Source organism: Chiloscyllium punctatum, chromosome 36 (genome assembly GCF_047496795.1).
Source record: "Chiloscyllium punctatum isolate Juve2018m chromosome 36, sChiPun1.3, whole genome shotgun sequence".
NCBI lineage: Eukaryota > Metazoa > Chordata > Chondrichthyes > Orectolobiformes > Hemiscylliidae > Chiloscyllium > Chiloscyllium punctatum.
In genome coordinates this window covers 40,815,003-40,887,091 of record NC_092774.1, presented here as the reverse complement: position 1 = coordinate 40,887,091, position 72,089 = coordinate 40,815,003, and the positions used below count along the sequence as shown (strand labels likewise).

The 72,089-nt window shown below is 45.5% G+C and overlaps 1 protein-coding gene and 1 long non-coding RNA gene across 2 annotated transcripts; one reads left to right on the top strand and one right to left on the bottom strand.

The window, feature by feature from the left end:
* Positions 1-41,765: 41,765 nt before the first annotated feature.
* On the bottom strand, positions 41,766-47,989 carry LOC140460992 (uncharacterized). Its single transcript, XR_011954438.1, has 2 exons — positions 44,220-47,989; positions 41,766-42,948 (listed from the first exon to the last, which is right to left on the bottom strand). It is a non-coding gene; the product is annotated as an uncharacterized lncRNA (long non-coding RNA).
* Positions 47,990-56,641: 8,652 nt separating this feature from the next.
* Positions 56,642-70,987, top strand: LOC140460969 (uncharacterized). The gene is made up of 2 exons (XM_072555722.1): positions 56,642-56,741; positions 62,546-70,987. Exon 2 carries the CDS (start codon positions 62,857-62,859, stop codon positions 63,796-63,798), a length of 942 nt encoding a protein of 313 aa, XP_072411823.1. The 5' UTR covers positions 56,642-56,741; positions 62,546-62,856; the 3' UTR covers positions 63,799-70,987.
* The last annotated feature ends 1,102 nt before the right edge of the window (positions 70,988-72,089 follow it).

Here is a 72,089-nt window from a genome sequence, read left to right as displayed (position 1 = left end):
GCAACAGCTGTGGGATTGGTGTGGGAAAGAGGGATTCCACTTCATGGGGCATTGGCATCAGTTTTGGAACAGGGGGGATCTGTACCATTGGGACGGTCTCCACCTGAACCGATCAGGTACCAATGTTCTAGCGAAGAGGATAAATAGGGTGGTCAGTAGGACTTTAAACTTCTGAGTTGGGGGGAAGGGAAAGTGAAAGCGACAGGGAGTATGGAGGTAAATGGAAAGATAAGGAGCAGGATAGCCTGTTTCCAGGCGGATTTAACATTGAGGCAGACTGAGAATGCAGAAAAAAGCAAGGATAACTTAGGACATATGACTTCCAACATCTCTAATGATAAGGAAGTTAGCATTAAGGCACTTTACCTGAATGCTCGTAGCATTCATAACAAAGCCGATGAACTAATGGCACAGATAATAGTGAATGATTATGATGTAGTAGGCATCACAGAGACTTCGTTACAGGGGGGTCAGGACTGGCAGTTAAACCTCCATGGTTTTTCAACTTATCGAAAAGACAGAGAGGTGGGCAGAGGGGGTGGGGTTGCCTTGTTAGTTAAGAACGAAATTAAATCTATGGTATTGAATGACATAGCGTCGGATGATGTGGAGTCTGTGTGGGTGGAATTGAGGAACCACAAAGGCAAAAAAACCATAATTGGAGTTGTGTACAGACCTCCTAACAGTGGTCAGGACCAGGGACGCAACATGTACCGGGAAATAGAGAAGGCATGTCAGAAAGGCAAGGTTACATTGATCATGGGTGACTTCAATATGCAGGTGGACTGGGTAAATAATGTTGCTAGTGGATCTAAAGAAAGGGAATTCATGGAATGCTTACAGGATGGTTTTTTGGAACAGCTTGTCATGGAGCCCACAAGAGAGCAGACTATTCTGGACCTAGTGCTTTGCAATGAACCAGACTCTATAAAAGATCTTAAAGTAAGGGAACCCTTAGGAAGTAGCGACCATAATATGGTAGAGTTCAGTCTGGAGTTTGAAAGGGAGAAGGCAAAATCTGATGTCATGGTGTTACAGTTGAATAAAGGTAATTATGAAGGCATGAGAGAGGAACTGACTAAAATAGACTGGAAGCAGAGGCTAACCGGGAAGACACTAGAGCAAAAATGGCAGGAGTTTGTAGGTATAATTGAGGACACTGTACAGAGGTTCATTCCCAAGAAAAGAAAGATTAACCGGGGAGGGATTAGACAACCTTGGCTGACAAAGGAAGTCAGGAAATGTATTAAAGAAAAAGAGAGATCCTATAAAGTGGCTAAGAACAGTGGGAAATCAGAAGATTGGGAAGGATACAAAAGCAAACAGAGGATAACAAAGAGTGTAATAAGAAATGAGAGGATCAAATATGAAGGTAGGCTAGCCAGTAATATTAGAAATAATAGTAAAAGTTTCTTTCAGTACATAAGAAACAAACGACAGGCAAAAGTAGACATTAGACCACTTCAAACTGATGCAGGGAGCCTAGTGATGGGAGATAAGGAAATAGCAGGAGAACCTAACAAGTACTTTGCGTCCGTTTTCACAGAGGAAAACATGAGTAATATCCCAAAAATTAAAGGGTGTCACGGGGCTGAGTTGAGTATGGTTGCCATTACGAAAGAGAGAGTGCTAGAAAAGTTAAAAAGTCTTAAAATTGATAAATCTCCTGGCCCTGATGGGATACACCCTAGAGTTCTGAGAGAGGTTGCTGAGGAAATAGCGAAGGCATTGGTTGAGATCTTTCAAGAGTCACTGGAGTCAGGAAAGGTCCCGGATGATTGGAAGATGGCTGTAGTAACCCCCTTGTTCAAGAAAGGATCAAGGCAAAAGATGGAAAATTATAGGCCAATCAGCTTAACCTCGGTTGTTGGTAAAATTCTAGAATCCATCATTAAGGATGAGGTTTCTAAATTCTTGGAAGAGCAGAGTCTGATTAGAACAAGTCAACATGGATTTAGTAAAGGGAGGTCATGCCTGACAAACCTGTTGGAAATTTTTGAAGAGGTAACAAGTAGGTTAGACGAGGGAAACCCAATGGATGTGGTCTATCTAGACTTTCAAAAGGCCTTTGATAAGGTGCCACACGGGAGGCTGCTGAGCAAGGTGAGGGCCCATGGTGTTCGAGGTGAGCTGCTGGGATGGATTGAGGATTGGCTGTCTAACAGAAGGCAGAGAGTTGGGATAAAAGGTTCTTTTTCAGAATGGCAGCCGGTGACGAGCGGTGTCCCGCAGGGTTCGGTGCTGGGGCCACAGCTGTTCGCATTATATATTAATGATTTGGCTGAGGGAACCGGGGGCATTCTAGCAAAGTTTGCCGATGATACGAAGTTAGGTGGACAGGCAGGTAGTACTGAGGAAGTGGGGAGGCTACAGAAGGATCTAGACAGGTTGGGAGAGTGGTCCAGGAAATGGCTGATGGAATTTAACGTGAGCAAGTGCGAGGTCTTGCACTTTGGCAAAAAGAATAAAAGCATGGACTACTTTCTAAATGGTGAGAAAATTAATAAAGCCAAAGCACAAAGGGATCTGGGAGTGCTAGTCGAGGATTCTCTAAAGGTAAACATGCAGGTTGAGTCCGTGATTAAGAAAGCGAATGCAATGTTGTCTCTTATCTCAAGAGGGTTGGAATATAAAAGCAGAGATGTACTACTAAGACTTTATAAAGCTCTGGTTAGGCCCCATTTGGAGTACTGTGTCCAGTTTTGGTCCCCACACCTCAGGAAGGACATACTGGCACTGGAACGTGTCCAGCGGAGATTCACACGGATGATCCCTGGAATGACAGGTCTAGCATATGAGGAACGGCTGAGGATACTGGGATTGTATTCGTTGGAGTTTAGAAGATTAAGGGGAGATCTAATAGAGACGTACAAAATGGCTTTGGAAAGGTGGATGCTAGGAAATTGTTTCTGTTAGGCGAGGAGACTAGGACCCGTGGACACAGCATTAGAATTAGAGGGGGTCATTTCAGAACAGAAATGCGGAGACATTTCTTCAGCCAGAGAGTGGTGGGCCTGTGGAATTCATTGCCACGGAGTGCAGTGGAAGCCGGGACGCTAAATGTCTTCAAGGCCGAGATTGATAGGTTCTTGTTGTCTAAAGGAATTAAGGGCTACGGGGAGAATGCTGGTAAGTGGAGCTGAAATGCGCATCAGCCATGATTGAATGGCGGAGTGGACTCGATGGGCCGAATGGCCTTACTTCCACTCCTATGTCTTATGGTCTCAAGTTCCTGCGTCCCATGTTGTGGAACCGCCACTGCCTGGAGTTGGGAAATATTTTTCTGAATTAAAAACTGAATCCAGGGGGTTAGGCAGGGTAATATGAGGAGAAGCATCACGCCCCCGCCAACCACCAGCAACGCCATGCGCCACCAACTACCACCTAGGAGACCATCCCACCATCCGATGCCACTAAGAGGACGCCAAGATTGTACTGGCACATGGGCCAATTTCCGAATTTCATCGGAAATTTTCAAAACCGCTTTACCATTATCGTCAATTTCTAGGCAGCAGTTAGTCAGGTTAAACTTCCCGCACACGCCCCCCTCCGAGGCCAACAGATAATCCAAGGCAAGTCGGTTTTGATATATAGCAGCCCTCATCTGATTCTGCTGCTTAGCCAGCAACTCCAGGGCCAGGGCGGTCCGGTTAGTAATAACCTCTACGACTGCTTGGAGCCTGATAATTCGATTTAACATATAGATAGGAGTACGGTACTCCCATGATCCGTCCTGTGCCCATGTAGCTGGCCCGTAGTATTCAATAACCCGGGCCGGTGGCCACTCATCCCCCCAATCACCGACTTGGATATCCCTTGGCGACCTACGGAGGGAGTCAAAGAGTTTAATTCCCAAATCGTCGCCTTCCTTCCGGGGTAACAGGAAGAATGCAGGTCGTATTAGACCCAGGAAGCATACCCCAGCCCATCCCATGGGCAGTTTGGAGTATGCCTGATTACCGCATATCCAAAATAGGCCATCTGGAGCAGGGCCACCCTGCCTCACAACGTCATCCCACAGTTCCTTTACCCCAGGGATGCCCTCATAAGGACCAGGACCACTGCAATTCCAGTAACCAGCCCCCAGCTCGTCAGAGGAGGAATCAGTACGTAATGGAACGCAATTTCCATGATCTCGGTTTGCAATGTACCAAGTAATATCCTCAGGCCACCATACTCGCGTGGTCGCGTCCAATACACTCTGACAGGGACTAATCCCTACCTCCACGGTCCCCTTGCCTTCAATACAGAACTGGCCCTCAGGGCTGTTCGTCAGTCTCCACCCCTGGCTTTTCCTTTCGTTGACATGGGTCCAAGTGGTTTGCAGCAATTCCCCTATGTCTAAGCTTTGACCAGTCCACGGCCATTGTTCCGACTTATGCGGCCCCCCACAAACCCAGCAATTGCTAACATTTAAAACAGTGGCTATTCGAGAGGTGAGATCAATAAACAGGTTTTGTGTTACATCAGGGACTTCAATCTTTTCTTCTACCTCTTCGTATACAGATGGCACTTTAGAGAGCACGACCGTTCCTTGACGGTTTTGCTCTTTCCCCAACCCCCAATCAGTGTTCTGTATCTTGGTCTCCTTGACTCTGTCAACCTGCTCCCTGAGCAACACGGAGGATAGGTCCCACCTCCCAGTTTTGCTAATACACACCCAGCGGTCATTTATAGGGCATCCACGGATTTTGCCACCGTATCCTTTATTATATACCTGATAATAGGGTCTTCCACCCTCCCAACATTCGTGTCGTGCACTCACATCGTAACACCAATCGTCCACATAGGAATGGGACACAAATGATCCCGAGTAGATTCGAATCCCGAGCCTTACCGTAGTCCGACATTTGTCACATCTCCCCTCGCCCTCGCCCTCCCCCACATACAGGAGTAAACTGATCAATATCCCCACCAATACAGTCCAAGTAGAGTTCATTATTGCTGTCTTTTCAGTTTTACCACCAACGGCTTGTCCCCTTGCTCACATGTCCAAGTGCTTTCTCCTTCAGGCAGAACAGGGCCCTTTATCCTTGATGCATGGACCCACCCTTTTTCTTCCGTCCGAACAGCTGCTTCAGTTGTTAACAGAACCAGGAACGGTCCTTCCCACCGCGGCTGGAGCTTTTCGGCCTTCCAGGTCTTAACAAGCACCCAATCTCCGGGCTCCACCTTATGCAAGAGGAAGTCGAGCGGCGGAGTCTGAGCCAGGAGACCTTTCCTCCGGAGTTCTGCAAAAGAACGGGATAAGGCCAGTAAATAGTTTCTGACAAATACATCTCCCCCTTGTAGAGTGGGACACCCATCAACCTTACTCCAATATGGTAATCCGAACAGCATTTCATAGGGGGAAACCCCGACATCCCGGCGAGGTGCCGTACGTATCCTCAATAGGGCAATGGGAAGGCACTTCGGCCAAGGTAACTTAGTTTCTAACACCAGCTTAGTCAATTGGGTCTTGAGCATGCCATTCATTCTCTCAACCCGACCCGAACTCTGAGGATGCCAGGGTGCATGGAATTTCCATTGGATACCCAGGGCAGTACAGATCAAATGGTGTAGCTTAGAAATAAAATGTGTCCCGCAGTCGGAGTCGATAGATTCCATTATGCCATATCTCGGGATTATGTTCTCTAACAACAGTCGGGCCACGGTTGGTGCATCGTCTTTGGCAGTTGGGAAAGCCTCTACCCAGTGAGTGAAATGGTCTACTATTACTAGCAGATATTTCCATCTCTGTACTGGGGGTAAGTCTGTAAAGTCGACTTGGATCCTCTGGAATGGCCTAATTGCGAGGGGCTGACCACCACTGGCATAGAATGCATGGCTTTCTGGTTAATACGCCGGCAAGTGGGGCATCCGACTACCTCTTGTTGGGCTAATGTGTATATCCCCCTGCATACATAGTCTCTCAGGATCGTGTCAGACATGGCTTGCACCCCCCAGTGGGTCTGATGGTGTAATTGGTGCAGAATACCCCGGGTGATCTGTTTGTTCAGTACTTGTCTCCCATCAGGAACCGTCCACTTCCCGTTAGTTTCTAGCCGGGCACCCAATTGATCCATTTTATCAATCTCCCCCTGGGTGAAGACGGGTTGTTTAACGAGCCCTTCCCTCAACGGTATTAACGTTAACAATTGGACGGATTTTTCGACCGCTGCCCGCTTGGCTTCCTCACCTGCCAGCCGGTTTCCCACCGCTTCCGGTGTCGACCCCTTCTGGTGGCCGGGTACATGGACTACTGCGAGTTCCGTAGGTAACGCCAGGGCTTCCAACGTTAGGCTGATCATTTGTTCGTGAGCTAATTCTTTTCTCCGGGAAGTTATCAATCCTCTCTCTTTCCAGATTTTCCCGAAAGTATGAACGATTCCGTATGCATACTTTGAGTCAGTATATATGGTCCCCACTTTCCCTTCCAACAACTTCAGGGCCCTCTGGAGGGCGTACAACTCACAGGATTGGGCTGACCACTTCCCGGGCAGTCGTCCGGACTCGATCGTCCGTTTCGTTGCACCATCTACGACAGCATAGCCACTGTACCGGACCCCACTGATGCACCGGGAGGACCCGTCGATGTACAGTTCCTGTCCTCCACCCAGCGGGGCCTCTTGCAGGTCCTCTCGGCATTTGGTCTGCAAGTCTACAAATTCCACACAATCATGCTCCTGTTCCCCATCTGCAGGACGTCCGTATAGAAACTGGGCAGGGTTGCAACTGAGATCTTTTGCAAAATTGAGATCGTCCCCGGTCATCAAAATCGTCTCATACTTCAGGATGCGAGAGTCTGTTAACCAGCGGTGAGCCTTCTGAGCCAGTATGGTACTAACCGAATGTGGGGAGTATACTGTGATTCTTCCTCCAAAGGTAAGTTTTCGGGCCTCTTCTACTAACATTGCCGCAGCTGCCACTGCCTGTATACAGGTCGGCCATCCACAGGACACAGGGTCTAACATTTTTGACAAAAATGCAACCGGCTGATGTTTCCCTGCCCGCAGCTGGGTAAGCACACCCTGGGCAACTCCGCCGGTGCTATTGACATATAACTGGAACGGTTCCTTCAGGGTGGGTAAAGCCGATACCGGAGCTCGGATCAGTTTACTTTTAATAATATTAAATCGCTGCTCCTCCTCATCTGACCAGTCCACCTTTTGTCCTTCTTGTCCCAGTTTGTCGTACAAAATTTTTACTAGAGTGGTGTAACTTTCAATCCATATCCGGCAATACCCTACTAGCCCCAGGAATTGTCTGATTTCCTTCTTCGTCCTGGGTATTGGCATACCCGTAATCCCTGATATTCGTTCTGGCGTGATACGGCGATGCCCCTTACTGCCTTGATGGCCCAGATATCTTACCTCTTGCTCCACAAACTGGAGTTTTGTCCTGGAGACGCGTAGGCCCTGTTTCCCCAGGAAGTTCAGCAGGGCAACGGTGTCTGCTCGTACCTCCTCTTCTCTTGGTCCTGAGAGTAAGAGATCATCGACATATTGGAGCAATTGATTCTCCGCGTTACACCGAAATCCTCCTAAGATCTGCTCCAGTATTTGTCCAAACAAGTTGGGTGACTCCGTGAATCCCTGCGGCAAGACAGTCCATCTTAACTGTCGCTTTCGTCCTGTGAAGGGATTCTCCCATTCAAATACAAAAAGGTTCCGACTTTCTTTGTCAAGGGGGCAACTCCAGAAGGCATCCTTCAAATCTATTACGCTGAACCATTCATGTTCGGGGGGAATTTTACTCATTAACGTGTAGGGATTGGGTACCACCGGGTATCTAGCCTGGACTACTTCATTCAACCCCCGCAAGTCTTGCACCAGCCTATACGTCCCATCCGGCTTCCTCACAGGGAGTATTGGAGTATTGAAAGGGGACATACATTCCTTCAGTAGTCCATCTGTGATTAATCTTTCTATCACAGGTTGTAACCCCTCCCCTCCTTCCATAGCAATCGGGTACTGTTTCCTTCTTTCCGGGCCTCTTCCTGGGAACATGGTGATTTGGAGAGGTTTGATGTTTAGACCCCCTCTGTTCCCCTCTCGGTACCATACTTCCGGGTCTATTTGTTGATCATCTTCTTCGGTGAGGGCGAACAACCTTACCACCATTTCCCCGTTACTTGGTACCGTTCCGATCCCTAGTTTGACCTGCAAGTCTCTTCCTAACAAATTAAACCCCGCCGATGGCAGTAGAAGGAGGTCTCGTTTAGTAGTTCTATTTTCATACCCAATTTCCACGTCCTCCACTACTGGGACTTGCAATGTCTTTCCTCCAATGCCAGATACCCCCATAACTGTTCTTCCTGCTCGGGCGCCGGGGGGTATTTGGATTATACTTGATCTTTCGGCTCCCTAGTCTACCATAAATGTGATCTCCTACCCTTGGGGCCCTACTTTCAAGTTTACCAGGGGTTCCTGTCGATAGTCCTTTTGCCCCAAGGGTAGGAACCCCCGACCTCCCTAATCTTCCTCCATCAGGGCGTACGACCGCACTTCCCGCTTGTAGCGGGGGCACTCCCGTTTAAAATGTCCCTCTTCATTACAGTAGTAACATCTGAGTATCCTCCTCGTTTCCCTGTCGCGGTCTCGAGTTCCTCCACCCTTCCTTTGTTCCGGCCACGGTCCTCTTTTCCTCTGCTCTTGCCACGACTCTCCCCTTTCCTGTTCCTGCCACGGCTCTCCCTTTTCCCTTCTTCCAGCTGTCACTTGTTGCACCGTCTGAATCATTATCTTTGTCGCCTTCTTTTGCTTCTCATCGTCCCTTCTCACAAACACCTTTTGCGCCTCCCATAGTAGTTCACTTAGAGGTTTACTATCCCAATCATCCATTTTCTCTAACTTCTTTCGTATGTCCGGCCAGGCTTTTGATACAAACTCGACCCGTATGAGTTGTTGTCCCACTTCCGTCTCAGGGTCCACCCCAGCGAACTGCTGCAAGTTCTTCCTAATCCTGTCTAGGAAGTCTGTAGGGGTTTCCTCCGGGTTTTGATGATTCCCAAAGGCCTTGGTAAAATTGTGCCCCTTCGGGGCTGCCTGCCTTATTCCTTTTATCCAATATTCCCGCATGTCTCTCATATTGCGCCGTCCTTCCTCCGTTTGCTTATCCCACTCGGGGTCGGTGAGGGGAAATTTCTGCTCCCCTCCTGCTCTTCCCCCTCTCTCCCAGACCAACAGCGCAGCTTGTCGTATCATCTGTCGCTCCTGGCTAGAGAACAATGTTCCCATGATGGAATACATCTCATCCCACGTGTAAGTATTCGGCCTCAGGAACTGATCTAATTGTTCAGCCAGGCCCATGGGGTCCTCCAGTAGGCCCTTCATCTCCCTCTTGTAATTCCGTACTTCAGTACTCGTTAAGGGGACGTTCACATATCCCGTCCCTCCTTCCTCGCCCCCCATGGGCACTCCCCGGAGTGGAATCATTCTTGCAATCGAGACAGAGTTTTGTCTGTGACTCCTTTCAGCTTGAGATCTAGTCTGTACCCCTGAGGCTGCTGGTGATTCCTCCCCGTTTTCTTCCCCTTCCCCTGAATCGTCGCCACCCGAAGGATCATTCTGTGGGGCAGACGGGGTCACGTAGGGCGGCGGTAAGTGATCTAAAGGTTCCCATTCTGTCTGCTCTTCTGAGTCTTCAGTAGTGGCCTTCATTTTGCAAGATATTGTGACCGGTAGCCAACAAAGGGCGTAATCACTTTCTTCCTGAATAACATTAGGTTTTGAATTGACATATAAAATCAGAGCTTGCCAGACCCAGTCTTGGTCAGTGCCAAATCTAGGCCACCACACTGAGTCTCCCTGAATAGGTTTCTGGGACCACGTTTGACAGTATTTCACCATCTTTTTTCTAGATTTTCCTTTTCTCCTACCCTGATCCCAATTACTTAACATTCTTCCTAACGGACTATCGTCAGGTACCCCGGGGTATTTTTCATTGTCTACGTTCAAGCCTACCTTTCCCTTATTCGCCTTGGATCCCTTATTTCCCATTGCCGAGGACTTCGTAGAATCGGAGAATCTTGTATTATCCCGTGATAATCTATCACCAGTTAGCCAATTCCCGGACCTTCAGTCCCGTGATCGCCCAGGTCCCTTTGCAGGCACCCCCGGTCTTTGGATTCCTGTGTCCTACGTCTCTGTGAAACAGATCACAGACACCCCGTAGGTCCACGTTCCTCCGCAAACACGGTCTCTGCAAAATCTCTCACAGACGAGCCCCGGTCTCTAGATTCCTGAGTCCCACGCCTCTGTAGAAAAATCTACAGGCACTCCGCAGGTCCCCAGTCCTCCGGAAACACGGTCCCCGCAAGTTTTTTCTTACCTGGGTTTGGTGCACTGAAATTACTCGATCGTTAACCGTCCCCACTGCCTCGGCCACACCCCTCCTTTGTTTTCCTGAGCCTTCCGGATATCACTCGCTCAAGCCGCGCGGGGCGACAAGCAAGGAATCAGGGACTGCCGAACTCGGCAGGGTGCACCTTCTCCGATGTCCTTCCTCAGCTCCCCTTGCGGCCGGAGCGTCGATCGGACGAGCCTCCAAGTTGTTAGAAACGAAAATCGCTTCTTAATAATCGCTCTAGACATATTCAGGAAAACAAAGTTTTATTAGCAAGTCTGCAGAGTTGGGCACCCTTCTGAGAAAAAGGCGCCCCGAGGCTTACAAAGTTTCTCATTATATACAGCACAAGTCCCTCCCCTCTTTGGCTCTAAAGAGTCACGAGGTTCACATTCTAAACCATCAGTATTTTTCCATTCTGCACCCATGTCACAAAGTCTGCAGCGGATGTCTCCCAAGTTGTTTTGCTACCCTGTAGTCTTATCAGTCAAGGACTTATTCTTCTCTGTCAGAGTTAGTGGTCTCATCAATCAAGGACTTGTTTGTTTTTACTCTGCTCACAAAATGTCAGCATTTGCACAATTTAAATTATTCCACTTTTGAGTGTACAAAATGTTCTTACAAAAGAAGCATGTCTTGTCCTTTATTATAGAGAAGCCTGTTTTACCCCACCCCTATGGCTCTATTCCCCTTAGTCTTCAGGGTCATGCACATCTTAATTGTTTGAACCGAAATCGCCTCTCTCAGGTAACCCACCCACATCCATTCCCCTACCACCACTGCTCTACACTTAACCCTTAGTAATGCACCTTACCTATACATCATGCATAATTTCACATGGCCAGCACAGCCAATCCACTCCAACCCTGCACAAAAGTCAAAAATCACACATCACCAGATTGTAGTCCCACAGGCTTTTTTGGAAGCGCTGACTTCTGGAGTGCTGCTTCTTCATCTGGTGGTTGTGGTGTATAAGATCATAAGGCACAGAATTTATAGCAAAACATTTCAGCATCCTGCCACTGAAATGGTATATTGAACAAATCTGGATTGTTAAGTCTTTCACAGTTTTGAATGGTTTGCAGGTATCATTACAATGTGAACCCCAGAACTTCTTGTATGCTACCTTCGAGATAACAAGGTTTTATAGCAAAAGGTGACATCTCAGCTCAGACAATGCATTATAGGTGTGAGGTCAGAGTTTGCCTGTAACTCAATCTTGAGTCAGACTGGTTCTATTTCCAAAGTGAAATTCACAAAATATTACATTGATTGACTGCCTGCAGATTGTGCATTTTTTAAGCAAAATTGACTGTATCTGCAAATATACCCACACACACACACACACACACACACACACACACACACACACACAGTTTGTTGGGTGAATTTGTACTTGCAAAATTACATCTTTCTTTGCTCAGAAACTGCATGAATCAATGTAAGATTCCATAAATCAATTTTTTAGATTAAAATCAGTCTAGCCATTGTGGCACAGACAGTCTCACACAGGGGGGCTCACACCATCAATACATTATGTAGGCTAACACAACAGCAATTGGTAAAGTTCACTTGGGAACGTAACGTTTTTAAAAAAAAAGTTTTGTGATTTACATATGAAAGAACTGAAATCAACATGGCCATTCTAACAGATGAAACACTTAAACAATCCAGGTCTTTTTCAATATATAATTTCAGTTACATCACACTGTAAACTGTTGCTATAAATTCTGTGTCTTACAATCTTATTCTCCACAAGCACCTGATGAAGGAGCTGCACTTTGAAAGCAAGGGCTTTCAATTAAACCTGTTGGACTATAACCTGGTGTTGTAGGATTTTTAATTCTGCAAATACACATTCACTCCCATGGATTTGTGGGTGCATATGTCCCTGAGAGAGAGGAAAAGTCTACATCAGTGCTGTAAGTCTCTAAGTCTATTTGATAACAGATGCTTTATTTCTGTTGATGTAAATATTGTAGTAAATCTTCGCTGGGTACTAATAGATATAAGGGAGAGAGAATTCCTCAGGTAGGGCACCATAAGAATCCTGGGAGACCCCTATTTCTGGTTTATTTCCTAATTAACAAACATTAACCACAAGCACCTATTTATTTCTAATTTTGTTTCATTTTTCTTGTTTTCTTCCCTGCGATGATGTAGGAGAATTGTTAGATTTGGGTCAGACATTTTGTTACATATTGAAAACCTGGAAACTATTTTGTGCCTGCAACCATTTTGTGACCTTCTTAGTGCCTGCTTGCTTCGGGCTGAATGTTTCCCAGGTTAAGATTGTGTTTCCCAGGCTCAGCGGAGATGGTTGGTCTTGCAGCTGTACTGCTCCCTGATAAACAAATTCTTTCCTTGCATGGGACTTTTATTTCCATCCTCCACATATGGCAAGTCAGGCAGGAGATACCATGATCCTGCCAGGTCACCGGCCGATATCGTTGGAGAGATGAAATATAGAGGGTGGTTGCTGCTTTTGGTGTGTCCAAAATAAAAAGGAAAGCTGACCGGAGATTAAAATGCTGTTAAAAATGCTGATACAATTCTCGCTACTCAGCCACAAGATACGAGTGTGAGTACTCAACAGGCTCCTGGTGTCCTGACGTAATGCTGCTGAGAGCACTTACGCTTTACAAAATTAGTAATAAAGAATTTGCTTGGCCCAGGGTTATGACAAGGGAAACCCTACTTGATAAGTCCTGGACCCACACGGAGGTGCGAGACATGCGTCAAAAGGCCCCTGATCCATTTGAGTGTCCAACATTCGTTTTAATTGGGGAGTAGAAATCTGCAGTAAGTGTAATTGCTCGCTTCAGGATGTCTAGAATTGAATGAATTTGACATACACGATACTTTGGGAAACTATTAAAGACTCCATTGTAATTCCCATGGGTTGTGGACTAATGCAGAGACATGAACAACTTGCCTTGAAAACAGTGTTTGATTTGCAAATGGAATGGCTGCATTTCGAGGTATTTAGAGGTTGCACACTTGGTTAAGCGGCTAAGTGTCACAACCAGGATTTATGAGGCTCAACTCCCTAACTTGGACTGTTCTGGAATGTGAGTGCCTCATTACCCTTGGAAGGAAGGAATAAACAAAAACTGACAAACTGAGATATGAAGAAAGTTGGAAAATGTTACAGAGAGAGATGCACGCACGCAGGCAGGCAGACGGGGGGGTCAGAGAGGCAGGCAGACAGTGAGAGAGAGGGGCGCAGGCAGGCACAGAGAGACAGAGAGACAGAGAGAGAGAGAGAGAGAGAGAGAGAGGCGCAGGCAGGCAGAGAGAGAGAGAGAGGTGCAGGCAGGCAGAGAGAGACAGACAGACAGGGAGAGACTGACTCACCGCCGACACCCTGCAGTTTGCAGAAAGATTAACACTTTGTAATCTGGTTTGAATGCACATTTGCCTGGGTATGGTGCTGAAATCACAGGGGACGCCCCTGAAAAGCACAAACTATGGCCTCAAATCGGGTACTCCCTCTGCACCCGAACCAAATTGTGGGTGACCCCTGATGGACTGGTTTGTGTTCATTCTTTGCTGCTGCCTATTTCAGTTGATTATGTACATTACTGTACACAGTTGAGCAAGAAGGGAATGATTAATACTCTGTTACAAACCTGTTGGCACCCAGATTTTCAGAAAACAGTTAGGAAATGAGCTGAAGTGTGTTTAATTTGTAAATTTTAATTTGATCATTCAGCCTTTCACTGCACTCTTTCTTATCTTTCTTTTATGAACTATGTTTGATTGGGCCTGATAACGTTGAGTAAATGGGAATTACAATTGAATACTCTTCTTTATACATAGAAGGTCAACCACTCTGGCTGCTGGATATGTGCCCATATCCCCCATCTGTCCTGAACTCGCACCAAGTGAGCCCTTACGGAAATTGACCGACTTGCAGCTTTCTTTTCCCCCAGCCTTTGGAACTGCTCGACTGAAAATCAAAGTCACCCCGTAGACAATCCTGTGCTTGGCTCAGTTCACTGTTGTGGCCCTCCTCGCCAGTGATCTCCCAGATGCTGAGATTTCCCCTTCCTGATGAAACCCCGATGATGATTCCCAATCCCTGGAGCCTTCTGCCCCTGTCCTTACTGAACCAGAGGACTATTTGTCCGATCTCCAACCATCACCCCTTGGCAATCCCGCTGGCTCTGGGTATAATCCCCTTTTGCTGACATCCTCAATCTCCTCTTTTTAATAAAAGGAGGAGGGAATATGGGAGAATTTGACCAAAGTTGACACAAAACTCTGTGGAAGTTATTTTGTCACAAAGCTATGTTTGCAGTAAAATGTAGCCTGCTAACGTAATGCCCTGGCTAAGGAATTCTGTTTTGACAGGCTGACCTTGCAGCTGCAGGCTGTCTCTGCTCCTCGGCCATTCGACTGTGCTGCTTCATAGAATGATGGATTGGTTCTCTCTGTCCCTTATCGGTAATTCGAGCCCAGCTAAACCTGCAGTAAAAGATAACATTCAGTTTTGTAGACATTAAGAAATGTAGATCTGGACAAGGTATGTGAACCTTATGACTGCCCCTCAGTTGCATAATTAATGGAGAGTGGGCTTGTGTTTTACCATAAAACTTGTAACATTCTGTATTTCATTGGAATACGTTGGACTTTGTTTTAAACAAAAAAGGCTTCCCCATGGGAATGAATAAAGCTAGTTAATTGCTCAAGGTCTCCTCTCCTGACTACTTTGTTTTAAATGATTTGCCACACGAGTTACTTTGCCCCAACAGCACTAACAGTTACATCTAAGGGAGACAGAATTCCTCATATCGGGGACATCAGAATCCCAGGCGACCACTATTTCTGGTTTACTTCCTTATGAACAAACATGAAGCATGAGCACCAATTGCACATTTGTTTCTAATTTTGTTTCAGGTTTCTCGTTTGATTCCCTGCTATGACTAAACTCTGTGTCTGGATGGTTGACAGGCTGGGAGATCGTGGGTTGGGTCTCAATTGAGAATGTTTTATTGTTCTGGAAGGTGTAAAAGGCAGAGGTCAAAGCTTCAGCAGAAATCCAGCAGAGCTGAGAACGGACGAACATCTTACTCTGTGGGAACAGGGAGATCAACAGAGGACAGAGAAATCCGGACCTGAAATCTGAGCTGACACCAGACTACCCTGTGATCAGTGCTTTGATTAGCAGGGCCAACCCTCTACCTTTACCTCGCTTCACATTTGACTACCCCTCGATATTCAGGATCCAATCTTTGTCATCCTGAAGCCGTGTCTCTGTAAGGACTCTCAGATCATAATTATTTTCTTCAATGCGGATAGATAATTCATTCCACATTTGTTACAATACATTCAGACACACCCTTTTTAATTTCAACTTTTGTATCTTTAGAATCCAATCTTGAGTTCTGGTACATTTAATCTCCTTGTTCCTTTCTATCATACTCTGATGTTCATTTTCCACATTGCTCACTGATCTTGATTTGGATTGGCCATGCTAAGTTGCCCAGAGTGTCCAAGGATGTGCAGGTTAGGTGGGTTAGCCATGGGAAATGCAGGGTTATAGTAACAGAAGCAGGAGTAGGCCATTTTTTTTGACCCATCCTGCCTGCTCTGCCATTCATTAAGATCATGGTTGATCTATCCATCATCTCAGCTGCACCTCCCTGCATTGTACCAACTATCCTTCATTCCCCTACCATGCAAAAACCCATTCAACAGTGTCCTAAATATACTTCATGAAGCTGCCTCTACTGCTTCCTTTGGCAAAGAATTCCATGGATTCACTACTCACCGGGAAAAGGAGCTCCTCTCCACCTTCATACCGAATGCTGCCTTCTCTATCCTGCCTACCTGAGACTCCACTTTCAAGGAACTATGAACCTGCACTGCAAGGGCTCTTTGTTATGCAATACTCCACTTAACTGTGTCAGTCTCGCCAGCATTACTTGACAAAAATGCACCTCAATTTCTCTAAATTAAACTCCATCTGCCACTCCTCAGACCACTGGCCCATCTGATCAATTCTAATTGAAAGCAAATCTCTTTCCTCTCTTATTCTCTAGAAGCTGAAAATCTCCATCCCACATTCTCACTTTGCTGAACCTAATCCCTGCTGTACCTCATCCTGAAGGGTCTGGTTCATGCTGATTAACAGGCCCACACTCAGGGAGGATCTAATTGAAACATACAGAATACTGAATGGCCTGTACAGAGTGGATGTTGGGAAGATGTTTCCATTGAGAGGAGAGACTAGGACTCGAGGCCCAGCCTTAAAGTGAAGGGACCCCCTTTCAGAATGGAGATAATGAGAAACCCACAGAAGGCAGTGCAGGTCAGGTCACTGAGGATATTTAAGACTGAGATAGATAGGTCCGAGTAGAAAGGGGGATCAAGAGTTACGGGGAGCAAGTGGGAGAATGGGGTTGAGAAACCTAGCAGCCATGACTGAATGGCGGATCAAATTCCTCTCCATCTAAACCCTTAACACTATGGCAGTCCCAGTCTATGTTTGGAAAGTTCAAATCCCCGGCCATAACCACCCTATTATTCTTACAGATAGCGGAGATCACCTTACAAGTTTGTTTCTCAATTTCCCTCCGACTATTAGGAGGTCTATAATACAATCTCAGCTATCTGTAAGAATAATAGGGTGGTTATGGTCGGGGATTTTAACTTTCCAAACATAGACTGGGACTGCCATAGTGTTAAGGGTTTAGCTGGAGAGGAATTTGTTAAGTGTGTACAAGACAATTTTCTGATTCAGTATGTAGATGTACCTACTAGAGAAGGTGCAAAACTTGACCTACTCTTGGGAAATAAGGCAGGGCAGCTGACTGAGGTGTCAGTGGGGGAGCATTTTGGGGGAATGACCATAATTCTATTAGATTTAAAGTAGTGATGGAAAAGGATAGACCAGATCTAAATTGGGGAAAGGCCAATTTTGACGGTATTAGACAAGAACTTTCAAAAGCTAATTGGGGCAGATGTTCGCAGGTAAAGGGACGGCTGGAAAATGGGAAGCCTTCAGAAATGAGATAACAAGAATCCAGAGAAAGTATATTCCTGTTTGGGTGAAAGGAAAGGCTGGTAGGAATAGGGAATGCTGGATGACTACAGAAATTGAGGTGAAAATGTGTTGCTGGAAAAGCGCAGCAGGTCAGGCAGCATCCAAGGAGCAGGAGAATCGACGTTTCAGGCATGAGCCCTTCTTCAGGAATGAAGAAATTGAGGGTTAAAGAAATTGAGGGTATGGTTAAGAAAAAGAAGGAAGCATATGTAAGGTATAGACAGGATAGATTCAGTGAATCCTTAGAGGAGTATAAAGGCAGTAGGAGTATACATTAAGAGGGAAATCAAGAGGGCAAAACGGGGACATGAGATAGCTTTGGCAAATAGAATTATGGAGAATCCCAAGGGTTTTCACAAATATATTAAGGACAAAACGGTAACTAGGGAAATAATAGGGCCCCTCAAAGATTAGCAAGACGGCCTTTGTGAGGAGCTGCAGAAAATGGGGGAGATGCTAAATTAGTATTTTGCATCAGTATTTACTGTGGAAAAGGATATGGAAGATATACAGTGTAGGGAAATAGATGATCACACCCTTGCAAAATATGTCCAGATTACAGAGGAGGAAGTGCTGGATGTCTTGAAATGCATAGAAGTGGATAAATCCCCAGGACCTGATCAGGTGTACCCTAGAACTCTGTGGGAAGCTAGAGAAGTGATTGCTGGGCCTCTTACTGAGATATTTGAATCATCGATAGTCACAGGTGAGGTGCCGGAAGACTGGAGGTTGGCAAATATGGTGCCACTGTTTAAGAAGGGTGGTAAGGACAAGCCAGGGAACTATAGAGCTGTGAGCCTGACCTCGGTGGTGGGCAAGTTGTTGGAGGGAATCCTGAGGGACAGGATGTACATGTATTTGGAAAGGAAAGGACTGATTTGGAATAGTCAACATGGCTTTGTGCTTGGGAAATCATGTCTCACAAACTTGATTGAGTTTTTTGAAGAAGTAACAAAGAGAATTGATGAGGGCAGAGCAGTAGATGTGATCTATATGGATTTCAGTAAGGCATTTGACAAAGTTCCCCATGAGAGGCTGATTCACAAGGTTAGATCTCATGAAATACAGGGGGAACTAGCCATTTGGATACAAAACTGGCTCAAAGGTCGAAGACAGAGGGTGGTGGTGGAGGGTTGTTTTTCAGACTGGAGGCCTGTGACCAGTGGAGTGCCACAAGGATCGGTGCGGGGTCCTCTACTTTTTGTCATTTACATAAATGATTTGGATGCGAGCATAAGAGGTACAGTTAGTAAGTTTGCAGATGACACCAAAATTGGAGGAGGTGTAGTGGACAGCGAAGAAGGTTACCTCAGATTACAACAGGATCGTGACCGGATGGGCCAATGGGCTGAGAAGTGGCAGATGGAATTTAATTCAGATAAATGCGAGGTGCTGCATTTTGGGAAAGCAAATCTTAGCAGGACTTATACACTTAATGGTAAGGTCCTAGGGAGTGTTGCTGAACAAAGAGACCTTGGAGTGCAGGTTCATAGCTCCTTGACAGTAGAGTCGCAGGTAGATAGGATAGTGAAGGTGTTTGGTATGCTTTCCTTTATTGGCCAGAGTATTGAGTACAGGAGTTGGGAGGTCATATTGCAGCTGTACAGGACATTGGTTAGGCCACTGTTGGAGTATTGCGTGCAATTCTGGTCTCCTTCCTATTGGAAGGATGTTGTGAAACTTGAAAGGGTTCAGAAAAGATTCCAAAGGATGTTGCCAGGGTTGGAGGATTAGAGCTATAGGGAGAGGCTGAACAGGCTGGGGCTACTTTCCCTGAAGTGTCGGAGGCTGAGGGGTGACCTTATAGAGGTTTACAAAATTATGAGGGGCATGGATAGGCTAAATAGACAAAGTCTTTTCCCTGGGGTCGGGGAGTCCAGAACTAGAGGGGCATAGGTTTAGGGTGAGAGGGGAAAGATATAAAAGAGACCTAAGGGGCAACTTTTTCACCCAGAGGGTGGTACGTGTATGGAATGAGCTGCCAGAGGAAGTGGTAAAGGCTGGTACAATTGCAACATTTAAGAGGCATTTAGATGGGTATATAAACAGGAAGGGTTTGGAGGGATATGGGCCGGGTGCTGGCAGATGGGACTAGATTGGGTGAGGATATCTGTTCGGCATGGAAGGGTTGGACTGAAGGGTCTGTTTCCATGCTGTACATCTCTATGACTCGATGACAGTCAATGGGATGAATGGCCTAATTTCTGCTCCTATGTCCTATCTCTTGCTGTCCTGGACTCAGTGAGAGTGGGAACAGGAGAAGGTCATTGGTCTTTTGAGCTTGCACCAGCATTGAACAGATCATAATGGGATATTAATCTACCAACACCTCAGTGGATAGGCTGGGACTTTTTTCACTGGAGCACAGGAGGTTGAGAGGTGACCTTACAGAGGTGTATAAAATCATGAGGGACATCGATGAGGTGACCACCGGGTATCCTTTCCCTAGAGGGGGGTAACAAGATTATGCAGCAAATTTGAATTAGAGGGGAGAAAGATTTTAAAAAGGCATGAGGGACACCTTTATTTTTTACACAGAGAATAGTTGATGTGTGGAATGAATATCCAGGGTAAGTGATGGATGCAGGTCCAGTAACAACATTTAAAAGACATTTGGATAAGTACATGAATAGGAAAGGTTCAGAGGGATATGGGCCACACACAGGTAGGTGGGGCTAGTTTAGTTTGTGAATATAGTCAGCATGGATTAGTTGGACTGAAGGGTCTGTGCTGTCTGATACTATAAATGTTCTTTCCTGGTCTTAAAATCATTTTCTTGCCTTCCCCCGTAACCATCTACTTCTTTGCTGTTCAAAACCCAGATGAACTCAGCCTTGAAAATATTCAACCACCCCCTAACTGCAGGAAGACATCCCCAATTCTGAACTCAATTCCTCTTGCTAATATACCACTTGTTTTGCTGATTGCTTGCTGCACCTGTCTGACAACTGGCATTGACTGGTGTAGAAAGGACGCTGAGGTCCCTCTATACATCCACACATCATTCCTGAAGAAGAACCCGTGCCCAAAATGTTGACTCTTCTGCTCCTTGGATGCTGCCTAAGCTACTATGCTTTCCAGTACCACACTTTTTGAATCTGATCTCCAGTATCTGCAATTCTCACTTTCTCCACATCCCAATACATCATCATTTAAGTAATACACCTCCTTTCTGCTTTTTTTTCACAACAAAGGCTAAATCTTCACATGGTGGTACTGCATTTGCCACGTGTTTGCAAATTGTGGTCTTCAGTCCATTGGGGAGACCAAGTGTAAACTTGGATAATGATAATAGACAATAGACAATAGGTTCTGCCCTTCGAGCCTGCACCGCCATTCATTATGATCATGGCTGATCATCCTCAATCAGTATCCTGTTCCTGCCTTATCTCCATAACCCTTGATTCCACTATCCTTGAGAGCGCTATCCAACTCTTTCTTAAACAAATCCAGAGACTGGGCCTCCACTGCCTTCTGGGGCAGAGCATTCCACACACCCACCACTCTCTGGGTGAAGAAGTTTCTCCTCCTCTCTGTCCTAAATGGCCTACCCCTTATTTTTAAGCTGTGTCCTCTGTTTTGGGACTCACCCATCAGTGGAAACATGTTTCCTTCCTCCAGAGTGTCCAATCCTTTATTAATCTTATATGCCTCAATCAGATCCCCTCTCAGTCTTCTAAACTCAAGGGTACACAAGCCCAATCGCTCCAATCTTTCAACATAAGATAGTCCCGCCATTCAAGGAATTGACCTCGTGAACCTACGCTGCACTCCCTCAATAGCCAGAATGTCTTTCCTCAAATTTGGAGACCAGAACTGCACACAATATTCCACGTGCGGTCTCACCAGGGCCCTGTACAGCTGCAGAAGAACCTTTTTGCTTCAATACTCAATCCCTCCTGTTATGAAGGCCAGCATGCTATTAGCTTTCTTCACTACCTGCTGTACCTGCATGCTTGCCTTCATTGACTGGTGTACAAGAACACCCAGATCTCTTTGTACTGCCCCTTTACCTAACTGGACTCCATTTAGGTAGTAATCTGCCTTCCTGTTCTTGCCACCAAAGGGGATAACCATACATTTATCCACATTAACCTGCATCTGCCATACATCTGTCCACTCACCTAACCTGTCCAGGTCACCCTGTAATCTCCTAGCGTCCTCATCACATTTCACCCTGCCAACAAGCTTTGTATCATCAGCAAATTTGCTAATGTTACTATTAATGCTATCTTCTATATCATTCATTTATATTGTAAAAAGCTGCGGTCCCAGCACTAATCCCTGCGGTACCCCACTGGTCACCGCCTGCCATTCCGAAAGGGAGCTGTTTATCACTACTCTTTGTTTCCTATCAGCCAACCAATTTTCAATCCAAGTCAGTACTTTGCCCCCAATACCATGTGCCCTAATTTTGCTCACTAACCTCCTATGTGGGACTTTATCAAAGGCTTTCTGAAAGTCCAAGTACACTACATCCACTGGATCTCCCTTGCCCATCTTCAGAGTTACATCTTCAAACAATTTTGGATTCGCTGAGTGTGGCAGCTGGATCGGCAGAGGCCGAACAGACCTCCCAGTCACCACCCATTTTAATTCCCCCTCCCACTCTCTTTCTGACATGACCATCTTTGGCCTCTTCCATTGTCACAACGAACCAAACCGCAAATTGGAGGAACAACACCTCATCCTCCACCTGCGCAGTTTACAGCTCGGAGGACTCAACATTGATATCTCCACTTTCAAATAACCTCCCTTCCCATTCCCGACTCTCTTCTTAGCCTGGACCGCTCATTTCCACTGGTCCATGCCACCAACTAAGTCATACCCTCAGCCTGTCTTCACATATCCCCACTTCACCACCCTGCCCCCAGCACTCCCTTTATCTGCATCTCCCCCTACACCTGCCCCCAGTCCTGAAGAAGGGTTACACCCGAAATGTCGACTTCTCCACCTCCTGATGCTGCCTGGCTTGGTGTGTTCTTCAAGTCTCCTGCCAGTCTATTTTGCTAATTGAGACACAGACCTGCACCAACGTTTCCAGAGTCTGTCCCCTCCCGGATTCATTCCCTTTCCTATCAATTGCTGCAAGTCAATAATTGAATCCCAGAATGAAAAACAAATGGAAAAGAGAGTGCTGTACTCACAGATCTTGGACAGAGGAAGGAATTTGCCGTCTGGATGAAGCTCAATCTTTACTCAGAGAGACGAACAGGAGTAGAAGCTTCAAAAGCTCATGGACCAACGTCCACATTCAGACAATGGGGTGGCTCTGATTGGCAGGAGGACCAGACTCCTTCCGGTCCTCCAGGTTTCTCTATTGGTCAATCAAGAAAAGGTCGCGCGCCTTTTTTTGCGGACAGCGATGAGCATGCCCAGTATTTTGCTGACACTGGTGGGCATGCGCACGGCTTTGCTGACACCGGCAAACATGCGCAGTATGCTCTACGTGGATGGTGTTACTGGCAAATTTTAAGAGTCCAAATGCCGAAAGAAAATAAAAAGGACAGAGCCACAATTTTTTGCCCCGTGGTTCGACATGTTATTGCTTTTTCATTTTGTCTCGTTGCTCAACGTTTGTATGTCTTTTCCCCTTGTTGAGAGAGAGTGTCCTAGTGAGCTGACTGTGGGAAGGAGCTGTAACCAGTTACACAGACTGAAGAGCCCTTACACTCTTCGCAGCAGGAGGTAACTGTATGTACTTCCTGAGTGTGATCACAGTTTCAATTGTTAATCGGAAACCGAGAGACAAAAGGACACCAGAACTGCGGAGAAGTTGTGGAAAAGTGGAGACTAGGGATTCCATTCCCTGTCGGTACTTTAGATTCATCAGCTCAGTCGCAGTGGGGAGAGGCCGTTCTTCAAAACATTATTACAACATTATTTCCCATTGACAAAAACATATTCACGCTGCCTGATTACCTTGAACTTATACGAGTGCCCTGTCATAAAATCTTTAATAATAGCTTTGAACATTTTCCCTATGACACAGTTTCCTGTTCTCGGTCTCCCTTATTGAAGAAAGGAGTTTTCCAATCTAAAGAAACCTTCCCTGAAACTAATGTGGTTTGGAAAATTAAAACCAATGCATTAACTATTTCACTAGCCAGTTTTTCTTTGAGTATCGGATGAAATCCTTCGGATACCTGGGACTTGTCAACCCGTAGTTCCAACAGTTTACTCAGTTCTACTTCCCTGGTAATTGTAATTTTCTTCAGTTCCTCCCTCCCTTTCAATTCCTGATTTACAGCTAGTTCTAGGGTGTTTCTTGTATCCTCTCTAGTAAAGACATTCAAGCTCTTTTCAATTCATCTGTCGTCTCTTTATCCTGTTATTGAGTCCCCAGACTCATTTTCTACAGAACCAACACTTATTTTGTGGGCAAATCTTTCCTCTCCAGAAAATCTTGGTTCTGAACACGATAAAATTCACTTTGAAATATTGTTCATTCAAACTTTACCAAGCACACCCTACAGATTTAAAATCCCACAGTGACACCCAGTTTTGTTATGATTGATTCTGAAGAGAAATTTGAATACCAGTGATTAACTGGAAGAACTGTACACTAAGTTTTCACATTTTTAAACAAAAAAAAACCCAGTTAATTGGAATAACTTAGCAGAATAGCATGTTTGGCCTTAAATTGCAAATCTAGTTTTCTTTCATGTGACGAAGCAGGGAGGTGAACCAGGGAGAGGCCGTTCACCTGCCCCGAGTGCGGGAAGGGATTCATTGATTGGTCTTCCCGGCGGAGACATCAGCCTGTCCACACTGGGGAAGAGACCGTTTACCTGCCCCGAGTGCGTGAAGGGATTCAGTCAGTCATCCCATCTGTTCAGACAACAATCCAGTCACACCGAGTAGAGAACGTTTGGAAGCTTTGTGGGTGTGACTTCTATTAGTTTTCAAGAGGACATACATTCCTTGGTGAATTGAACACCTATTTAAGACACACTTACTGATTTGGAACAAGCAGTAGGGTTGGGAGGTGCAAACGCGTCATGTTTATCTCTGTGAAGAAGTTTACTCTGTGTAAAGATTGGCTCCGCTTTCTCCCTTTCCATGAGGCTGTGAGGACGATAACATGGTCTGAGATGTTCGAACATAGAACATAGAACAATACAGCACAGAACAGGCCCTTCGGCCCACGATGTTGTGCCGAACTTCTATCCTAGATTAAGCACCCATCCATGTACCTATCCAATTGCCGCTTAAAGGTCGCCAATGATTCTGACTCTACCACTCCCACGGGCAGCGCATTCCATGCCCCCACCACTCTCTGGGTAAAGAACCCACCCCTGACATCTCCCCTATACCTTCCACCCTTCACCTTAAATTTATGTCCCCTTGTAACACTCTGTTGTACCCGGGGAAAAAGTTTCTGACTGTCTACTCTATCTATTCCGCTGATCATCTTATAAACCTCTATCAAGTCACCCCTCATCCTTCGCCGTTCCAACGAGAAAAGGCCGAGAACTCTCAACCTATCCTCGTACGACCTACTCTCCATTCCAGGCAACATCCTGGTAAATCTTCTCTGCACCCTCTCCAAAGCTTCCACATCTTTCCTAAAGTGAGGCGACCAGAACTGCACACAGTACTCCAACTGTGGCCTTACCAAAGTCCTGTACAGCTGCAACATCACTTCACAACTCTTGAATTCAATCCCTCTGCTAATGAACGATAATACTCCATAGGCCTTCTTACAAACTCTATCCACTTGAGTGGCAACTTTCAAAGATCTATGTACATAGACCCCAAGATCCCTCTGTTCCTCCAACTGACTAAGAACCCTACCATTAACCCTGTATTCCGCATTCTTATTTGTTCTTCCAAAATGGACAACCTCACACTTGGCAGGGTTGAACTCCATCTGCCACTCCTCAGCCCAGCTCTGCATCATATCTAAGTCCCTCTGCAGCCGACAACAGCCCTCCTCACTGTCCACAACTCCACCTATCTTCGTATCATCTGCAAATTTACTGACCCACCCTTTGACTCCCTCATCCAAGTCATTAATAAAAATTACAAACAGCAGAGGACCCAGAACTGATCCCTGCAGAACTCCACTTGTAACTGGGCTCCAGGCTGAATATTTACCATCTACCACCACTCTCTGACTTCGACCGGTTAGCCAGTTTTCTATCCAATTGGCCAAATTTCCCTCTATCGCATGCCTCCTGACTTTCCGCATAAGCCTACCATGGGGAACCTTATCAAATGCCTTACTAAAATCCATGTACACTACATCCACTGCTCTACCCTCATCCACATGCTTGGTCACTTCCTCGAAGAATTCAATAAGACTTGTAAGGCAAGACCTACCCTTCACAAATCCGTGCTGGATGTCCCTAATCAAGCAGTGTCTTTCCAGATACTCATAAATCCTATCCCTCAGTACCCTTTCCATTACTTTGCCTACCACAGAAGTAAGACTAACTGGCCTGTAATTCCCGGGGTTAACCCTATTCCCTTTTTTGAACAGGGGCACAACATTCGCTACTCTCCAGTCCCCTGGTACCACCCCCGTTGACAGTGAAGACGAGAAGATCATTGCCAACGGTACTGCAATTTTCTCTCTTGCTTCCCACATAATCCTAGGATATATCCCGTCAGGCCCGGGGGACTTGTCTATCCTCAAGTTGTTCAAAATGTCCAACACATCTTCCTTCCTAACAAGTATCTCTTCTAGCTTACCAGTCCGTTTCACACTCTCCTCTTCAACAATACAGTCCCTCTCGTTCGTAAATACTGAAGAGAAGTACTTGTTCAAGACCTCTCCTATCTCTTCTGACTCAATACACAATCTCCCACTACTGTCCTTGATCGGACCTACCCTCGTTCTCGTCATTCTCAGGTTTCTCACATACGCATAAAATGCCTTGGGGTTATCCTTGATCCTATCCGCCAAGGATTTTTCATGCCCTCTCTTAGCTCTCCTAATCCCTTTCTTCAGGTCCCTTCTGGCTATCCTGTATCCCTCCACTGCTCTGTCTGAACCTTGTTTCCTCAACCTTATGTAAGCCTCCTTCTTCCTCTTTACTAGACATTCAACCTCCCTCGTCAGCCAAGGCTCCCTCACACGACCATTTCTTTCCTGCTTGATAGGTACATACATATCAAGGACACGTCGTATCTGCTCCTTGAAAAAGTTCCACACTTCCACCACATCCTTCCCTGACAGCCTATGCTCCCAACTTATGCTCCTCAAATCCTGTCTTACAGCATCGTAATTTTCCTTCCCCCAATTGTAAAATCTACCTTGTTGTGCGCACCTATCTCTCTCCATAACCAAGGTGAAAGTCACAGAATTGTGGTCACCATCACCAAAATGTTCACCCACTAACAAGCCCATCACCTGTCCCGGTTCATTACCGAGTACCAAATCCAATATGGCCTCCCCTCTGGTTGGACAATCTACATACTGAGTTAGAAAAGCTTCCTGGACACACTGCACAAACACCACCCCATCTAATCTACTTGATCTAAAGAGCTTCCAATCAATATTTGGGAAGTTGAAGTCGCCCATGACTACGACACTGTGGCTTCTGCACCTTTCCAAAATCTGTTTCCCAATCTGTTTCTCCACATCTCTGCTGCTATTGGGGGGCCTATAGTAAACACCCAACAAGGTGACTGCACCTTTCCTATTTCTGACTTCAGCCCATACTACCTCCAGAGGCAGATCCCCCTCAAACTTTCTTTCTGCAGCTGTTATACCATTTCTAATTAGCAATGCCACCCCCCCTCCTTTTTTACCACCCTCCCTAATCTTACTGAAACATCTGTAACCAGGAACCTCCAACAGCCATTCCTGTCCCTCATCTATCCATGTTTCCATGATGGCCACAACATCGTAGTCCCAGGTACCGATCCACGCCTTAAGTTCACCCACCTTATTTCTGATACTCCTTGCGTTGAAGTATACGCACTTGAGCCCATCTCTGTGTCCGCAAGTATTCCCTGTCAGTGCTACCTTCTCCACAGCCTCCCTACAGTCTCGGACATCCTGACACACAGCTAGTTTACTTGCTGGACTACAAGTGCGGATCCCATCCCCCTGCCAAATTAGTTTAAACCCCCCCCCCCCCCCCCCGAAGAGTGCTAGCAAACCTACCCCCCAGGATATTGGTGCCCTTTTGGTTCAGGTGTACCCGTCCTGTTTGTACAGGTCCCACCTTCCCCAGAATGCAGTCCAATTGTCCAAATACCTGAAGCCCTCCCTCCTACACCATCCTTGCAGCCACGTGTTCAACTGCACTCTCTCCTTATTTCTTGCCTCACTGTCACGTGGCACCGGCAACAACCCAGAGATGACGACTCTGTCTGTCCTAGCTTTTAGCTTCCAGCCTAACTCCCTGAGCTCTTGAATGACCTCCCCACCCCTCTTCCTACCAATGTCGTTGGTGCCAATGTGTACCACAACTTCTGGCTGCACACCCTCCCCCTTAAGGATTCTGAAGACACGGTCCAAGACGTCTCGGACCCTGGCACCCGGGAGGCAACAAACCATCCGAGAGTCTCGCCCATGTCCACAGAACCGCCTGTCCGTCCCTCTAACTAGAGAGTCTCCTATAACTAGCGCTCTCCTCCTCTCCCCCTTTCCCTTCTGAGTCTCAGAGCCACAGACCCCTTCACTGCAGCTTACACCTGCAAGGCTGTCCAATGTTGTATTATAAAGTGGTCTCTTTACTAACCCACTCACAACGCTTTCTATTTACTCATTCATAAGTCTTTTCTAACCTGTTCACAAGTGCCCTATATCTAATAATACTGCATTCGCGTTTGATTCATTCATAACTCCTTCCTATAATGTGGCTTCATTCATTCATAAAACCGCGGTTTTGTAGTCTATTTATAAAATAGACTAAATTAAAACACCTTTCAAGTCATTCCTGCTTTTTCACACCTTCAACCCTTAACAGCTCTTGTTACAAGCAGTTATTTCTACATCAAAAGCTAACTCTGAACGCAGTAATGTATTCAGAACAATACCATCCCATGCCATCTTGTCTCCATGAAAAATTATGATATTAATCAGTCCTTACCAACCACCTCTCGGGACCTGCACAGATACAGAGCATCAAACAGTTTCCTCAACTCGCAGCCACTGTTCCTTTAAGAAACTGACTATCTGGACTGCACTTCTATGAAATTGCAGGAATAAATGAAACTCACGCTGGCAAATACTAAAGAAATTTCATGACCCAGCTGCAGTAAGCAGTTTAATATCCTTTATTCTTTTATTCAGTGCAGGTACAATGTCCAACTTATTTAGAGCATGCAGGCCTAGGGTTTTTACTGACATTTGCTAGATTAAAAGACTAAAGGACTAACACCTCTTAATTCTGCAAGCAGACCACACAGACAATCTCAATCCTATCAGGAGTAGCAGCCAGCGTTTGTGTCCAATAGATAAAACAATGAGACACCATAGTGACGGAGTGTTAATCTCTGTAAGAACTGTGTGTAAAGAGGCTGCTGTAAGGACAGTATTTCAGGATTCCATCACCACCTCAAACTTGTGCAACTTGCAGTTACTGAATAAAGAGGGTATTTTCGCCAGTCGCTGATTTTGGTCGCTATTTGAACACGATCCCACAACAGGTACAGAGAATACTCGCCCAGTGCTGAAGGTTGGACAGAAAGGAAAACTAAAGTTTCTGACAGCGGCTGACAATCTGAGTGATGCTTGTGAGAAATGCCCGGAGCTATTTGGAAATTGTCAGGGTCTGGGTGACCCAATGATGTTGTGTAGGTCAGAGCCTGGGAACAAGTGGCAGGGTGGAGGGGGGAATGTGGACACAGGTTATGTCCCCACCATTGAGCTGGAGAGTACGGAAACTGACCTTTCCATCCAACATGGCCACTCTGATTAAACTGAAATTAATCTCATCCGATTTGCCAGAATTTGTACCATCTATCTCTCAAATCATGTATCCATCCAAATAACTTTGAAATATTATAATTGTCCCAGTCCCACCACTCCCTCCGGTAGCTCATCCCATACATTCATCACCTTCTGTGTGAAAAGGTTACCCCTTAGATCCCCCTTCCCCTCTCACCTTAAACCTATGCCCTCTAGTTTTGGACACCAAAGAGTCCGGTTCCATGCTGTACAGCTGTATGAATCTAGTGTAAGTGGCAATATTTTGGTGGTACACACTTGATGGGCCAAAGGGCCTTTTCTGTACTGTATGATTCTGTGATCAGAAAACTCCCGTAGGGTTCCACAAAAAGCATGCCTCACTGTGCTTCATGATTTTATAAACCTCTGCAAGGTCACCTCTCAACCTCCTCCAATGAAAAGGTCCCAGACTGTCCACCTAGATGTATTCAGTTATGATCTGTTGAATGCTGGTGCAGACTCGAAAGACCAAATGGCTTACTCCTGCTCCCAATTCTCACACTGTGTCCAGGACAGCAACAGACCATAAGAGATCGGAGCAGAAATTAGGCCATTCAGCCCGTCAGGACTGCTCCACTATTCAATAATGACTGATAAGTTTCTCCCTGAAAATGTGTTGCTGGAAAAGCGCAGCAGGTCAGGTAGCATCCAAGGAGCAGGAGAATCGACGTTTCGGGCATGAGCCCTTCTTCAGGAGGGCTTCCTGAAGAAGGGCTTATGCTCGAAACGTCGATTCTCCTGTTCCTTGGATGCTGCCTGACCTGCTGCGCTTTTCCAGCAACACATTTTCAGCTCTGATCTCCAGCATCTGCAGTCCTCACTTTCTCCTCCTGCTAAGTTTCTCCACCCCATTCTCCCACTTTCTCCCCATAACCCTCGATCCCCTTGATGCTCAAGAATGTCTCCATCTTAGTCTTAAATATCCTCACTGACCTGGCCTCCACAGCCTTCTGTGACATCCACAGATTCACTGCTCTCTGGCTGAAGAAGTTTCTCCTTATCTCCATTCTAAAAGATCTTCCCTTTACTCGGGCGACGGTCTGTGTGGAGATTGCACATTCTCCCTGTGTCTGCATGGGTTTCCTTCCACAGACTAAAGATATGCAGGTTAGGTGAATTGATCATGTTAAATTTCCCATAGGTGTAAATATGGGGGAATGGGACCGGGCGGGTTACTCTTCGGAGGGTCGGTGTGGACTAGTTAGGCCAAAGGGCCAGTTTCTACACTGTAGGGAATCTAATCTAATCTACTCTAAGGTTGTGACCACTGGTTCTAGTCTCTCCTTTGAATGGAAACATCTTCCCAACTTCCACTCTGTTCAGGCCATTCAGTATTCTGTATGTCTCAATTAGATCCTCCCTGAGTGTGGGCCTGTTAATCAGCATGAACCAGACCCTTCAGGATGAGGTACAGTAGGGATTAGGTTCAGCAAAGTGAAAATGAAGGGAGTGTGTGGATTGGAGATTTTTAACTTCTAGGGAATGAGAGAGGAAAGAGAGTTCACTCTAAATTAGAATTGATCAGATGAGGTGATGGGCTAAAGAGTGGTAGATGGAGTTTAATTTAGAGAAATGTGAGGTGTTGCATTTTGGTCAAGCAATCTAGGCAGGACTTACACAGTTAAGGGGAATGTTGCAGAAGAAAGAGACCTTGGAGTGCAGGTTCATAGTTCCTTGAAAGTAGAGTTTATGGGTGAAAGCAAGAAAATAGTTTTAAGACCAGTACAGAACAGTTACAGAGTCAGAGAGCACAGAAACAGACCCTTGACCCAATTAATCCATGCTAACTATGTTCTCAAACTAAACTTGTCCCACCTGCCAGTTTTTGGCCCGTGTCCCTCTAAATCTTTCATATTCATGTAATTCTCCAAATGTCATTGTAACCATACCTGCATCCACCACTTCCTCTGGACATTCATTCCACACACAAACTACTCTTAAAAAAAAATGCTCCTCATGTCTTTTTTTAAAAATATATTTTGAAATCTTTTTTAAAATCTTTCTCCTCTCATCTTAAGAATTTGCTCCCTAATCTTTAGACCCCCACCCTAAGGAAACGGCACCTGCCATTCACCTCATCGATACTCCTCATGGTTTTTTAAACTTGTTTCAGGTCACCTCTCAACCTCCTGTGCTCCAGTGAAAAAGTCTCAGCCATCCACCGGGATGTAAGTATATTCATATCCAGTTATGATCTGTTCAATGCTGGTGCAGGCTTGAAAGATCAAATGGCCTACTCCTGCTCCCAATTCTCCCACTGTGTCCAGGACAGCAAGAGACCATAAGACATAGGAGCAGAAATTAGGCCCTTCAGCCCATCAGGTCTGTTCATACCATTCAATCGTGGCTGATCAGTTTCTCAAACCCATTCTCCGGCTTTCTCCCCATAACCCTCAATGTCCTTGATACTCAAGAACCTATCTAGCTCAGTCTTAAATATCCTCAGTGACCTGGCCTGCACAGCATTCGTTGGCAATGGATTTCACGGATTCACCACTCATTGGCTAAAGGAGTCCCTCCTTATTTCCAGTCTAAAAGGTCTTCCCTTCATTCTAAGGCTGTGCCCTCGGGTCCTAGTCTCTCAGACCAATGGAAACATCTTCCCAATGTCCACTCAGTCCAGGCCGTTCAGGGTTCTGTATGTTTCAATTAGATCCCCTCTGAGTGTGGCCTGTTAATCAGCATGAACCAGACCCTTCAGGGTGAGGTATGGCAGGGATTAAGTTCAACAAAGCGAGAGTGGAAGGAGAGTGTGTCAGCTTCCAGGGAATGAGAGAGGAAAAAAGAGTTCACTATCAATTAGATGGACCAATGGGCCGAGGACTGGCAGATGGAGTTTAATTTAGAGATATGTGAGGTTTGTATTTTGGTCAAGCAATCCAGACATGACCAACACACTTAAGGAGCGTGTTGCAGAACAAAGAGACCTTGGAGTGCAGGTTCATAGTTCCTTGAAAGTGATAGTTAGGTAGGACAGTGTAGATAGGACAGTGAAGAAGCCATTTCCTATGCTTTCTTTCATTGATCAGAGCATTGAGTAAAGGAGTTGGGATATCATGTTGTGGCTGTACAAGACATTGGTTAGCCCACTTTTCGAAAGTTGCATGTAATTCTGGTCTCTGTCCTATAGAAGGAGGTTGTGAAATTTTGAAAGTGCTCGGAAAAGATTTGCAAGGTGGTTAGCAGATTTGGAGGGCTTGAGCTACAGGGAGAGGCTGAATAGGCCAGGGATAATGTTCCCTGGAGCATCGGAGGCTGAGGTTGAAGTTGAAGTTTATTGAAGTTTAAAGGTGCAGGAATTGGGTGAATACCCAAAGTCTTTTTCCCAGGGTAGGGGAGTCTGAACTAGAGGGGCAGAGGTTTAAGGTGAGTTTTAAGGGGAAAGGGACCCGAGGGGCAACATTTTCACAAAGACAGTGGTGCGTGATGGAAAGAGCTGCTGCAGGAAGTGGTGGAGGCTAATACAATGATCACATTTAAATGGCATCTGGATGGGTCCATGAATAGGAAGAGTTTAGAGGGATATGGGCCAAATGCTGGCAAATGGAACTAGATTAATCTTGGATATCTAATCAGCATGGATGATTTGGGCTGAAGGGTCTGTTTCCGCGCTGCATGACTCTAATCATCTTTGGTGAAAGCAGAAGTGTGGTTGTGAAGACTGGACTTTCACAGCAGCTTTCAAAAATGTTTTGCCCTTCCTGTGAGCAGAAGAAGTTACAGTGAAATGTTTCCTTCGTTAGGCAGCAACCAAGTGAGTGAGTACATCTGGGATTTTGGTGGAAAGTGGGAATTCATTGCACTACTCTATCCAATCATTTCTGCTGGTGGTTGAGACGAGGCTGAGCAAGTCTGCAGCCTTAAAACTTGTCCTTTAAATGTTTAGACTAAAATGTAATGTTGAATTATAGGACACACTTGCTGCACACTATAAATTAGACAGACAGGCAGGGAGGCTCGGGAAAAAAAGGGAGAACCCAAGTTATGCAGAAGATAAAAACATCTGTTCTCACCAAGTGACAACAGGATACTCAAAGGCAATTAAGAACACATCAGTGAATCTGTGTAAACAGGACACCGAGTGATAACATTCACGGCTGTTCCCTTATGAAATTCACGACTGTGATTGATTCTGACCCTGAAATGAAACTTGGTACTATCAAAAGCTTTGTAATTGACGGTCAGGTCCTATCAATTATAATGGATTCTTATTACCCCTCTTTCCTAATTCCTGAAGAAGGGCTAATGCCCGAAACGTCGATTCTCCTGTTCCTTGGATGCTGCCTGACCTGCTGCGCTTTTCCAGCAACACATTACCTTATGCCATCTCCCACTTAATTTAGACTGGTACTTCTTTATAGGAACTTGTCTTACCAACAGATACCTAACTCGGCTGGATTTGTTTTTCCCACCTGACGGATAGCTCAAGGCCTGCAGGAGTGATCAGTCTCTTGCGCACAGATCTGTCAATTCACTTTTCTTCCTTATGAATTATTGTGTTTTACTGTTATCTGCCTAATTAAGAACATGCAGTGCTTTTTATAAATGTTTTGTATAAATGAAGCCTGTTTGAGACAGTACAGCAGAGTAGCCTGCCAGGGGTCTTGAAGAGCCGATATCCTACTCTCCTGGGTTATTAGAACCCAGTTAGTTTAGCTTCTCAGTATCAGTGTTATGTTTTAACAGTAATACTATTGGTAAGTGACTAACATTAAACTAAACTGTCTGAAAGAGGTTTTTTTATTCCAGACTCCCAAAGAGTATGATCTCCGGGACAAACCAAGAGAGGCTTACAGGTTGAATTCATAAGGGATTCCCAGGGCCATCTCAAATCTGTACTTTAATAACCTTATCGAAGTTTATAAGGGGCATGGATAGGCTGAATACCCAAAGTCTTTTTCACAGGGTAGGGGAGTCCAGAACGAGAGAGGCATAGGTTTAAGGTGAGTGGGGAAAGGGATTTGAGGGGCAACCTTTTCACACAGAGGGTGATGCATGTCTGGAAAGAGCTGCCAGAGGAAGTGGCGGAGGCTGGTACAATTACAGCATTTAAAAGGCACCTGGATGGGTACATGATTAGAGTCATACGGGCCAAACGCTGGCAAAAGGAACTCTATTAATTTGAGATATCTGGTCAGCACGACTAGTTGGACGCAACGGTTTGTTTCCATGCTGGAAGACTCTATTGTCTTCGGTGAAAGCAGAAGTGTGACTGTGAACACTTCTGGGAGTGTTTTGCCCTTGCTGGGAGTGGTATAAGTTGCAATGAAATTTTTCATTTGTGAGACAGCAAATGAGTGAGTACATCCAGGATTTTTGGTGGAAAGTGGGAATTCATTGCATTGTGGGGATGAAGCACTAATCTATCCAGTAATTTCTGCTGGTGGCTGTGACTAGGCCTCAAGATTAGGGGGAGTAGATTTAGGACAGAGATGAGGAGAAACTCCTTTTCCTGGAGACTAGTGAATCTATGGAATTGTCTGCCCAAGGAAGCAGGAGAGGCAGCTTCATTAAGTATGTTCAAGACTCAGTTGGATGGGTTTTTGTACGGTAGGGGAATAACGCAGGGAGGAGGAGCTGAGACGATGTAAAGATGATCTTAATGAATGGTGGAGCATGCTGGATGGGCCAAATAGCCGCCTCCTGCTTCTATTACTATGAAACTATAACCCTGCATTTCCCATGGCTAACCCACCTAACCTGCATATCCCTGGACACTGGGCAATTTAGCATAGCCAATTATATCAAGGCAAGTTAGCAATATAGTGATGTGGAAAATGTACATCAGAGAACAATAGAAACGGACAAGGAGAGGAAATGTCCCAGCAATCAAAACTGGTTTTAAAGATCACAAAAATGCAAACTGAAAACGGCACATCAGAACGTGTGCTGCATTGTAACAAAAGTGAATGAATTGACTGCACACATTGAAGAGAATAATTATGATCTGTTACTCCTTGCAGAGACATAGCTTCAGGATAATAAGGATTGGGTCCTAAATATCGAGGGGTAATCAAATGGAAAGCTTGGTAAAGGAAGAGGGTTGGCACTGCTAATCAAAGCACTGATCGCGGGGTAGTCTGGTGTCAGCTCAGGTTTCAGATCCTGATTTTTCTGTCCTCCGTTGAATTCTCTGTTCCCACAGAGTAAGAGGTCGGTTTGTTCTCAGCTCTGCTGGATTTCTGCTAAAGCTTTCACCCACCCCCCACCATCTTCTGGAACAATAAAACATTCAATTGACATCCAACTCACAATCTCCCAGCCTGTCAACCATCCAGACCCAGGGTGTAGTCACAGCAGGGAATCAAACAAGAAAAATGAAACAAAATCATAAATAAATAGGCGCTTGTGCTTAATGTTTGTTCGTGAGGAAGTAAACCAGAAATAGGTTTCTCCCAGGATTCTTACAGTGCCCTACTGGAGGAATTATGTCACCCTTACATCTAAATATTAGTACCCAGCTATGATTTACAACATTTACACCAACAGAAATAAAGCATCTGTTGTCAAATAGACATAGAGATATACAGCACGGAAATAGACTTTTTCTCTATCTCTCTCTCTCTCACACACACACACACACACAAACACACGAGGGTGATTTTGTATTTGCAGCATGATGTTTGCAGATACATTCCACTGTGCTCAAAAACGGCACAATCTGCAGGCAGTCAATACATGTAATATCTTGTAAATTCCACTTCAATAATAGATAATGGGTCCACTACTTGACCTGGATGTGAGCATATGAAGTATAGGTAGTAGGTTTGCTGATGACACCAAACTTGGAGGTGTAGTGGACAGCGAAGATTACCTCAGATTACAATGGGATCTTCATCAGATGAGCCAATGGGCTGAGAAGTGTCAAATGGAGTTTAATTTAGATTCTTTGAGGTGCTGTATTTTGGGAAAGCAAATCTTGGCAGGACTTTATACTTAATGGTAAGGTCCGAGGAAGTGTTGCTGAACAAAGAGACCTTGGAGTGCAGGTTCATAGCTCCTTGAAAGTGGAGTCGCAGGTAAATAGGATACTGAAGGCAGCATTTGGTATGCTTTCCTTTAGTGGTCAGAGTATGGAGTACAGGAGTTGGGAGGTCATGTTGCAGCTGTACAGGACATTGGTTAGGCCACTGTTGGAATATTGCATGCAATTCTGGTCTCCTTCCTAACAGAAACAGGTTGTGAAAGTTGAAAGGGTTCAGAAAACATTTACAAGGATGTTGCCAAGGTTGGAGGACTTAAGGTATAGGGAAGGGCTGAATAGGCTAGGGCTATTCCTTGGAGTATCGGAGGCTGAGGGGTGACCGTATAGAGATTCATAAAATTATGAGAGGCATCAATAGGATAAATAGACAAAGTCTTTTTCCTGGCATTGGGGAGTCCAGAACTAGAGGGCATCGGTTTAGGGTGAGAGGGGAAAGATATATTAAAAAAAAAGACTTAAAGTGCAACTTTTTCACACAGAGGGTGGTACGTATGTGGAATGAGCTGCCAGAGGAAGTGGTGAAGGCTGGTACAATTGCAACATTTAAAAGGCGACTGGAGGGATATGGGCCACGTGCTGGCAGATGGGACTTGATTGGGTTGGGATATCAGGTCGGCATGGCCGGGTTGGACCGAAAGGTCTGTTTCCGTGTTATACATCTCTATGACTCTATAACCAGTCTAACTGAAGATTGAAAAACAGACAGACTCTGACCTCACACCTTTAATGCATTCTCTGAGCTGAGATGTCACCTTTTGTTATGAAAACCTTAGGCTATCTTGAAGGTGCCTTACAGGAAGTTCTGGAATTTACATAATGATACCTGCAACCTATTCTAATATATGAAAGACTTAACAATCCAAGTTTGTTCAATACATCATTTCAGTGGGAGGACACTGTAATGTTTTTCCATAAATTCTGTGCCTTATGATCTTATTCTCCACAACTACCTGATGAAGCAGTGCTAATGTTTCCTAATAAACTGTTGGACTTTAACCTAAAGTTGTGTGATTTTGAACATTGTCCAGATTAGGGTGGATTGACCACGCTAAATTACCCATAGTGCCCAGGGTTGTGCAGGTTAGGTGTATTAGATTAGATTACATTACAGTGTGGAAACAGGCCCTTCGGCCCAACAAGTCCACACTGACCCGCCGAAACGCAACCCACCCATACCCTACACTTACCTCTTACCTAACACTACAGGCAATTTAGCATGGCCAATTCACCTTGACCTGCACATCTTTGGACTGTGGGAGGAAACCGGAGCACCCGGAGGAAACCCACGCAGACACGGGGAGAACGTGCAAACTCCACACAGTCAGTCGCCTGAGGCGGGTTGAACCTGGGTCTCAGGCGCTGAGGTAGCAGTGCTAACCACTGTGCCACTGTGCCGCCCACCAAGCTAGAGGAGGGTGGGGGTGGGGAGAAAGTAGCATGGAGTACAATAGGGTGGTGAATTGAGTGGCAAACTTCTGGAGTATAATTCCTTGCGGAGAGACTTTGTACCCTTCCTTTTAAATTTTTTAAGAGAACAGGCAAACCAAGTTATTCCGAATGGTCCATCAACTCCTGCAAAAACATCCTCTGTCAAGGGACTAAAATCTGCCTGGTACCATCGCGATTGGAATGAAAGTAACCAGAGAGAGACAAAGGGCAGTAACACTGAAACACTGAAAGGGACTAGAGTACAGTTATTCCTTGACTCTCCGAATAGTAAAGGGAGGTCATGCCTGACAAACCTGTTGGAATTTTTTGAAGAAGTAACAAGTAGGTTAGACCAGGGAAACCCAGTGGATGTGGTCTATCTAGACTTTCAAAAGGCCTTTGATAAGGTGCCACACAGGAGGTTGCTGAGCAAGGTGAGGGCCCATGGTGTTCGAGGTGAGCTGCTGGGATGGATTGAGGATTGGCTGTCTAACAGAAGGCAGAGAGTTGGGATAAAAGGTTCTTTTTCAGAATGGCAGCCGGTGACGAGCGGTGTCCCACAGGGTTCGGTGCTGGGGCCACAGCTGTTCGCATTATATATTAATGATTTGGATGAGGGAACCGGGGGCATTCTAGCGAAGTTTGCCGATGATACGAAGTTAGGTGGACAGGCAGGTAGTACTGAGGAAGTGGGGAGGCTACAGAAGGATCTAGACAGGTTGGGAGAGTGGTCCAGGAAATGGCTGATGGAATTTAACATGAGCAAGTGCGAGGTCTTGCACTTTGGCAAAAAGAATAAAAGCATGGACTACTTTCTAAATGGTGAGAAAATTAATAAAGCCAAAGCACAAAGGGATCTGGGAGTGCTAGTCGAGGATTCTCTAAAGGTAAACATGCAGGTTGAGTCTGTGATTAAGAAAGCGAATGCAATGTTGTCTCTTATCTCAAGAGGGTTGGAATATAAAAGCAGAGATGTACTACTAAGACTTTATAAAGCTCTGGTTAGGCCCCATTTGGAGTACTGTGTCCAGTTTTGGTCCCCACACCTCAGGAAGGACATACTGGCACTGGAACGTGTCCAGCGGAGATTCACACGGATGATCCCTGGAATGACAGGTCTAGCATATGAGGAACGGCTGAGGATACTGGGATTGTATTCGTTGGAGTTTAGAAGATTAAGGGGAGATCTAATAGAGACGTACAAAGTAATACATGGCTTTGAAAAGGTGGATGCTAGGAAATTGTTTCTGTTAGGCGAGGAGACTAGGACCCGTGGACACAGCCTTAGAATTAGAGGGGGTCATTTCAGAACAGAAATGCGGAGACATTTCTTCAGCCAGAGAGTGGTGGGCCTGTGGAATTCATTGCCACGGAGTGCAGTGGAAGCCGGGACGCTAAATGTCTTCAAGGCCGAGATTGATAGGTTCTTGTTGTCTAGAGGAATTAAGGGCTACGGGGAGAACGCTGGTAAGTGGAGCTGAAATGCGCATCAGCCATGATTGAATGGCGGAGTGGACTCGATGGGCCGAATGGCCTTACTTCCACTCCTATGACTTATGGTCTTATGGTCTTATGGTTCCTTTAACTTGGGCAGTTCTCCCTCATCCAATGGTGGTATTTTCTTTTCAAAATCGAACAGCGACTTTAACAGTATTGACTCTCCTGTCAGTCCAGACTTCGGCAGTGGCACGACATCACGCTATGGTGAACGGCGGTCAGCTCAGAGGGCCAACCTTGGGCAGTTCATCGTCCAAGGCCCTGAAAGCCAATCTCAGCGCCGCGCCAAGAAGAAAAACGTGCTAGTCAGTGGCCGCCATGTAGTCAAGGACTCGGCAAAGAGCCCAGCTGAAGATGATGCTGGAACTTGGAATGGCAATTAGAGGAGGATAGAGTTTGTTAATATGAGTCCGTCTGCAGCCCAGTTAAATATAAATAACTTGGAAGAATTTCCACCAGTGGATGCAGTAACTTCTGGATGCAAAACAAAGCCATTAGTCAGGGCTAAATGCAGAGCAAGAGGGGTAGGGGAATGGGTGTGAGTGGGTTCGGCGGGTAGGTGTGTAGTCTTTGGGCCGAGTAGCCTGTTTCTACACTGTGGGGATTCTCTGAAGGGGAAGAAATTTTTACCAACTGTGCAGGGCAGTGCAGGCGCAGTGCGGGGCCCGCTGTTGGCCTTGCCCCCCCCCCCGCCCATTCCAATTGTTGACGTCACAATGGCCCTGTCAATTTCAGAGTGAAACTTGCTCCCTCTGGACAACTCTTCTTCCTGGGAGGGACAGCGAGAGGGAAATCTGTTCACTTGAAGCAACTAGAGTTAATCCAGAGAGGGAGCAAATTCAGGTATGTGTTTTAATTACCCGGGTGAGGAGGGACAGAAGGATAGAGATTGGGAAGGAGGTGGAGTAAATCACTTTTCTGTTTTTACTTTATCTTTTCCTTTCTACCCTGGACTGACGGTCATAGAGTCATAGAGACGTACAGCATGGAAACAGACCCTTCTGTCCAACCCACCCATGCCGACCAGATATCCCAACCCAATCTAGTCCCACCTGCCAGCACCCGGCCCATAGCCCTCCAAACCCTTCCTATTCATCTACCCATCCAAATGCCTCAAATGTTGCAATTGTACCAGCCTCCACCACATCCTCTGGCAGCTCATTCCTTACACGTACCACCCTCTGCATGAAAAGGTTGCCCCTTAGGTCTCTTTTATATCTTTCCCCTCTCACCCTAAACCTATGCCCCTCTAGTTCTGGACTCCCCGACCACAGGGAAAATACTTTGCCTATTTATCCTATCCATGCCCTTTATAATTTTGTAAACCTCTATAAGGTCACCCCCCAGCCTCTGACGCTCCAGGGAAAACAGCCCCAGCCTGTTCAGCCTCTCCCTGTAGCTCAGATCCTCCAACCCTGGCAACATCCTTGTAAATCTTTTCTGAACCCTTTCAAGTTTCACAACATCTTTCCGATAGGAAGGAGACCAGAACTGCACGCAATACTCCAACAGTGGCCTAACCAATGTCCTGTACGCAGCAACATGACCTCCCAACTCCTGTTCTCAATACTCTGGACCAATAAAGGAAAGCATGCCAAACACCTCCTTCATTATCCTATCTACCTGCGACTCCACTTTCAAGGAGCTATGAACCTGCACTCCAAGGTCACTTTGGTCAGCAACATTCCCTAGGACCTTACCATTAAGTGTATAAGTCCTGCTAAGATTTGCTTTCCCAAAATGCAGCACCTTGCATTTATCTGAATTAAACTCCATCTGCCACTTCTCAGCCCATTGGCCCATCCGGTCACGATCCTGTTGTAATCTGAGGTAACCTTCTTTGCTGTCTCCTCCAATTTTGGTGTCAACTGCAAACTTACTAACTGTACCTCCTATGCTGGCATCCAAATCATTTATGTAAATGACAAAACGTAGAGGGCCCAGCACTGATCCTTGTAGCACTCCACTGGTCACAGACCTCCAGTCTGAAAAACAACCCTCCACCACCACCCTCTGTCTTCTACCTTTGAGCCAGTTCTGTATCCAAATGGCTAGTTCTCCCTGAATTCCATGAGCTCTAACCTTGCTAATCAGTCTCCCATGGGGAATGAGATCCTGAGCCCAGCATTGTTCAGATAACCTTTATTGTGACCCAACTTTGTTACAGCCTCAGATCCCCCTAGCAAAAAGACGTAGAAAAAGTAGCTGCTTATTAAATAACTCAAGGTCACGCCCACACCCCCACCTCAACTCACCTCACCTCACTTTCTTTACTATTGGTCAGCATAGAGTTGTCCCTTTGTAATTGGATCCTTGGTACAGCCTTAACCCAGAGCAATTCACTCAACAATTTCAACCCGTACCCTGTCTCCAAGTAAGTTTCTCCCCACTCATTTGCCAGGGGGTGCAGTGTAGAGTCAACCAGACTGCTGTGGGTTTGCAGTCACATGTAGGCCAGCCCGGGTAAAGGATGCAGCTGGAACGACTGAGTGAATCCGTTTCCTTCCATTAAAAGGACGTGAACAAATCAGATGGGGTTTTCCCTGTAGTGGAAATTAAATCGACTTGACTCAATGCAAAGAGCACTGAAACACTGTACAGATGCTTGCCTTATAGCGTTCCTTATCACACTCTCAAGGGCAAAGACTGGGGGAAACCCAAGTTGTTATCCTCTCATCCCCTGGTCCCAGACATAACAGTTCTTCAGCTTTCGCTGAGTTCGACTATTGCAAGGTCATGTTGAATGTTTACAGAATTCAAACAGAGATAAGCTAATGGCAAACCTTCATCAAAGCAGCATTTACAAAGCTCAGTACAGCATTGAATTAAGGAAAAGCATTCTCTTTAAATTTCACAGTAAATGGATAATTAATTTCACAGTAAATGGATAATTTTCCATTACACCCCTCCCCCCAAAAGATTTTTTTTGTTAGATTCTGAACTCCAGGTTTCTGACCAAGTTTGAATTCTGCCATCTGCTGCCATGGGATTCAAACCTGGGAATCCCCCGAACTGGGTTGATAGTCCAGTCGATAATGGTACTCAACCGTCGCACTTTCAATCCCCCTGCAATGGCATGTGAACTTGTTGGTGCCTCACCAGGTTGGAGGAATTGCTGAAGGCCTTCCCGCACTCGGGGCAGGTGAAGGGCCTCTCCCCTGTGTGAACCCACCGGTGGGTCAGCAGGTTGTAGGAACTGCTGCAGACCTTCCCACAGATGGGGCAGGAGAACGGCCTCTCCCCCGTGTGGCTGCACCAATGAGTCTCCAGGACAGATGGGAAACAGAAACCTTTCCCACAGTCACTACAGTTCCACAGTTTCTCCACAGGGCAAGATTCCTTGGGTTTCTCCATGTCAGGTGCACACAAACGTGTGTACAGACTCTCCTTGCTGTGAATTCCTCTTCCCACACCATATAGCTGCTACACGCTCCACGCTCAGCACGCTGCAAGAGTAGGGTCACTCACCCAGACCCACTGATGCTGAAAACATACTCAAACAGGAACCAAAACGCTTTGCTCCTTCTCACAGAATCATAGTTGAAAATTGTTGCGGTCCTGATGGATTGAGTGACTGTCAGATATTGACGTGAAAGTGAGGACCGCAGACGCGGGAGAGTCAGTGTTGAAAAGTGCGGTGCTGGAAAAGCACAGCAGGTCAGGCAGCATCCAAGGAGCAGGAGAGTCAACATTTCAGGCATAAGGCCTTCATCTGTTCATTTTGAAACTTCTGTCTTCGGATCTTCAAATACTCTGGAAAAAGAGATTACAAAAGTCATCATTGTCAGTCCAGGGTGGAAATTCAGAACAAGCAATTCGACTTTCTGCAGAATATTATTTTCTTTTGTTACTCACAAAATTGAAAGCATCATCCCACACTCACTCTCCCCCCCCCTTCTGTTCTCACTCCACTCTAACTAATTCTCCTGAAGGTGCTGATTCAGGATCTTACTGGGGCAGAAAAGCAAAAACATCAAGACTGACATCTCTCTGAATTTTGGATAATTCCACCTGAAAATTAATATCTTTCACAACACTGGGATACTGCTGAGAGTGAGCAAGTCTGATTTGGGGGAACAAAAATAAAGTGTGTCAATTCAGGGTGAACCTGCACTGCAACTGCTTGAGGAAGAGCCAGACACAAAATGGTTAACGACCCCAGGAAGCAGGGAGCAAAACGAGACATCAACCCATTAACACCGACACACTTCAGTCAAGCTCTTCTGCTCCCAGTAAGGGCAAAACATCCATGAAAGCTGCTCTGAAAGTCCAGTCTTCAAAACCACACTTCTGCTTTAATGGAAGACGATTAGGGTCATACAGCACGGAAACAGACCCTTTGGCCCAACTTGTCTGAGCTGACCAGATATCCTGAATTCATCCAGTCACATTTGCTATCACCTGGCCCCTATATGGGCTGGGTGCTGGCAGCTGGGACAAAATTGTGTTGGCTATCTGGTCGGCAAGGGTTGGACCGAAGGGTCTGTTTCCGTGCTGTACATCTCTATGACTCCATCGCTTGCCCCTTATCGGTCTGAACCCTTTGCATTCATATGCCAATCAAGATACCTTTTAACTGTTGTAATTGTACCAGCCCCCATCACTTCCTCTGGCAGATCATCATCCTCTCCGTGAAAAAGTTGCCTCTGAGATGTCTTTGACATCTCTTTCCACCTCCCCCCCCGAACCTATTACCCTCTAGTTCTGTACTTCCCCATCCCAAGGAAAAGACTTTGTCTATTGTCCCGATCCATGCCCCTCATGCTTTCATAAAAAGTCTGTAATGTCATCCTTCAGACTCTGGCGCTATAGGGAAAACAGCCCTACCCCATCCTTCCGTCCCTCTTCACCCGGGTAATTAAGACACATAGGAGAAAGTGAGGACTGCAGATGCTGGAGATCAGAGCTGAAAATGTGTAGCTGGAAAAGCGCAGCCCGAAACGTCGATTCTCCTGCTCCTTGGATGCTGCCTGACCTGCTGCGTTTTTCCAGCAACACATTTTCAGCTCAATTAAGACACATACCTGAGTGTACACAGTCTGCTCCTGGATTCACTCCAGTTTCTGCAAGTGAATAGATTTCCTCCCTCCCACCCAGGATGAAGAGTTGCCCAGAGGGAGAGAGTTTCACTCAAACTGACAGGGCCACTTCCGCGTTGTGACGCCATCAATGGGGGGAGTCCAGGAGACAGGGTGTGAGAAAGGGGCGGGGTGTGAGAAAGGGGCGGGGGGAGATGCGGGGCTCGGCCGGCAGTGGGACCACGCACTGACTGCTCCAGCCGACTGGCTCTCACGCACTGCGCCTGCGCGGCTTTGCAAAGCTTGCAGATATCCCTTCCCTCCACAACATCCCCAGCGTGGAAGCAGGCCACTCGGCCCAACGAGACCACACCGACCCTCCCAAGGGTAACTCACCCACACCCATTCCCCTACCCCTATTGCTCTACATTTAGCCCCCGACTAATACAGCTAACCTGCACATCCCAGGGCACTATGGGTAACCTGGTTTCCAACATCAGCACTCATTGTTTTTAACCGTAATTTAGCACTACCAATCCACCCAAACTTGCACATCCCTGGGAAGTATGGGTAACTTTGCATAGCAAATTCCTCCCCCCCCCCTCCCTTACCTGGATAAAGTTAAAAATCACACAATACCAGGCTATAGACCAACAGGTTTATTTGGAAGCACTAGCATTTGGAGCGCTGCCCCTTCATCAGGTGGTTGTGGAGAATAAGATCATAAGGCACAGAATTTATGGAAAATCATGACAGTGTCCTGGCACTGAAATGATATATTGAACCAACCTGGATTGTTAAGTCTTTCATCTTTTAGAATGGGGGTTGCAGGTATCATTAATATGCAAATCCCAGAACTTCCTATATGGCACCTTCTCGAGATAACTTAAAGTTTTTATAACAAAAAGTGACATTTCAGCTCAGCTGTGCAAATATAATTCTGTAAATGCACATTCACTCCCATGGACTTGTGGGTGGGTGTGTGTGTGTGTGTGTGGGGGGGGGGGGGGTGGGGGGGTGTATGCACGAGAGAGAAAAAATGTCCATTTCCATCCTGAAAATCTGTCTATTTGAGAACAGATGCCTTACTTCTTTTGGTGCAAGTATTGATGTAAGGGAGAGAGAATTCTCAAGTAGGGCAGTATAAGAATCCTGGGCGATCCCCATTTCTGGTTTACTTCCTAATGAAAAAACATTAAACATGAGCACCTATTGAGTTCAAATTTGATTTCATTTTTCTTGTTTGATTCCCTGCTATAACTACACTCTGTCTGGATGGTTGACAGGCTGGGAGATTGTGGGTTGGGGTTTGATTGACTGAATGTTTTATTGTTCTAGAAGGTGAAAAAGGGAGGTCAAAGCTTCAGCAGAGCTGAGAACAGACAGACATCATACTCTGAGAACAGAGAGATCAGAGGACAGAGAAATCAGGATCTGAAATCCAAGGTGACACCAGACTACTCTGTGATCAGTGCTTTGATTAGCAGTGCCAACCCTCCACCTTTACCGAGCTTCCCATTTGAGGACACCCTCAATATTCAGGATCCAATTCTAGTCATCCTGAAGCCATGTCTCTGTAAGGAGTCTCAGATCATAACTATTCTCTTCAATCTGTGCAGTCAATTCATTCACTTTTGTTACAATGCAGCACACATTCAGACATCTTTTTTAGTTTCAATTTTTGTTTAGAATTCAGTTTTGATTGCTGGTATATTTACTCTCTTTGTCTCTTTCTATCATTCCCTGATGTCCATTTTCCACATCACCACATTGCCGATCCAAAGGCCGGTGAGCATTGCTAAATTGCCCATAATGTCAAGGGATGTGCAGGTTAGGTGGGTTAGCCATGGGAAATACAGGGTTATAGTTTTGCGGTTACAGAAGTAGGAGTAGGCCATTTGGCCCATCCTGCCTGCTCTGCCATTCATTAAGATCATGGCTGATCCATCCATCATCTCAGCTCCTCCTCCCTGCATTATCCCATCTACCCCTAATTCCACTACCATTGCAAAACCCCATCCAACTGTGTCCTGAATATGCTTAATGAAGCTGCCTCTACTGCTTCCTTAGGCAGAGAATTCCATGGATTCACTACTCTCAAGGAAAAGCAGTTCCTCCTCATCTCTGTCCTAAACCTTCTACTCCTAATATTGAGGCTTGGTTTCATTCAGCAGCAGAAATGACTGAATAGGGTAGGGCTTCATCCTACAGTGCAATGAATTCCCACTTTCCACCAAAACCTCGGATGTACTCACTCACTCAGAGCCTCTCCCTGTAGCTCGAACCCTTCAACTCTGACAGCAGCCTTGTAAAGCCTCTCTTCCTTTAAAATGGCTTGCAGGTTTTTGTTCATTAATATGTAAATCCCAGAGTTTACTTTCAGTCACATTATCGAAATAACTTAAGGTTTTATTAAAAAGAGGTGACATCTCAGCTCAGACAATGCATGAAAGGTGTGAGGTTTGAGTCTGTCTGTATCTCAATCAAGAATCAGACTGGTTCTATTTCCTAAGCAGCAATTTCTAAATGGATTGACTGCCTGCAGATTGTGCGCTTTTTGAGCAAAATAGAATGTATCTGCAAATGCAAATTCACCCCATAGACTTATGTATGAGTATGTGCAAGAGAGTGTGTGTTTGCGAATGTGCATGCTTGGTAAGGTGTGTGTGATGGAATCTCAGCCGGTGAATGTGTGCAATTGTGTTTGAGTGTGTATGGGAGAGGGTCTGCATAAGCATAAGAGGGCATGTGTAATGTTGTGGAGTCACATTAGTGTGATATGAACCCAAGATCCCTGTTGAGGCCATTCTCATGGGTTATGAACTTGGCTGCCAGCCCCTGCTTGGCCACTAGAAATGATGAAGCAGTTACACAACACACATTGGAGAGGGCAGGGTGGATTTATCTTTGGATTTGCAGAAGGTGGGAGGCTCTGGACGCTGTGATCCAGGGCAAACACAGGCTGGAGGATGTTTGGCTCAGAGAAATTGAGCCGGAACCCAGGGTGAAGATATGTTGGGGGGCAAGTGGGGAAGTTAGCTGGATACTTTATTCTGGGAGATGGTCATTCCCCTCCAGACAGAGCATTCTGATTGAGTCAGTGGACAGGGTCAGTAGGGCGAGAGTAGATGGCATTTGTGTCTGTCTGACACCAGGATCCGAGAACCAATGTGCTCAGGGCTGGAGAAGTGGGAAAGGGAGGTTGCAGCGGGTGTGACGCAACAATGTCAGGAGGAGACAGCTTCTGCTGAGGGTGTATGAGAAGTTAGAAGATACAAAAACAAAACAACCTCAAAGCTCTGCGCAGCACAGTGACTCAGTGGTTAGCACTGCTGCCTCACAGCGCCAGAGACCCCCATTGATTCCAATCTCTGGTGACTGTATGTGTGGACAGATGTCTCAATTGTATCTGTTTGGGTTACTCCTGGTGCTCCGGTTTCCTCCCACAGTCCAAAGATTTGCAGTTTTGGGTGGATCAGCCGTGCTAAAGTGTCCAAGGGTGTGCAAGTTAGGATGGCTTAGCCATGGGGAATTGCAGGGTGGTAGGGTAAGCTGGTGGGTCTTGCAATGCTGCTCTGAAGGTCAGTGTGAATTCGATGGGCTGAATGGCCTGCAAAGTTTATGTGATTCTACTGTTTTAGTGACATGTAAATTGAGAAATGATTGCCCCAAGTCTGCTATGGGAAGAGTGGGTTCCAGTAAGTGGGACACTGACACTGGTCCTGGGAAAGATGGGATTTGTGCTGTCTCTGCCCCCACCCACTGTTCCGCTTCCATTCCTCTATCCCCCCATTCTCTCTCCCTCCTCCCCTCTGCTCCCATTATCCCCCACCCTCTGTCCCCACTAGTCTTTCTCTCTTTCCCCCCCCACCGTCTGTCCCCATGTCCATTTTTTTCTCTCTCTCTCTCCCCTCACCCTCCGCCTCCCTGTGCATTCTCTGCCTGTTCCCCCCTTACCCCAATCCTGTCCTTTCTTATGCCTTAAGCCCTCTTTGATGGCTCTTGTAAGAAGAGAGAGACAGAAACTAGCTAGCAGCACGGTGGCTGAGTGGTTAGCACTGCTACCTCGCAGTATCAGGGGCCCAGGTTCGATTCCAGCCTCGGGTGACTTTCTGGGTGGAGTTTGCACATTCTTCCTGTGTCTGTGTGGGTTTCCTCCAGGTGCTCTGGTTTCCTCCCACAGTCCAAAGATGTGCAGGCCAGGTGAATTGGCCATGCTAAATTGCCCATAGAACACTATGGTGCATTAGTCAGGGGGAAATGAGTCTGGGTGGATTACTCTTCGGAGGGTCAGTGTGGACTTGTTAAGCCTAAGGGCCTGTTTCCATGCTGTAGGGAATCTAATCTAATAACTCTACTTGGTAGATAAGGGTGCACAAGAAATGGCTAATCTTTAAAATTAAGAATAGCTGAAATAATAGTATTCAGAAATATCATGAAAGTCTGAAAACACATCAATTTTGTAAAAGAAAAGCTGTGGATATCTTTCTGAAACTTGAATTGAAATATACTTAGTTAGGCTACAGTTGAGGACAGGCTGTTCAGGGTGAATTCCTAGTCTTGTGAAATTGGTTTTGACTCATGGAAATAGAACCATTGAGTTGTAGAGCACAAAAACACCCTTCAGTATTAATCTAGTCGTATTTGTCAGCACTTTGCTCATCATATCCCTCTAAACCTTCCTATTCATATACCTATCCAGATGCCTATTAAATGTTGTAATTGTACCAGCCTCCTCTGGCAGCTCATTCAGTACACACACCAACCTATATGTGAAAAGATTGCCCCTTAGGTCCCTTTTAAATCTTTTCCCTGCTCATCCGAAAATAATGCCCTCTTGTACTGGACTCCCCTGCCACAGGGATAAGACCTTTATCTGTTTGACCTATCCATTCCTGTCAGGATCTTATAAACGAGGGGAAAGTGAGGACTGCACACGCTGGAGATCAGAGCTGAAAATGTGTTGCTGGAAAAGCGCAGCAGGTCAGGCAGCATCCAAGGAGCAAGGGAGTCGATGTTTCGGGCAAAAGCCCTTCTTCAGGAATGAGGAAAGTGTGTCCAGCAGTCTAAGATAAAAGGTAGGGAGGAGGGACTTGGGGGAGGGGTGTTGGAAATGCGATAGGTGGAAGGAGGTCAAGGTGAGGGTGATAGGCCGGAGTGGGGGTGGGGGCGGAGAGGTCAGGAAGAAGATTGCAGGTTAGGAAGGTGGAGCTGAGTTCGAGGGATTTGACTGAGACAAGGTGGGGGGAGGGGAAATGAGGAAACTGGAGAAATCTGAGTTCATCCCTTGTGGTTGGAGGGTTCCTAGGCGGAAGATGAAGCGTTCTTCCTCCAACCGTCGTGTTGCTATGGTCTGGCAGTGGAGGAGTCCAAGGCAGTTAACATCAGTGAATCTGTGTAAACAAGACACCGAATGATGATATTCATGGCTGTGGCTTTGTGAAATTAATGACAGTGTTTGATTCTGACCTTGAAACGAAACCTTGTAAGTGATAGTCAGGGCCTATCATTTATAATTCTTATTACCCTTTGCAAGCTAGGCAGACAGAGGGAAAAACATCGTTTCTGTTACAAGTCCCTAACTCGAGAGTTCAAAAGGACAAGAGAGAGAGACAGAGAGCCTTTTAGTACAGGGACTGCCGAATCCAACGGAAAATTAACTTTTTGTGCTTACTTGTTATGGATTAAACTTAATTGCGTTTTTGAGACTTTATGATGATTGAGTAGCCATTACTGGTTATGAAATGCAAACTCTGTAAACTCTGTAAAAAGTAATATTGATGAAGCTTTAACTAACTTGCTGTTCTTGCAGACCTTACAGACTGCCCCACTGTTAATGTTAATTAATCAGATTGTACATCTTATTTGAATTTGAATCACAACCCTGAAAAGAAAGCATGTTTAATTCAAGTCCATTGATTCAATTTAAATGCAACCTTAAGGTAACACCTCAGCCTCAGGTACAGAAAGATTCAGATAAAAGGCAGGAGTCTGCTCTGAGCTTAGAATAATTGTTAACCTAACATTGAAGAGATTCTGACAAAATCTGTCAGAAAGCCATTTTATGGTCAAAAGTTTGCCCTCCTTGCAAGAAGCCATTTTCTGTTTCCATGCTGTAGATCTCTATGACTCTATAATTGTATCTGACATGTCAGCTGTGCAAGGTTACAGAGAGTCATAGAGATGTACAGCATGGAAACAGACCCTTCGGTCCAACCTGTCCATGCCAACCCAATCTCGTCCCACCTGCCAGCACCCGGCCCATATCCCTCCAAACCCTTCCTATTCATATACCGATCCAAATGCCTCTTAAATGTTGCAATTGTTCCAGCATCCACCACTTCCTCTGGCAGCTCATTCCATACACGTACCACCCTCTGCGTGAAAAAGTTGCCCCTTAGGTCTCTTTTATATCTTTCCCCTCTCACCCTAAACCTATGCCCTCTCGTTCTGGACTCCCCTACCGCAGGGAAAAGACTTTGCCTATTTACCCTATCCATGCCCCTTATAATTTTGTAAACTTCTATAAGGTCACCCCTCAGCCTCCGACGCTCCAGGGAAAATAGCCCCAGTGTGTTCAGCCTCTCCCTATAGCTCAAATCCTCCAACCTTGGCAACATCCTTGTAAATCTTTTCTGAACCCTTTCAAGTTTCACATCTTTTCAATAGGAATGAGACCAGAATTGCACAAAATATTCCAACAGTGGCCTCACCAATGTCCTATACAGCGGCAACATGACCTCCCAACTCCTGTACTCAATACTCTGACCAATAAAGGAAAGCATACCAAACGCCGCCTTCACTATCCTATCTACCTGCGACACCACCTTCAAGAAGCTATGAATCTGTACTCCAAGGTCTTTTTGTTCAGCAACGCTCCCTAGGACCTTACCATTAAGTGTATAAGTCCTCCTTGCTTTACCAAAATGCAGCACCTCGCATTTATCGGAATTAAACTCCATCTGCGACTTCTCAGCCCATTGACCCATCTGGTCCAGATTCTCTTGTAATCTGAGGTAACCCTCTTTGCTGTCCACTACATCTCCAATTTTGGTATCATCTGCAAACTTACTAACTGTACCTCTTAGGCTCACATCCAAATCATTTATGTAATTGACAAAAAGTAGAGGACCCAGCACCGATCCTTGTGGTACTCCACTGGTCACAGACCTCCAGTCTGAAAAACAACCCTCCACCACCACCCTCTGTCTTCTACCATTGAGCTAGGTCAGTATCCAAATGGCTAGTGCTCCCTGTATTCCATGAGATCTAATCAGTCTCCCATGGGGAACCTTGTCGAACGTCTTACTGAAGTCCATATAGATCACATCTACTGCTCTGCCCTCATTAATCTTCTTTGTTACATCTTCAAAAAACTCAATCAAAGTTGTGAGACATGATTTCCCGTGCACAAAGGCATGTTGACTATCCTGAATCAGTCCTCGCCTTTCCAAATACATGTACGTCCTGTCCCTCAGGATTCCCTCCAACAACTTGCCCACCACCGAGGTCAGGCTCACCGGTCTATAGTTCTCTGGCTTGTCTTTACTGCCCTTCTTAAACAGTGGCACCACATTTGCCAACCTCTAGTCTTCCACTACCTCACCTGTGACTATCGATGATACAAATACTTCAGCAAGAAGTGCAGCAATCACTTCTCTAGCTTCCCACAGAGTCTTTAGATACACCTGATCAGGTCCTGGGGATTTATCCACCTTTACCCGTTTCAAGACATCCAGCACTTCCTCCTCTGTAATCTTTGCAAGATGTCACCATCTATTTCCCTACAGTCTAAATCTTCCATATTCTTTTCCACAGTAAATGCTGATGCAAAATATTCATTTAGTATCTCCCCCATTTTCTGTGTCTCCACACAAAGGCTGCCTTGCTGATCTTTGATGGGTCCTATTCTCTCCCTCGTTACCCTTTTGTCCTTAACATATTTGTAAAAACCCTTTGGATTCTCCTTAATTCTATTTTCCAAAGCTACCTCATGTCCCCTTTTTGCCCTCCTGATTTCCCTCTTAAGTATACTCCTACTTCCTTTACACTCTTCTAAGGATTCACTCGATCTATCCTGTCTATACCTGACATATGCTTCCTTCTTTTTCTTAACCAAACCCTCAATTTCTTTAGTCATCCAGCATTTCCAGCCTTTTCTTTCACCCTGACAGGAATATACTTTCTCTGGATTCTTGTTATCTCATTTCTGAAGGCTTCCCATTTTCCAGCCGTCCCTTTACCTGCGAACATCTGCCTCCAATCAGCTTTAGAAAGTTCTTGCCTAATACCGTCAAAATTGGCCTTTCTCCAATTTCGAACTTCAACTTTTAGATCTGGTCTATCCTTTTCCATCACTATTTTAAAACGAATAGAATTATGGTCGCTGGCCCCAAAATGCTCCCCCCACTGACCCCTCAGTCACCTGCCCTGCCTTATTTCCCAAGAGTAGGTCAAGTTTTCCATCTTCTCTAGTAGGTACATCCACAGACTGAATCAGAAAATTGTCTTGTACACGCTTGACAAATTCCTCTCCATCTAAACCTTTAACACTATGGCAGTCCCAATCGATGTTTGGAAAGTTAAAATCCCCTACCATAACTACCCTATTATTCTTACAGATAACTGAGATCTCCTTACAAGTTTGTTTCTCAATTTCCCTCTGACTATTGGGGGGGGAGGGGGTCCATAATACAATCCCAATAATGTGAGCATCCCTGTCTTATTTCTCAGTTCCACCCAAGTAACTTCCCTGGATGTATTTCTAGGAATATCCTCCCTCTGCACAGCTGTAATGCTATCCCTTATCAAAAATGCCACTCCCCCATCTCTATCGCCTCCCTTTCTATCCTTCCTGTAGCATTTGTATCCTGGAACATTAAGCTGCCAGTCCTGCACATCCCTGAGCCATGTTTCCGTAATTGCTATGATATCCCAGTCCCATGTTCCTAACCATGCCCTGAGTTCATCTGCCTTCCCTGTTAGGCCCCTTGCATTGAAATAAATGCAGTTTAATTTATTAGTCCTACCTTGTCCCTGTCTGCCCTGACTGTTTGACTTGCTTCTGTTCTCAACTGTACCAGTCTCAAATTGATCTCTTTCCTCACTATCTCCCTGGGTCCCAACGCCAACCCCTCCCCTCCCCCGCCCCCCACCCCACCCCTCCCCCCACCTTACTAGTTTAAATCCTCCCAAGCAGTTCTAGCAAATTACCCTGCCAGTATATTAGTGTCCCCTTCCAATTTAGGTGCAATCCGTCCTTCTTGTACAGGTCACTTCTACCCCAAAAGAGATTCCAATGATCCAAAAATATGAATCCTTCTCCCATACACCAGCTCCTCAGCCATGCCTTCATCTGCTCTATCCTCCTATTCCTGCCCTCACTAGCTCGTAGCACTGGGAGTAATCCAGATATTACTACCCTGGAGGACCTCCTTTTTAAATTTCTGCCTAACTCTCTGTAATCTCACTTCAGAATCTCAACCTTTTCCCTTCCTATATCGTTGGTTCCAATGTGTGGACAATGACCTGTTGCTGGCCCCTCTCCCCTGTGAGAACATTCTGCACCCTCTCTGAGACATCCTTGATCCTGGCACCAGGGAAACAACACACCATTCTGCTTTTTCACTGCTGGCCACAGAAATGTCTGTCTGTACCTTGGACTACAGAATCCCCTAATACAATTGATCTCTTAGAAGCTGACGTACCCCTCGTTGCATTAGAGCCAGTCTCAATACCAGAAACTTGGCTGTTCGTACTACGTTCCCCTGAAAATCCATCACCCCCTACATTTTCCAAAACAGCATACCTGTTTGAAATGGGTGTATCCACAAAAGACTCCTGCCCTAAGGGCCTACCTCTCTTACTCTTCCTGGAGTTAACCCATCTATGTGACTGTATCTGAGACTTTCCCCCCTTCCTATAACTGCCACCCATCACATATTGTTGCTGTTGCAAATTCCTCATTGCTTCTAACTGTCTCTCCAACTGATCCATTCGATTTGATAAGATTCACATCCAACAGCATTTATGGCAGATATAATCCGCAGTAATCCTTAAACTCTCTTTAAACTCCCACATCTGACAAGAAGTACTGATCACTGCAAAGGCCATTTATGTTCCTTCACGATCTACAGACCCAGTTACCTTATGAACTCTTCAATTAGCTCAGTCTGGTACCTCTTTATGATGGGAACTTATCTCACCAAGCAGACTCCTTACTCGGCTGGATTTGTTTTTCCCACCTGATGAATGGCTCAGGGCCTGTAGGAGTGATCAATCAAGTGCACACAGACCTGTCAATTAATTTCTCTTCCTTACGAATTATTGTCGTTCACGGTTATCTATCTAACTAAGAACATGGTGTTTTTGTAAACTTTTTGTATAAAGGAAGCCACTTTGTGACAGTACAGCAGAGTAGCCTGAGAGGTTCTTGAAGAGCTGATATCCTACTCCTGGGTTATTAGAACCTAGTTGGTTTAGCTTATAGGTATCAGTGTTATGTTGTAACTGCATCGTTTTATGGGCATTGTAAAGTTTACTGGCACGTGCGAGCTGTATTCCCTAGAAATGATGTGGAGAAGCTGGTGTTGGACTGAGGTGGACAAAGCTAAAAATCACATAACACTAGGTTATCGTTCTGCAGGTTTATTCGGAAGCACGAGCTTTCGGAGCGCTGCTCCTTCATTGGGTAGCTGTGGACCAGGATCATAACACATAGAATTTATGTCACAAGACCATAGTTTCATGCAGCTGAAAGTGTATATTGAACAAACCTTGATTGCTGTTAGGCCTTTCAATTTTTAGAATGGGTTGCAGGTTTTGGTTCATTAATATGTAAAACCCAGAACTTCTTTTAAGTCACATTCTTGATGTAACCTAAGGTTTTATATATTTTCAAAAAAGTCATGTCAGCTCAGACAATGCATTGTGTGTATCCCAACCTTGAGTCAGACTGGTTTTATTTCCAAAGTATGAATTTGTAAAATATTACATTGACTGACTGCCTGCATTAACTGCTACAGATTGTGCACTTTTTGAACAAAATAAAATGTCAGCAAAAGTAATTCTGTAAATGCTACTTCATCCTACACACTTATGTATGTTAGCGTACAGCAGAGAGAATGTGCATCCTTGGTAGTGTGTATGTGATGAAATATAAGATATAATATAAATATAAAGAGGGTGTTTGCATGGGGAAGTGTGGGGGGAGGTGTATCTATGCGTGTGTCTGAGAGAGAGGGTCTGCGTGACTGTGAGAATATAAGAGAGTATGTGTGCTTAGTGTGAGTGTGGATAGTCTATTGGGGTCACCTGTAGTGTGACATGAACCCAAAGTCCTGGTTGAGGCCATTTTCATGGGGACCGAACTTGGCTATCAGTCTCTGCTTAGCCACTAGAAATGATTAAGCAGTTACCATTACTGTCTCCATTCTGTGCAGTTGGTAGCAGGAGGCCAGATTGGCATCACTGTGTATCTGATGTGAAGACTTGGGAACCGATGTGCTCAGGACTGGAGAAGCTGGAAAGGGAGGTTGCAGCTGTATCAAGTCCTTCTGAGAGAGAGAGAGAAAATGGATGGTGATGACTCTCCCTGGGAGATGGGGGTACTCAAGAAATTGAGAATACCTCAAATGATCTATTCAGAAACATTATTAAAGTCTGAAATCATGTTCAATTTTTTAAAAAAGCTGCAGACATCTTTCTGAAATCTGCATTCAAATATGCACGGTCAGGCCACATTTGAGGACAGGCTTTAATGGGTGGATTGCCTATTTGTAGTCTTGTGAAATTGACTCCGACTATGGAGAAAGAGTTGGAGGGCACTGAAACAAACCCTTAGGTCCGTGTCGACCAGATATCCTAAATTAACCAAGTGATCTATTTGGCAGCGTTTGATCCATATCTCTCTCGGCCGTTTCTATTCATGTACCATCCAGATGCCTTTTAAATGTTGTCATTGTACCAGCCTCCACCACTTCCTCTGACCGGTTATTCCACACACGCACCCACCCTCGACATGCAAAAGTTACCACTTCGGTTCCTTTTAAGTCTTTCCCCACCCTCTAGTTTTGACCCTGGATTTTCTACCCTGGAGAAAAGACATACAAAGTTGAGCAGCCAGACAAAATACAAATGGAAAAAAATAGAAGTCTGATTCCAGCCTTTTTTTTCCTCCTGCTAGCATTTGGCCACTGAGAATCTGTCAGGTCCATGAGCGCCTCCACAGAGCATACTGCGCATGCTTCTCGGTGTCAGTGAACACAGCGCATGTGCGCTGGTGTCAGCAAAACAACCTGAGCATGCTCGAAGTTGTCCGCTGATACGACTCCGACCTTCTTCTCATGAACCAATGGGGAGCCCTGGACGGACCGGAAGAAGCTGGTACTGCTGCCAATCAGAATCACCCTTTGTCCGAATGCGGAAGTTGGGCGACGAGCGTCTGAAGCTGCTGCTCCTCCTCCTCTCTCTCTCAATGAAGATTGAGCTTCAGTCCAGATTGCAATATCTTTCCTCTGTCCAACATCTGTGAGTATAGCACTCAATATGCTGCATTGTAGCAAAAGAGAATGAATTGACTGCACACATTGAAGAGAATAATTATGATCTGAGACTCCTTACAGGGATCCAATCCTTACTAGGATTGGATCCTGAATATCGAGGGGGTAGTCAAATGGGAAGCTCCGGTAAAGACAGAGGGTTGGCACTGCTCATGAAAGCATTGATCACACGATAGTCCAGTGTCAGCTCGGAGTTCAGGTCCTGATTTCTCTGTCCTCCAATCTCCCTTTTCCCACAGAGTAAGATGTCGGTCTGTTCTCAGCTCTACTGGATTTCTACTAAACTTTGACCCCCTTTTTACACATTCCGAGACAATAAAACCTAACTCAAGGCCTAACCCACAATCTCCCAGCCTGTCAACCATTCAGACACAAAGTGTCATCATAGCAGGGAATAAAATAAGAAGAATGAAATAAAATTAGAAATAAATAGTTGCTCGTACTTAATGTCTCTTCATTAGGAAGTAAACCAGAAATAGGAGTCTCCCAGGATTATTATAGTGGCCGACTTGAGGAATTCTCTCTCTCTTACATCTAACGATTAGTGCCCAGCTCGAAACGGGTAAAGGTGGATAAATCCCCAGGACCTGATCAGGTGTACCCGAGAACTCTGTGGGAAGCGAGAGAAGTGATGGCTGTGCCTCTTGCTGAGGTATTTATATCATCAATAGTCACAGGTGAGGTGCAGGAAGACTGGAGGTTGGCAAACGTGTTTAAGAAGGGTTGTAAGGACAAACCAGGGAACTATAGACCAGTGAGCCTGACGTCGATGGCAGGTAAGTTGTTGGAGGGAATCATGAGGGACAGGATGTACATGTATTTGGAAAGGCAAGGACTGATTCAGGATAGTCAACATTGCTTTGTGCGTGGGAAATCATGTCTCACAAACTTGATTGAGTTTTTTGAGGAAGTAACAAAGAGGATTGATGAGGGCAGAGCGGTAGATGTGATCTATATGGACTTCAGTAAGGCGTTTGATAAGGTTCCCCATTGGAGGATCTAAGGTTAGATCGCATGGAATACAGGGAGAACTAGCCATTTGGATACAGACCTGGCTCAAAGGTAGAAGACAGAGGGTTGTTTTTCAGACTTAGAGGCCTTTGACCAGTGGAGTGCCACAAGGATTGGTGCTGGGTCCTCAACTTTTTGTTATTTACATAAATGATTTGGATGCGAGCATAAGAGGTACAGTTAGTAAGTTTGCAGATGACACCAAAATTGGAGGTGTAGTGGACAGCAAAAAGGGTTACCTCAGATTACAACAGGATCTTGACCAGAGGGCCAATAGGCTGAGAAGTGGCAGATGGAGTTTAATTCAGATAAATGCGAGGTGCTGCATTTTGGGAACGCAAATCTTAGTAGGACTTATACACTGAATGGTAAGGTCCTCGGGTGTGTTGCTGAACAAAGAGACCTTGGAGTGTAGGTTCATAGCTCGTTAAAAGTGGAGTCGCAGGTAGATAGGATAGTGAAGAAGGCATTTGGTATGCTTTCTTTTATTGGTGAGAGTATTGAGTATAGGTGTTGGGAGGTCATGTTGCGGCTGTACATTGGTGAGGCCACTGTTGGAATATTGCATGCAATTCTGGTCTCCTTCCTATCACAAAGATGTTGTGAAACCTGACAGGGTTCAGAAAAGATTTATAAGGATGTTGCCAGGGTTGGAGGATTTGAGCTATCGGGAGAGCTGAACAGGGCTGGGCTGTTTTCCCTGGGGTCAGAGGCTGAGGGGTGACCTTTGTGGGCGGCACGGTGGCACAGTGGTTAGCACTGCTGCCTCACAGCGCCAGAGACCCGGGTTCAATTCCCGCCTCAGGCGACTGACTGTGTGGAGTTTGCACGTTCTCCCCGTGTCTGCATGGGTTTCCTCCGGGTGCTCCGGTTTCCTCCCACAGTCCAAAGATGTGCAGGTCAAGTGAATTGGCCATGCTAAATTGCCCGTAGTGTTAGGTAAGGGGTAGATGTAGGGGTATGGGTGGGTTGCGCTTCGGCGGGGCGGTGTGGACTTGTTGGGCCGAACTGCCTGTTTCCACACTAAGTAATCTAATCTTATAGAGGTTTACAAAATTGAGGGGCATGGATAGGATAAATAGACAAAGTCTTTTCCCTGGGGTTGGGGAGTCCAGAACTAGAGGGCATAGGTTTAGGGTGAGAGGGGAAAGATATAAAACAGACCTAGGGGGCAACTTTTTCACACACAGTGGTACGTGTATGGAATGAGCTGCCAGAGGAAGTGGTGGAGGCTGGTACAATTGCAACATTTAAGGGGCATTTGGATGGGTGTGTGAATAGGAAGGGTTTGGAGGGATATGGGCTGCATGTTGGCAGGTGGGACTAAATTGGGTTGGGATATCTGGACGGGTTGGACCGAAGGGTCTGTTTACATGCTGTACATCTCTATGACTCTATTTACATCAATGGAAATAACGCATATGTTATCAAGTAGACAAAGAGATAGACAGGATGGAAATAGAGTTTTCAATCCAACACATTCCATGCTGACAAGATGTCTTTTGGGAAGTCTACTTCCATTTGTCATCATTTAGCCCATCTCTCTCCAAACCCTTCATATTCGCATACCCATCCAGGTGCCTTTTTAAATGTATTTTCTTGGTCGCTTCCTCTGGCAGCTCACTGTCTGTGTGAAAAGGTTGCCCTTTAGATCCCTTTTAAATCAACCAGGGGCATAGGTTAGGGGTGTGAACATCCCCATCCTGGAGAAAACACCTTGCTTATTTATCCTATCAATGCCCCTTGTGAGTTTATAAACCTTCATAAGGGCTATTGTGTCACAATACACAATAGTCCTGTCAGTTTAATGAAATTCCCTCCCCCTGGCCAACATCTGGGAGCAAAGCATTGTGTCTCCCTTTCCATTCCTCACCCTGGGAGGGAGAGAGAAGGGGAAGTGGGGGGGTGAAAGCACTTTTCACTTGTAGCAACTAGAGTGAATTCAGGGAGGGAGCAGACTATCGAAAGGTGCTCAGATGCTCTCTTGTCCCTCTCAAAGATATTTTCCTTGTGTATTCCTTCAGTTTGGCATGTGTACAGTTTGCACCCTAGAAAAGGATTCTTTGCTCAAAAAACCCTGTCTGGTTCGCTAATGTCTTTTTGGGAAGGAAATCTGCCATTCTTACCTGGTCTGGCCTACATGTGACTCCAGACCACGAATGACCTCTGGGCAGGTAGGGATGGATAATAAATGGTCCAGCCAGTGACACACTTGTCCCTTGAATGAATATTTTAACAAAAAAGTCATGACCCTCTTTCTTCCTCTGTCCGGGTCAGGCCTCCAATCATGAACTCTTTCTTCCTCCTCACTCCTGAGTGGCTGTTGTATCCTAAGCAGTTGTATCTAACTGAGTTCTGAAACTGTTTCCTTCTCCATTTTGATTGTGTGTGCCTGTAGGCTCCATCAGAGCCTCCTGCAAATCATACTTTCAGACAGCTTTTGTAAGCTCCTCCTTGGCCTCCACACGTTAAGACTCCAAGCTGACTTCTTCCAGTCAATACCAACATTTTTCCAAGCTGGGTCCCCTCTCTATTTTATGGTTACTATCAGGACTGTTGAAGTCTTGCTGGACAGTCCTGACTATAGGCATATGCAAACTCAAACTACCTTCAAGAATGCATTTTGACTGTCTCGAAGGACCGCAACACAGTATTGGTATTTCCGTGTTATCTGTAGACCCACGATGCCATTATTGAGGGAGTTACAGAATTTGACCCAGTGCTAAATTTCTAAGTCAGAATGGTATGGGGATTGGAGGGGAACTTGCATGTGATGGTATTCCTATGCACCTGCTGCCCTTGTCCTTCCAGGTGGAAGTGTTCGTGGGTTTGGAAGGTTTTCGCTGAGGTGCCATGGTGAATTTCTGCTTTGAATCTTGTAGGGTAATACATGTTCCTATAAATGAGCGTCCATGGCAGAGAGAGTGGATGTTGAAGATGGTGGATGGGGTGACAATCAAATCAGCAGCTTTATCTTAGATGATAATTAAGTCCAGTATTGCTGCTGATGCTCATCAAGTCATCATGATACCTTGTTTTGAGTTGATGCATCTATTTGAAATCTATCCGACTCATCTCAGACATGGATGGGTGCCTCTGTGACAGGTAGACTTATGAGAGCAAAGTCATGTGGGTTTGCCCTCTTGCTACTTTGCTCCCTGACACTGAGTTAGTCAGCTTAGTCAATAATGGCACTGGATCACACTTGTGATGGTGAGCAATGAAATCAATTGAAAACATGGACTATAATGTGGCAGATGTGGGATTATCCACTTTGGAAGAGGCTGAAAAGTGTAGGTATACAAAGGCATCAAAGGTTTCCTTGTTGATAGGCACGGAGGGTTAATATGCAGGTACATCAATCTATTAGAAAGGCTAATGGTATTTTGGTATTTACCACAAGAGGATTTGAGTGGAGAGGTAATGGAGTCTTGCATCAATTGTATTGTAGCTTGGTTGCACTGCACCTGAATACCATGTGCAGTCTTGGTTCATACAGAGAAATGTGATGAAAGTTCACCAGACTTGTTCTCAGGCTGGCAGGGCTGTCCTCAGACAGTCTTTGGTCTCAATGAAACCCACAAAATATTTAAAGGAGTTCACAGGGTGGGTTCAGATAAGAGGTTTCCTGTTTTGGGATTTTAGAACCAGGGACCAGAATTTAAAAGTAATGGCAGACCACTTAGGAGCACAGTGAGGTGAAATTTTTGTTTTACTCAGGTTGCAGGTAGATCGGATAGTGAAGAAGGCGTTTAGTATGCTTTCCTTTATTAGTCAGAGTATTGAGTACAGGATGTGCAAGGTCATGTTGCAGCCACTGTTGGAATGCTGCGTGCGATTCTGGTCTTCCTATCGGAAAGATGTTGTGGAACATGAAAGGGGTAGAAAAGATTTACAAGGATGTTGCCAGGGTTGGAGGATTTGAGCTATAAGGAGAGGTTGAATAGGCTGGGGCTGTTTTCCCTGGAGCATTGGAGGCTAAGGGGTGACCCTATAGAGGTTTATCAAATCATGAGTGGCATGGATAGGATAAATGGACAAAGTCTTTTCCCTGGGGTGGGGGAGTCCAGAACTAGAGGGCATAGGTTTAAGGAGAGAGGGGCAAGATATAAAAGAGACCTAAGGGGCACCTTTTTTACGCAGAGGGTGGAACATGTTTGGAATGAGCTGCTAGAGGAAGTGGTGGAGGCTAGTACAATTGCAACATTTAAAACGCATTTTGGGCCGGGTGCTGGTAAGTGGGACCAGACTGGGTTGGAATATCTGGTTGGCATGGACAAGGTGGACCAAAAAGTCTGTTTCCATGACTCTACGTTCGCAATTGAAAGGGTAGTTTCTCATGGAACTGAGCAGCATTTGAGGGATTGGCACATTGATATAAAATTATTCTTCACCTTCTAATGTAGTAATGGAGTTACGTCCTTTATTTCTTGTCATTTTTAAAATTTGTTAGGATAGCAGAAAGTCATTCAGCAACTTTACTGGCTTTCTTAAACAGTCTTGATATTTCATTATCATGTCCTTGATTCAGCTCCATTTCCAGCACCTTTGTAGGCAGTTTATTCCATGTTATTGTCACTAAATGAAGTTTTCCTCCATACACACTTAAGCCTATCTGGCTGCATGAGGGTTTTCAGGTTTCTGTGTCCTGGATAATATGTGATCAGCAGGCATCTAGCAATCTACAGGAATTGCCACCCATGTTGTGTTCATTTAACAGTACTGACCGTGATCACTTATTTTGTAATTTTTTTTTCACAGGACGTCACGTGGAAAGAAATTTGAAAGCAATTGATACATCGACTTCTGACAGAGCCACTTGATTCATTGGGATTCGAATCAAGAAGAAATGTTTGCTTTTGTCTGCTGAGGGGTTTTTAGAGGACACTGGTGTGGCAGGAAGAATACTGAGACAACTGAGTGAGGGAGATTCAGTGCGCTGACTGTGAAAAGTGCTTCACACCATTTCCTCAGCTTGGGGAATCAAAATCTCACTCCTCACGGAGGGGAGAGACTGTGTACCCGTTCTGTTTGTAATTTCAAACCCTGGGCAACAAAGTAAAGCCTCCCCCATGGGAAAACCGTGGAAATGTGGAGACTGTGGGAAAGGATTCCCTTCCCCATCGGCACTGGAAAACCACAGACGCATTCACACTGGCGAGAGGCCGTTCACCTGCTCTCTGTGTGGGCAGAGATTCACTGAAGCATCCCACCTCGTGAGACACCAGCGTGTTCACACTGGGGAGAGGCCATTCACCTGCTCCATGTGCGGGAAGGGATTCAGTCGGATGGGCAACCTGCAGACGCACCAGCGGGTCCACGCGGGAGAGAAGCCATTCATGTGCCCTGTGTGTGGGAAGGGGTTTGCTCAGTCATCTGGACTGTTGATCCATCAGCGGGTACACACCGGGGAGAGGCTGTTCACCTGCTCCGTGTGCGGGAAGGGATTCACTCAGTCATCTACTCTCCTGATCCACCAGCGGGTCCACACTGGGGAGAAGCCATTCATCTGCTCAGTGTGTGGGCAGGGATTCAGTCAGATGGGAAACCTGCAGACGCACCAGCGCCTCCACACGGGAGAGAAGCTGTTCACCTGCTCAATGTGTGGGAAGGGGTTTGTTCAGTCAGCTGCACTCCTGACCCACCAGCGGGTCCACACCGGGGAGAGGCCATTCACCTGCTCACAGTGTGGGAAGGGATTCATCAATTCTTCCACCCTGTTGACCCACCAGCGGGTACACACAGGGGAGAGGCCGTTCACCTGCTCTCAGTGCGGGAAGGGATTCATCAAGTCTTCCATCCTGCTGACCCACCAGCGTGTTCACACCGGAGAGAGGCCATTCACCTGCTCCATGTGCGGGAAGGGATTCATTGATTCTTCTGGCCTGCGGACCCACCAGCTGGTTCACACCAGGGAGAGGCTGTTCACCTGCTCTCAGTGTGGGAAGGGATTCACCCGCTCCTCCCACCTGCAGAGGCACCAGCGAGTTCACGTGCCATCGCAGGGGCAGTAGAATATAGAACATAGAACATAGAAGAATACAGCGCAGTACAGGCCCTTCGGCCCTCGATGTTGCGCCGATCAAAGCCCACCTAACCTACACTAACCCACTATCCTCCATATACCTATCCAATACCCGCTTAAATACCCATAAAGAGGGAGAGTCCACCACTGCTACTGGCAGGGCATTCCATGAACTTACGACTCGCTGAGTGAAGAACCTACCCCTAACATCAGTCCTATATCTACCCCCCCTTAATTTAAAGCTATGCCCCCTTGTAATAGCTGACTCCATACGTGGAAAAAGGTTCTCACTGTCAACCCTATCTATCCCCCTAATCATCTTGTACACCTCTATCAAGTCACCCCTAAACCTTCTTTTCTCCAATGAAAACAACCCCAAGTGCCTCAGCCTTTCCTCATAGGATCTTCCTACCATACCAGGCAACATCCTGGTAAACTTCCTCTGCACCCGTTCCAGTGCCTCCACATCCTTCCTATAGTATGGCGACCAAAACTGCACACAATATTCCAGATGCGGCCGCACCAGAGTCTTATACAACTGCAGCATGACCTCAGGACTCCGGAACTCAATTCCTCTACCAATAAAAGCCAATACGCCATATGCCTTCTTCACTGCACTATTTACCTGGGTGGCAACTTTTAGAGATCTGTGTACATGGACACCAAGATCCCTCTGCTCTTCCACACTACCAAGTATCCGACCATTAGCCCAGTACCCCATCTTTTTGTTACTCTTACCAAAATGAATCACCTCACACTTAGCTACATTGAACTCCATTTGCCACCTTTCTGCCCAGCTCTGCAGCTTCTCTATATCCCGCTGTAACCTGCCACATCCTTCCTCACTGTCTACAACTCCTCCGACTTTCGTATCATCCGCAAACTTGCTCACCCAACCTTCTAACCCTTCCTCCAGGTCATTTATAAAAATGACAAACAGCAATGGTCCCAAAACAGATCCTTGCGGAACACCGCTAGTGACGGCACTCCAAGATGAACCTTTGCCATCAACTACTACCCTCTGTCTTCTTCCAGCCAGCCAATTCCTAATCCAAACCTCCAACTCACCCTCAATGTCATATCTCTGTATTTTCTGCAGTAGCCTACCATAGGGGACCTTATCAAACGCCTTACTAAAATCCATATATACCACATCTACCGCTTTCCCCTCATCTACCTCCTTAGTCACCTTCTCAAAGAATTCAATAAGGTTTATGAGGCACGACCTGCCCTTCACAAAACCATGCTGACTATCCTTGATCACATTATTCTTATCCAGATGTGCATAAATCCTATCCCTTACAATTCTCTCTAAGACTTTGCCCACAACAGAAGTGAGACTCACTGGCCTATAGTTACTAGGATTATCCCTACTCCCCTTCTTGAACAAGGGAACCACGTTTGCTAGCCTCCAGTCCTCTGGCACTACTCCTGCAGACAAAGAGGACACAAAAATCAAGGTCAATGTCTCTGCAATCTCCTCCCTTGCTTCCCAGAGAATCCTAGGATAAATGCCATCAGGCCCAGGGGACTTATCTATTTTCACCCTTGCCAGAATTTCCAACACCTCTTCTCTACATATCTCAAAGCCATCCATTCTACTTATTCGTGCCTCAGTATTCATATCGACAACAATGTCCTGTTCCTGAGTGAATACTGACGAAAAGTATTCATTCAGTGCCTCCCCAATCTCTTCAGCCTCCACATGCAACTTCCCATTACTATCCTTGATTGGACCTATTCCTACCCTAGTCATTCTTTTATTCCTAACATACCTATAGAAAGCCTTAGGGTTTTCCCTAATCCTACCAAATAAGGACCTTTCATGTCCCCTCCTTACTGCTCTTAGCTCTCTCTTCAGGTCCTTCCGGGCTACCTTATAACTCTCAATCGCCCCTATTGAACCTTCACGCCTCATCTTTACAAAGGCCGCCCTCTTCCATTTAACAAGGGATTCCAATTCCTTATTAAACCACGGCTCCCTCACACGACCCTTTCCTCCCTGCCTGATAGGTACGTACTTATCAAGGACACTCAATAGTTGCTCCTTGAACAAGTTCCACATATCAACTACGCTCTTGCCTTGGAATCTACTTTTCCAATCCACACATCCTAAGTCATGCATAGAACAATAGAACAATACAGCGCAGAAAAGGCCCTTCGGCCCTCGATGTTGCGCCGACCTATGAACTAATCTAAGCCCATCCCCCTACACTATCCTATCATCATCCATGTGCTTATCCAAGGAATGTTTAAATGTCCCTCATGTGGCTGAGTTAACTACAATTGACAGGCAGGGCATTCCAGGCCCTTATCACTCTGCGTAAAGAATCTTCCTCTGACATCTGTCTTAAATCTATCACCCCTGAATTTACAGGTACGCCTCCTCGTACAAGCCAACATCATCATCCTAGGAAAAAGACTCTCACTGTTCACCCTATCTAATCCTCTGATCATGTTGTATGTCTCTATTAAATCCCCTCTTAGCCGCCTTCTCTCCAATGAGAAGACCCAAGTCTCTCAGCCTTTTTGCATAAGACCTCGCTCCAGACCAGACAAAATCTGGTATATCTCCTCTGCACCTTTTCCGATGCTTCCACGTCTTTCCTGTAATGGAGTGACCAGAACTATACACAGTATTCCAAGTGAGGCTGCACTAGCATTTTGTATAGTTGCAGCATGACATCACGGCTCCAGAACTCAATCGCTGTATCAATAAAACCTCACACACCGTATGCCTTCTTAACAGCACTATCAACCTAGGTGGTAACTTTCAGGAATCTATGAATGTGGACACAAAGATCCCTCTGCACATCCACAGTACCAAGAATCTTTCCATTGATCTGGAATTCTGCCTTCCTGTTTGATCCCTCCCAAAGTGAATCACCTCACATTTATCTGCATTGAACTCCATTTACCACCTCTCAGCCCAATTCTGCAGTTTATCCAAGTCCTCCTGCAACCTGCAACATTCTTCCACACTGTCCACCACTCTATAGGGACATACCTATCAAAGACACGCAATATTTGTTCCTTAAACCAGCTCCACAGTTCGATTGTCCCCATCCCCTACATTTTGCTATTCCATTCCATGCCCCCTAAGTCTTGCCTAGTGGCATTATAATTGCCCTTCTCCATCGATAACTCTTGCCCTGTGGCATGTACCTCTCCCTTTCCATCACTAAACTAAATGTAACTGAATTATGGTCAGCCTATTCTTGAAGCTCAAACCTTCCAACCCACGCAACATCCTTACAAATCGTTTCTGAAGCCTTCCAAGTTTCACAACATCCATCCTACTCAGTGATTAATAGTCTGTGAACAATATATTTTGTTCAGGCCATAAAAGAGTGCAATTTTTGAGGGGAATTAACTTTCACATTCTTTTTCTAAATCGTTAGGACCCTTTTAAATCTTTCCTCTCTCACCTGAAACCTATGCCCTCCGGTATGAGAGTCCTCTACACGGGAAAAAGATCAACAAAAGTTGAGTATCCAGACAAAATGCAAAAGGAAAAAAAATGTCACTCCAGCCTTTTTTCTCCTGAGGTCATTTGGATCCCAAATCTGTCATCAACACCGTCAACCACAGAGAGTCTATTGCGCATGTTCCTCGGTGTCAACAAAAATCTGCATATACACCTTGGTGTTCGAGGAAACGGCACGCAACTTTGATTGGACCAATGGGGAGCCCTGGAGGCTTGGTCCTCTTGACAATCAGAGACTCCCCACCGTTGTCTGAAATGTGGAAATTTGATCATTAGTTTATGAAGTTGCTGCTGTTCCTTTCTCTGAATGAAGATTGAGTTTCACCCCAGACTGAAACTTCTTTCCTCTGTCCTACATCTATGAGTACGGCACTCTCTTTTCTTACCCTCTTTTTTTCATTCTGGGGTTCGGAGGAGCAGGAGAGTGACGTTTCGGGCACGAGCCCTTCCTCAGGAATGATGTGCGGATGTACAAAGGGTCCTCAGCGTCCTTCTACACCAGTCAATGTCAGTTGTCAGTAACAGAAGGGAAATGGAGTGAATCCAGGGAGGGGACAGACTCTGGAAAATTTGGTCCAGGACTGTGCTTCGGTTGGCAAACACGTGGCAAATGCAGTACCACAATGTGAAGTTATAGTCCTTGCTGTGGAAAATAAAGGCAGAAAGAAATCGCATGGTTTAAATGGGAATATACTGGGATGTAAAGATAGTGAGGACTGCAGATGCTAGAGATCAAAGTCAAAAAGTGTGGCGCTGGAAAAACACAGCAGGTCAGGCAGCATCTGAGGAGCAGGAGAGTGACATTTCGGGCACGAGCCCTTCGTCAGGAATGATGTGTGGATGTACAAAGGGTCCTCAGTGTCCTACAGCAGTCAATGCCAGTTGTCAGACAGATGCAGCAATGAGCAAGGCAAGTGGGATGTTATAGCAAGAGGAATTGAGTTCAGAAGTGGGAATCTCTTCCTGTATTTGGGGGTCATTAAATATATTCCATGCTGAGTTCATCTGATTTTTGAACAAGAAAGAAGTGGATGGTTATGGGGAAAGGCAAGAAAATGGTTTAAAACCAGTATAGAACTGTTACAATCATACACCACAGAAACAGACCTTTCAGTCCACCTAGATGGAGGCAGATTCATATCCAGTTGTGCTCTGTTCAATGTTGGTGCAGTCTTGAAAGACCAAATGGCCTATTCCTGCTCCCAATTCTCACACTGTGTCCAGTAAAGCAAGAGACGCATAAGACATAGTAGCAGAAATTAGGCCTTCAGCCCATCAGATCTCCTCCATTCAATCATGGCTGATAAGTTTCTCAACCCCATTCTCCTGGTTTCTTTCCATAACCATTGATCCCCTTGATACTCAAGAACCTATCTATTTCAGTCTTAAATATACTCAGTGAACCGGCCTCCACAGCCTTCTGAAGCAGTGAATTCCACAGATTTACCACTCTCTGGCTGAAGACGTTTCTCCTGATTTCCGTTCCAGAAGGTCTTCTCTTTACTCTAAGGCTAAGCCTTCAAGTTCGAGTCTATCCATTCAATGGAAACATCTTCTTAACATCCTTTCTGTCCAGGTCATTCAGTATTCTGTATGTTTCAATTTGATCCCTCCTGAGTGTGGGCCTGTTAATCAGCACAAACCCAGACCCTGCAGGATGTAGTACAGCAGGGATTAGGTTCAACAAAGTGAGAATGGAGGGAGAATGTGAGAGGTGGGGATTTTCAGCTTTTTGGGAATGAGAGAGGAAAGAAAGTTCAATATAAATTAGAATTGATTGGATGGGCTGATGAACCAGGTAGTGGCAGATGGAATATAATTTAAATAAATATGAGGTGTTACATTTTGGAAAGGCAAATCAGGATGGGATGCTTACACTTAATGGTAAGGTCCTTGATAGTGTTCCTGAACAAAGAGACCCTAGAGTGACCTTGAAAGTGGAGTTGCAGGTAGACAGGATAGTGAAGAAGGCATTTGGTATGCTCTCCTTTATTGGTCAGAGCACTGAGTATAGGAGTTTGCTGTACAGGACATTCGTTAGGCCACTTTTGGAATACTGCATTCAGTTCTGGTCTCCCTGCTATAGGAAAGGGGTTGTGAAACTTGAAAGTGTTTGGAAAAGATTTACAAGGCCTTTGCCAGAGTTGGAGGATTTGAGCTATAGGGAGAGGCTGAATAGGTTGGTGATATTTTCCCTGGGCCATCGGAGGCTGAGGGGTGACCTAAGAGAAGTTGCATAGTAGGGTAAATAGACAAGATCTTTTCCACCAATGTAGTGGAGTCCAAAACAAGAGGGTATAGTTTATGGTGAAAGCAGAAAGATTTAAAAAGAGACCTGAAGGGCAACATTTTAACACAGAGAATGGTGCGTGTATGGAATGAGCTGCCAGAGGAAATAGTGGAGGCTGGTGCAATTACATCATTTTAAAGGCATCTGGATGGTTTCATAAATGGGAAGGGTTTAGAGGGATAATCTAGTCCCATTTGCCAAGTGCTGGCAAATGGGATTAGATTAATTTAGAAAATCTGGTTGGCATAGACGAGTTGGACCGAAGGGTCTGTTTCCACGCTGTATGACTCTAATCATCTTCAGTGAAAGCAGAAGTATAATTTTTAAGACTGGACTTGCAGAGCAGCTTTCAAAGATGTTTTGCCCTTACTGGGAGTAGAAGTTGCAATGAAATCTTTCATTTGTGAGACAAAACTGGGTGAGTGAGTACATCTGTGATTTTGATGGAAAGTGGGAATTTATTGCACTGTGGGATTGAAGTGCTTTAATGTTAACGGTGGTAGGTTATGTGTGCTGAGTGGGGAGCCTAGTGAAGTGTTTAATGGGTTTTTGTTTTAAACTTCTCATTTCTTTGAGCGTCCAACATTGTATTTCCAATGCTGTGCATCAGAAGAAGCGGTAAATCAGTAACTGATGTCGTTAGAAGCCTTACCATTTTCAGCACTGCAGGTATTGCATTGTTTCATCAGCATTGTAAAGGTTACTGGCAGCAGGAGGTGTGGGCTGTATTCACTAGAAACGATCAAGCAGTTATAGATAACACATACTAGAGGACAGGGTGGGATTTGTCTTTCAATCTACAGAAGGTTCTGGCAGTTGTGATCCGGGGCAAGCACAAGTGCGGTAAATCATAGAATCCCTACAGTGTGAAAGCAGGCCATTCAGCTCTTCAAGTCCACACTGACCACTCTGAAGAACATGTCACACAGACCCACCCCTATTCACCCTATCAGGTTATTTCTGCTGGTGGCTGAGACTAAGCCTCAAGATTAAGGGGAGATTTAGGACAGAGATGTGGAGGAACTGCTTTTCCCGAACAGTAATGAATCGATGGAATTCTCTGCCCAAGGAAGCAGTACAGTCAGCATCATTAAGTATATTTAAGACACAGTTGGGTGGTTTTTGCAGGATAGGGGAATTAAAGGTCGAGATAATGCAGGTAGGAGGAGCATATCTTAGTCCTTCTATTTCTGTGAAACTATAACCCTGCACTTCCCATGGCTAACTGACCTACCCTGCACATTCTTGGACACAATGGGAAATTTAGCATGGCCAATCCAAATCAAGGTGAACAATGTAGTGATGTGGAAACTGAACGTCAGAGAATGATAGAAAGGGACAAAGAGAATAAATGTAACAGTAATCAAAGCTAAATTTCTAAAGATCACAAAAAATAAAACTAAAAGGTCAGTATCTAAATGTGTGCTGCATCGTAACAAAAGTGAATGAATCTGATGCACAGGTTGAAGAGAATAATTATGATCTGAGACTCCTCACAGTGGTATGGCTTCAGGATGACAAGGATTGCATCCTGAATATCGAGGCGGGCATGTAGTATCGGGGCCATAGCAGCATCAATTTGAAACTCCAGATATTAAATCCAGTAACAAGGCCAAAATGCCACCAACTTCCTCCAATCTCTAGGTTTCCCAACACTGAATGGCCCGTAATTGCCATTGTATCCTTTTCCCCTTTATCATTTACTATTCAATTCAGCCCATTGAGTCAACTCTGCCATTTACTCAGATCACGATTATTCTGGTAAACATCAACTCCACTTTCCTGCCATTGTCCCATAATCCTCAATTTGCTTACTGATTTAAAAAAAAACTATCTCAGCCTTGAATGCACCCAGGCTCAACAGCCCTCTGTACTAACAAGTTCCACAGATTGACTGCCTTCAGGAGAAATTCCTATCTGTCCTAAACATGCAATCCCTTATTTGGAGGTTTTCCCCTCTGGTCCTCAACTCATGCACTTTTCCACATCTAGCTTGTCAAGTGTCCTCAGAATCTTGTACGTGACAATAAGGTTACCTGTAATTCTAAGTTCTAATAAGCACAGACCCAACCTATTCACTTCTCCTCATAAGACATTCTTTCCATACCTGATATCATCACGGTCAACCTTCTCTGGACTGCCTCCAATGCCAAGATATCTTTCCTTCGGTAAAGGGCACTAAACTGTTCACAGTATTCAGTTGTGGACTGACTGGTGGCTGACATAGGTTCACTATAACCCCCCTACTTTTATACTCGACTGAAAAGGCCAACCTCCAATTTGCCTTCCCTATTACTCATTGAACCTGGATGAAGTGATTCGTGGATGCGAACTTCGAAATCCCTCTATTCTGCAGCTTTCTCCATTTAATATTCAGTTCTTCACCTCCTGACAAACTGCATAACCTCATTTCCCCGTATGCCAAGCTTTCGCTCATTTGCTTAACCTGTCAACATCCCTCTCCAGATATCTAATGTCATCCTCACCACCTGCCTTCCCCATC

Excerpts from the sequence above, each read along its gene's own strand:
- LOC140460969 (XM_072555722.1), top strand. The coding sequence starts at position 62,857 with ATGGGAAAACCGTGGAAATGTGGAGACTGTGGGAAAGGATTCCCTTCC.